This window comes from Phaethon aethereus (genome assembly GCF_964289735.1).
Source record: "Phaethon aethereus genome assembly, chromosome: 1".
Lineage (NCBI taxonomy): Eukaryota > Metazoa > Chordata > Aves > Phaethontiformes > Phaethontidae > Phaethon > Phaethon aethereus.
The window spans coordinates 180,824,645-180,896,733 of NC_138575.1; positions in this window are offsets into that span (position 1 = coordinate 180,824,645).

Consider the following 72,089-nt stretch of genomic DNA (forward strand, 5'->3'; position numbering starts at 1 on the left):
ATATATTACCAAAATCCATTTTTTCTCTTTCTTCTAAAATATCTTCCTTACATTTTAGGACGGCATTTAACATACTGAGTATTTATACAACATAAGAAATTAGGACATATATATTCAAGCTGGAAATTGTTCTTCTTTTTGTTTGTGTCTAGTGTGAAGATGAGTCCAGTGTCAGTATTTAACAAATCAAGATGATTACTTTCATGGGAAGTGCTCTGAGATTTTTAATGACTATGGCTGATTAGAGCCTGAAATGACAAATCATGAAAAGAACAGAGTCTTTAAATGAGGTGGTTAGCATTTTGAGTCAGAAAAAAAAAAGAAAAACTTGTACATATTTTATTGAATGTTCACTCAGTGCTGAAATGAATGCATTGGAAGAATAAAGATCTTCTGACTATGTGATACTGATATCCTTTCCTACAACATGCAGTACATTATTTTTCACATACATTATCATAGACTGTCTTTTAAAACCAACAAAAGACAAAGTTTTATATTGTAACTTATGACTTGCTTGTAGTGCTAAGATATCATAAGGAAAAAAAGTACACTAAGTTTATACAATAAACTTAAGATTTGTAATTTTTAATGTTATTGTTTTGTGAGGAAATATGCATACTACACATATATAGTCAATCGTGAATAACATACAACAACAAATGCTGTATTTATATGTAAAAAAAAAAAAAGCACGCAAGTAGTAATTTTGTCCAAGTAGAACCTTAGTATCTGGTTAAAACACCATATCTTTCTCTGTATATGCCCAGTGTCAATACAGGCTGAGGGATGAAGGGACTGAGAGCCACTCTGCCAGGAAGAGTTGGGGGTATTGATGGATGAAAAGCTGGACATGAGCCAGCAATGTGCACTTGCAACCCAGAAGGCCAACCATATCCTCGTCTGCATCCAAAGAAGCATGACCAGCAGGTCGAAGGAGGTGATTCTACCCCTCTACTCTGCTCTGGTGAGACCCCACCTTGAGTCCTGCATCCAGCTCTGGAGCCCTCAGCACAGGAAATACATGGACCTGTTGGAGTGGGTCTAGACGAAGGCCACAGAAATGATCAGAGGGATGGAACACCTCTGAAGAAAGGCTAAGAGAGTTGGAGTTATTCAGCATGGAGAAGAGAAGGTTCTGGGGAGACCTTGCAACCTTCAGGTACATAAAGGGGGCCTATAAGACAGATTTTTTGGCAGGGCTTGTTGCAATAGGACAAGAGGCAATGGTTTTAAACTAAAAGAGGGTACATTTAGACTAGATCAAAGGAAGAAATTTTTTACAATGAGGATGGTGAAACACTGGCACAAGTTGCCTGGAGAGGTGGTAGATGGTCCATCCCTGGAAACATTGGAGGTTAGGTTGGACAGGAATCTGAGCAAGCTGATCTAGTTGAAGGTATCCCTTCTTATTACCAGGGGGTTGGACTACATGATCTTTAAAGTTCCCTTCCACCCCAAACTATTCTATGATTCTATGACTCTATGATTCTACGATTGTACAACTCTATGATTGATTTTATGAATCTATGATTCTTCAATTTTATGCTTAATTCCAAGAAAACATTACAAAATATTTTTGAATAAAGAGCACATACCATGAATTATATTATTGACCAGGAATTCACTCTGCACTGTTTATTTGATCTTTGTAAAGGAAGCACTAAGAATATTTAGGAAGTATTTAAAATGAGATATCACTAGACAAAAAAATAAATTTATGAGTTTTTCTGTTAAAATAAAAATCTTCCATTAAAAAAAAACAAACAGACAAAACTCAAAAGGTTTGAAAACATATGTTTCTTCGAGAAGTTGTTGTAAGGATTGGCCTAAAACAATCTTAGAATGGGTAAATTGGTAAATTGAGACCAGTCTTGGGAAACAAATAAAACAAACCCCTTTCTTTAACTATTTTGCTTACTGAGGCACTTGTAATCTTGAAATCTTGACATTTCAGGGAGAAGCTTTTCTGAATAGGTGAATGTCTCTGTATTAAGGCTGTGTAACATTTTTGCTATTTTGATGACTGCATTGACAAGGGAATGCAGTTAACAAAGTGTTCTCAGACTACGCCTATCACTCAAGCTGGACTGATTGTAATTATAAACATTGCCATCAAACAAAATCAAAAAACTAAATACCTAAAAGAAAAATGTAATTTCCAACACAATAATCCTGTTTCAGAAAGGTACATAAATGAAACCTTGAAAACAGTACCACACAGGAAAATATGCTCCAAACACACTATTCTTTCTGCTGCTTCATATTGTCTCTTTTGATGATCCAGGATTCGATATGTTGGCTATGTCAATACTGGCCTTGTAAGGTTTTCACCTCTATTGTATGTCCAGGTTTGCTTCTGGAACTCCATTTTTCTAGCTGAACAACAAAACAGCATTTTGGACTCACCCACCATTCTCAGAATAGCCTATTCTCCATTAGTACTATAAATGCTAAGACAATTTTGTTCCACAGAACCTAAACAGACCTTAATATATTTTCATCTTCAGTAGTATTCCTTGTGGGTCACTGCCCATCAGTTGTAGAACTCCCTTTCATAACAAATCTAAGAATGTTTTTTTAAAGAAGCTTACTTCCTCTCATTACAGAATTCTGTTGTATGGAGGCTGATAAATTAGTATCCTGTGGTGAAACAGAGAGATTCAACAAATCTCAGAGACTTGCCCATGCTGCACGTTCGAATCTTGTAATTAAAGGAAAATCATATGGCAACTAGAATGTTCTTTTCCTATTACAGTAAAACATTTGTTCTCCTACATGACATATGGCTGACATGCTGGTAGCTGACCTAAGGATTAAATAGTCATTTATATGTACACCAGCAGTAGTTACACCCTTATAACAAAATATGTGACAGGTGCAAGGTACATATGTATCTGGCATAACAAAGGCTTGCCATCTGTTGGTATAGATTTTGGAACACACAGCTAGTTTCATCTAGTGGTTTAAATAAAAGATATGAAATCAGAATATTTTTTATTAACTGCAGCAGGATTTTTACACTTTTAATTTTCTTTCCAAATTTATCATAAACAGACATTTTACTTCTTTTATAAATACAACATATATTTTACATGTGTAGTTTAACACTTGTTGATCTAGAGGCAGAAAATGGAAACGGATAGTCTTTAGAAGAGTTATTTTAGAAAAATAATAAATTTACACTCAAAGGAATTATTGCTTATCCCTCATTATACTATTTAGATTCCAATACAAACTAACCTGAGAAATTATAATAATACCATATTAAATTTATCAAGAAATGTTTATGTAACAAAATTCATAACAGCAGAAATGCTGTGACTTTAGTTCCATGTCAAGCCTTTTAGTTTTGACTGTTGAAAATGTTCATAGAAATGGCTCCTGTGGAATCAATGGAGTGACTGATGGCTACTCAAGATAGGAATGGTGAACATTCAGAAGGAGTAGGAAAAGAATTCTCTCATCTTTAACATAATCGGTTATTGTTAATTATTCATTACATATTCAGTCCACATATACTGTACTGGGGAGCTCTTTTCTGGGAAACATCAATGTGTACCATCCTTAATAAAAAAGAACTGCTAGTTCTGCTACTTATCATCCCAGGGCCTGTTAGGAGAACAGACACTTGGAGATTTCCTAAGAGTATGCCATGGCTCCCTCAGAGTCTACCTGCCTATCTTCACTGAGAGAAGAAAAGTGTAAAGCTACGTTGTCAATGTTTTTAGATGCAGCCTTTTAGTCTGTCTTGACTGCTGGAGGGTTTTTTTTCCTTTGTAAAAGTTTTCTGAGTGATCAGTAAGAGAAGACTGGCAAATAAATACTATATTCTGTGATAGACTGTAGAATAACCTCCTAAGAAGCAGATACATCTACGCTGCATCTGTAAAATGAAACGGAATGAGTTTGCAAGTGGATTGATGATTGAAGAGCGGTAACAATATTAATTGTCAGCATATTCCCAGATATTTTTTCCATCTGTTACACTTGGCTTTCTCTGGGACTCTGTCGAGCAGTTTGTGGGATAACAGGACCAGAGACATTCTCAACAGGCATATGTACAAAGTTGCATGACATTCAGCTTCAACCATTTTTTACAGTTTCAATGCTATCCTTGGTGGGTGAGCTCACATAGCTGGCGTTACCATTGATGGATACAGGCTCTTTACGAAAGGCGGGACAGGAAGGCAAGGAGGGACAGTCACACAGTGTATGAGTGTAGCAGGAATGCATGGAGCTCCGCCTATGGATGGGTGATGAACTAGATGGAATTTGTGGGTTGTAAATAGTGGGCAGACTAAGGTGAGCAATGTTGCAGTGCGTGTCCACTATAGATCGCCTGATGGCAAAGGAGTAGATGAGGTCTTCTGCAGACAACTGGAATGAGGCTCACATTTGCAGGCCCTGGTCCTCACCGGGGACTTCAACTGTGCCAATATCTGCTGGATGGAGAGCACAGCAGGGCATAAACAATCCAGGAGGTTTCTGTAGTGCGTGACCACAACTTCCCAACACAGCTGATTGAGGACCAATGAGGACAGGTGCTGTGCTGGACTTATAAACAAGGAAGGACTAGTCAGGGATATGAGGTTGGGTCCATAGTACAGATATCCAGAAAAAAACATAAACACATGGTCTATAACTGTTGAGTATGTGCCCAAACACCTCTCCATTTAATATTTTTTAGTTAAAAAAACAACTTACAGCTACAATAATAAAACAAATTCACTGGCAAATCAACAATTGAATATTTTAATATGGTGGACACTGAATTTAGAAGAATGTTTTGTGGTTTGATTATATAGCAGCTAAATATATTTCCTTAAAATAAATCTCTTAAAATATTCATTTACATTCTACCTGAAATAAAGATTAAATTTGCCAAATGGTTTCTTCCAAAACAAATAAACTGAATGAAGAGGTATACAGCTGAGGTATATGGGTGTGCTGCTAACATATTAATTGGTGATTTCAGAGATGATTCTCAAATTCAGTCCTGTTCTTCTCACAGAAATTTAAAACTACATATTAGGATAGTCTGTATTCTGAAATTGACTGGCATTCTTGATCCTGTCTTTACTGTTCAAGTTTATGTAAATAAATAAGCCCTGACTAAATCAAGGACTGGAATCCTTCCTGTTTCCTGTATAGTAAATAACACAGCAACCTGTCTTTCCTTAAGTGGCACATGCTGGACACATGAGATTACAGAAAACTTGATCTTCAGTCTCCTCCAGGAAATATATGACACTCTAGTGATGGCATGCTGAGGCACAGAAGAGTTGATGAGGTTGCAAGGCACTCTGGAATCTATCAAGTCCAGCTCCCATGCTCAAAGCAAGGTTAACTAAAGCGGGTTGCTAAAGGCTGTGTCCAGTCAGACAAGGATGGAGACTCCACAACCTGCAACCTGCTTAAATGTTTGGCTACTGCTCTGATTAAAAATATTTTCATGTTTAAATGACATTTCCAGGTTTTCAGTTGGTATTCATTGCCTCTTTGCCTGTCACTGGCTATCACTGGATACCTCAGAAGAATCTGGCTCCATCTTCTTTACTTTCCCCCACCCACACAGGTGATGAGGTATTGGAACAAGTTGCTCAGAGAAGCTGTGAATGCCCCATCACTGGAAGTGTTCAAGGTCAGGCTGGACAGGGCTTTGAGCAACCTGATCTAGTGAAAGATGACCCTGATTGTGTCAGAGGAGTTGCACTAAACCTTTAGAGGTCCCTTCCAGCTCAAACTATTCTATGGTTTTATTATTTATACACATTGATTAGATTTTTTGGATTTAAATTACAGTAACTGAAGAGCTGGATGAGATCTGTTGCAAACAGAACATCCAAGCCTACAATATTCTTTTCTAAAAGGAAATAAAGTAGGAGTAAATGTAAATGTTTGCCTGTCAGTCTGAACCGACAGCAAGATGGCAAAAGATGGACAGCTGTTGTAAGAGAAGAATCCAACATTGATCAATATCGCCAGTTAGTCTTCTTCAACTTGACAAGAGTGAAAACATGAATAACAAATGATCCCAATGTACATGCAATAAAATTGTATTTTACAAAACCATTTCTTAGAGAAGATATTTTTCCCAGTTAAATATTTACTGACACTAACTGATATTTAAAAATAATTTGGAAAATAAAATTAGGAAATAAATATTTTAACATTAAATATAGAAATCTTGAAACAGCATATAGTCAGACCCATTGTGGAATAATGATTCAATTAATACCAAGACCATTCTTTAAGCAGTTACTACACTTTCAGAATCTCTTCCTTAACTATCTGTTGCAGCACAGACACCCAATAATTAATATACATATATGATCTATAAAATATGTGTCTGACCACCCCTCCATTTAATATTTTTGAATAGAAAAGCAAGCTATGATTACAATAATTAAAAAAAAATGACACCACAACAAATTACAGGTATAAAATATGTCTTCAGGAGACATATACTAGAAAGGACTTTCTGCAATCCTGCTGCTGTAGTATGATGTTAACTTTCAATGACGCATTGCCACGTGGTGTGTCATAGGGAAATGTCAAGGAGGGTCAAATGTAAGAAATTGAGCTTTCCAACTGGTAAGTTAAAATTAGTGTATCAAGCAGAATAAAACAAGAAAATATTCTATAAAGAATATTAAGGACCAAACACCCTACTGAAAATATGAACTAATGTCTAATAATAATATTTTAATATAACTTGATATGTTTTAAAACTAGAATTATTTTTAAAAATCAAGAGAATTATGCTGCTGAATCTGAGCTGGCTGCTGAACACAACTTCTGTAACCAAGACTTTCTTTTTAATGTTGGCTGGCAGTGAATTCAAGGAGAATGAATTTTTCAAACAAAATCAAACAGAAAGCAGTAGCTATCAAACTAAGTGATCAACTCGTGGACCCTGCCCATGAACCAGGACCCCATGTTAGCTCCCTGGTGCAGTTAAGCCCCTTCCCCTGTGACATTGTAGTAGGGTGGGTCTCCGGCTCCCCACAGCCCTGCCCTGCCCAGCCATGGGCCCCACCGAGCTAGGCCCACTTGTGAGTCCATGTCCCAGACTGACCTCAGCAGATCCCTGTCCCCAGGGAGGTGTCTGACACACAGGGCTGGGGCTGCCCTGGTGCCCCCTTCAAAGCATCCTTGATGATCTGCCATGTCTGTTCTACTCCCTTGTCCCTGAGGGCAGAAGAGATCTTTTAATTAGTTACAAAAATGGAAATATTCTGACTCGGTCAGTCACTGAGGGAAGCTCTTCTAGAACCAGTCCAAGCTGCAGGGGAGCAGCAGATCTTGGCACAACAGGGTGTTTCCTGAGGCAGGGAAATGTCAGGCCAATGGAGAGACCCCCCTGGTGGCAGAGCTAGGAGAGAAGGTAGAAAGGTTAAGGAGCATCAAGGAGTCTGAGAAAGAGATGGACTCAAGGAACCATGCTCTGTCCTCCATGAGACAGAAGCAAGAACAGCCACTAGAAAAAAAACAAAATCAAGGGGGTCCTGTATCTTCTCCCTGCCAGGCTGAAGGCAGTAGCTTATAGGAAAGGAGTGAATGGAGGCAAATCCATGCTCGAGGCAGCTGAGTTGAGACATGGAAGAGAAAAGTAACTTTCATAATGACCCACCAATTGTATCCATGAGTTCCTCTTCCCCTGTTAGATGATATTTAGTGTTTCACTCAAGGTGCAAGGGTTCTGCTTCCAAATTCATCACTTTCCTGTTTTATTTAAATTATTGCATACTTTGTAGTGAGTATCCAACATGTCTTGTCTTCACTGTCTCCGGTTGTAGAATCAGTGCATGATCACTGCAGCCCAGGCTGCCTCCAGTCTTGATGTCACCAATTAGCTCCCAAGCATTGGTGATCAAGAGGTCCAGTGTGGCATCCCCTCTGATAGGGCTGTCTATTACCTGGCACAGGAAGTTATCTTCCATGCACTCCAGGGGTCTCCTGGATTGCCTACAGCTCACCATACTACTTTTCCAGCAGATGTTGGGGTGGTTAAAGTCCCTCAGCATGACTTGCTGTAACTCTCACCCCAACTCTTAAGGAACATTGCTGACCTTTGGCATCAGGAGAACATTGGAAGGATGAACTTAACAGCAGAGAAAAATTTATAGATATTAGAAAATTCTTTTGTATAGCAATTTTAAAAGTGTTATGCAGGAGCCATTTCTCTATGAATTTGGACAAGATATTAGAAAATTTTTTGCATAATAATTTAAAAAGTATTATGTATGAGACATTTCTGTATGAATTGGGACAATGAGTATGAGCTTTAGTACAACAGGCCTACTAGTAGGAACTGATTTTTCTCTTTCAAATCAACTGTTAAAACGTTAATTAGACTAAGAATAACTCGTTGTCTTCATATATACAGGGTCTCCTTTTTTGCCATAACCAGATTTTGACTATGACACCAAATGGATTTGAGGAGTAGTGGTTCATACTTCATCATAAACATAAATATTATTCCATATTAATATGACCAAGTATCACAATGTCTGTCGTCATGTTGAAATGTGACAGTGTTGGACAATGTGGCACCATGTTAAAATGGTGGTCTCAAGCAACAGAAGTAGTTGCTTTCTCCTAAGTGTTTCTAGCTTTTCTAGAACATTATATCAAAGATAGACAGAGAGCAATATTTATTTTCCCTCTTATTACTTTTTCCTTAATTCATTTATCATAACCACAGACAGTATGTCTACCAGTTGTACTTGTATTACTGGTTGCATGGCTTGACTATAGTGCCAAATAAACTTCACAAGGTTTTGGCTACAAGATGGGTATTTTTTTAGGTTGGTTGCATTGGTTGGAGTACAGTACAGGAGGAGGAAAACGTGCTGCAAATCTGGAGTTCATAAATAGAGTGACTTGTGTTGAAGCGCCCAAAGGCAACTTAATAACTTGCCTACTGAATACAAAATCTCATGAAGAGGTGGAGCAGCTCATGTCGAGCTTCTGCTTCCTGACTGTGTTAGGAACACAGTACAGAAAGGTGCAAGAAATCCAGGAGATCCTTTGAATGCCCTGGAACCCGTTCTTTGTCAATGCTGGAGAGGTTAATGGAGGCACTCTGTTGGATGTACTGCTCAAAAATAAGAAAGAAGTAGTTGTGGATGGGAAGACTGATAGAAACTTTGCTGTAACTGTGCTATAACAGAATTTAAGATCCTGAGGGAGATGAGAAAATCAAACAAAAGGATAAAAACCCGGTTCCGAGTGAATGCAGACTTCAGCTTGCTCAGGGAACTGCTAGACTGGACACTGTGACATACTGCCCTGAAGGGGTCCAAGAGGCCTGGTTGATCTTCCAGGACAATTTAATTAAAGCACTAGAATACTAAGTCCAATATGCATAAAATTGAGTAGAATTAGCAGGAAGCCTTCCCAAGTTAAATGCTAAAAGGAAGCATGTGGAAGGTATAAGTGTAGCAAGGATACCCAAGAAGAAAATACATAAAATTCCCGTAATGCAGGTCTGGAATTTGAAAGGACAAAGCTCATCTGAAGTTATGAGTAGTGAGGGATATGAAGGGCAACAAGAAAGGCTTCTGTAGGTACATGGCAGCAAAAATGAAGATCAAGGGAATAGTTGGGCAACCAAGTGATGAAGAACATGGAAAATGTTGCGGTAGTCAATGTTGTCTTTGCCTCAGCCTTTACTGGTAAAGTCTGGGAACAGGCTTCTCAGGTTTCCGTGGCTGATGAGAGAAATAAGACAGAAGTCCTACTTGCTGTAGAGGAGGTTCAAGGTAGGGAACATTTTGACAAATAGGACATACACAGTTCAATGATACCAGGTGGGATGCAACTGAAGGTGCTGTTGCGTCTGAATTTACTAGCCAGTCTAAAGCCTAAAGTCATCTCTGCTTCTGGTATGTCATGCTTTAACCCCAGCTGGCAACTAAACACCATACAGCCTCTCACACACTCCCTCCCTGATGGGATGGGGGAGAGAATCAGAAGCGTAAAAATGAGAAAACTTGTGGGCTGAGATAAAGACAGTTTCATAGGTAAAGCAAAAGCCACACACACAAACAAACCAAATAAGGAATTTATTCACCACTTCCCATCAGCAAACAGGTGTTCAGCCATCTTCTCCAGGGAAGCAGGGCTCCATCATGCATATTTGTTTCTTGGGAAGACAGATGCTGTAACTCCAAACGTTCTCCCCTTCCTTCTTCCCCCAGCTTTATATGCTGAGCATGACACCATATGGTATGTGATATCCCTTTAGTCAGTTGGGGTCAGCTGTCTCAGCTGTGTCCCTTTCCAACTTCGTGTGCACCCCAGCCTTCTCACTGGTGGGGTGGGGTGTGAAGCAGAAAAGACCTTGACTCTGTGTAAGCACTGCTTAACAATAACAAAAACATCCCTGTATTATCAACACTGTTTTCAGCACAAATCCAAACCATAGTCTCATACAAACTACTATGGAAAGAATTCACTCTATCCCAGTCAAAAACAGTACACAGCACAGTATTAGTATACACTTATATGCACAGTGTTTGGCAAAAGATTTAACAGAGGGTCATCTTTTTTGCTATCTTCTTTCAAGATACATAGTTTCCTCTAACAAAAGATTCCTGCTATACCTTTCTGGCAGCATCACTAATGGCTTCAGCTGCACAGCCAAGTCATATATGCTACTTTTGTTACACTCTAAAACTGGTTTCTCTCCAGGTGGAGTTAAAAATCTCCAATAAATGGCCCCCTCTTTTTGTAGCTCAAGGGTGTCTGTTTTCTGCCTGAGTATTTAATTTCAGCCTCAGCTATTGTCCTATGATTCTTCATTTTACATCCTTCAGAGGATGAATCAATGAAGTTTTCAGAGATGTGGTTTTCTGACAATCTCGAGACATTTTAGTTTAATCTGGCACACATTCTTGCTATGACAACCCCAGGTTTGTCAGGGTTCATGGCAAGTCATATTACGCGTGCACTGTAACAGGTACCACAGCAGTGGTAAAAGAACTTATGTTAAATACCTTTCTGTTTATTAACAACAATCTAATTACTGGTGTGCATTTGAATTTGACTCTTCTCATGCCTAACACTTCTGAGAAAGCTGTTCGATGTTATTTTAAGCCACTGTCATAATTTTTAAGGTGGTGACAACCAGGACAATTCTAGTCTCTGTAAAAAAGCAAGAGTCATGCTGAGCTTCAAAAAGACAAGAAGGAGATTCCGAGGAACTACAGAACTGGAAGCCATGTTCAGATTTAAAGTGAGTGGAAAGAACCAGCATGGATTTACCATGGCCAAACCATGCTTGAGCAGCCTAGTTTTCTTACATGATGAAATTTCTGTCTCTGTGGATGAGGCAAGAGCAGTGGATGTCATTAGCTTTGACTTTAGTAAGGTCTTATGTAGTATCCTTGTAGCCAAATTAGGATATATGGTTTCAATATATAGTCTGTGGATAGGAAGCTGCAAAATTGGTTGGACCACCAGATATTAAGTGTTAGCATTTCAAAATCTGTAAGCCAGTTGTAAGTTCTGTTCTTCATGGGTCAGTACTAGAGCTGTTACTATGTAATGTCCACATTAACAATCTGAGTGATGAGGCAGAACTGAGTGGCACTTACTTATGTGCAACAGGCCCCTTTTATCCTTCATCCTCTCTATTGTCCTCCTCTTTTTTCCTCCTTATCCTTACTTTTCCCCACCTTGATCCTTCCCCTACATTCCTTAATAAGTTTTGCATAGTCCCACAGCCCCCCCTCAAATAACCATACTGTTCAAGTTCCTATAGTTTCCCTCTCTTATCAGTTACAAAGCCTAGGTTGACCCTCCTTAAGCTGTGCCTGCTGTTTCTTAATGATTCATTAATTAGTATCTGCAGAGTTTTGGTCTTTGTTATTGTCTTGTTTTTCACTTGCTTATCAGATTTGTGTGTCTGTGTGTTTTGTTTATCTCTTCCCCTGCTGCTTTAGCTTATAAAAAGTCCTTGACCTAATAAACTTAATGAACCAGATGCTCTCAGGTCCCACACTTTGGCCACTGACCCACTGGGGAACAGCTTTTCAGAAAAGGACCTAAGGATTGTAGCGAACAAGAAATTGAATATGAGTCATCAGTACAACTTTGTGACATATTAGCCAACTGCATACTCTGCTACAGAAGTAAGAGAGTAGCCTGCAGTAGAGAGTGGAGTCACAAAGCACCTGTGTGATGCAAGCCTGTCTATTGCCTCAGGTTCTAGGCTTGCCAGTACAAGAAAGACACTGACATGCTGGAGAGAGCCCAGAATAGTCACCAAGAAGGTCAGGGGGCTCAGACATATGACATGCAGGAGACACTGAGAGAACTGGGTTTGTTCAGCCAGGTGAAAACTAAAGATGGGTATCTTCAAAGGGATGTGAAAACTAAAGAGGAATGTCTTTCAAGACTGCTGTCTTTGAGTACTTAATGGGAGGTCATAGAGAAGACAAACCTATCAGGGGTTCACAGTGAAAGGACAAGAGGTCAAGGTCGTTAAGTTGCAGCAAGGGAAAAATTATTACTAGGTATCAGAGAAAAATTCTCCACAGGCAGTATTTAAGCACTGGAACAGGGTGCTCAGAGAGTCAACTGAACAAGGCACTTAACAGTGTGATCTAACTTTGAAGTTAGCCATGTATTGTGAAGGGGAATAAATTAGATGACCTCTAAGAGTCCCATCCAACCTAAATTATTCAATGGTACTAATTTAAAGGTCAGTATTGGTCTGGAATAAAATGTTTTAGAAAAAGGAAAGGGACATTCGGTTTCATTTGTAAGATCTGAAATGTAAAGTTTGAATCTGGGTGGAAAATAGTACTCTGATTTAATCTACTTTTTGCAAAAGTAATGGAGAATTTATATTAGCCCATTACAAAATGCTTACAAGGAATGCTCTAAGGATCAGTTAAATATGTTCCTTAACTTTACTTGATATAAGTCTGGTTTCAAGTGACTGGATAATATGACATTCCTCATCCAAATATATGTAAATCTATATATTAACCTTAGAAATACTAAGTACACAAGCTGTCTATCATGTCCTTTATTGAATCCAAAATATGGAAGTATTCTTTCTGAGTTCTTGTTTCATCTGCCTGGCCCTGAGGGGATAGGCAGCTGGCACCACAGAGCTCAAGGGAGGTAGAATTGCTTTTCAATGACTCTCAGTGACCTTGGAGTCTTTCTGACATGTAGTGATGGGATAAAAGCTTCAGCTGTAAGACTGAATATTACTCACGCATTTAAAAATCTGCTTTTGTAAAAATAAAGGTATCAGACATAAGTCAGACTTCCAACTTATTTCTGTTTCTTGAACTTTGCCTTACCAAATTAATTTTCTTTCAAAATATGTGATGCAGATTTTTTCCAAATCAACCTGCAACAGGAATTCTCAGTCTAAGCACACAGCCTTTGAGAGAACTTGATAACTGAGAAAAAGTAGAAGAATCAAATGAGGGTCTTAGTGGGGTATGTAACTGAGGAAAAAATGTTTACAATTATTACAATTATTATATAGTAACATAAGCTGCAATACATATAGCATGGATATATGAAGGTGAGCATAGTGACTAGATGAAATTGAAAATAGGTAATTATTTTTATGAAAGGATATCTAAATTATTAATTTCAATATCACATTGGTTTTTAAGCATCTACCTAAATTATGAAAAAAATGGTAAAGGAATAGGAAGTTGAACCAGTTTAAAGTTCAATTTAAAGTCTCTTGACCCTCTGTACTGTACTCGCTGCTGCTTTCTCACAGTAGACCTCTTTTAGCTGTAACAAGGACTTCCAGCATTGCAGTATGAGCTATTAGTTTCATCTGCAACGCCAAACTTCTCTAAGTGCTTTAACACAATTTAGATACGTTCTTCCATTCATGTCTGTCCATTAAATCCTATATTCATATATATTATTATAAAAATGGTTCACTTATCTGCAGCAATCTGCATGCACATAAATACAAGAGCAGTTTACACAATTAGCTAGCGCACATTTTCACAGTAAATAAATCAAATGCTGTCCTTTAGCCCCTGATAGGTAGTGTAAATTAATCTCTTATCTTTTTCTAACCCAGAACATTGCAAATATGTACTCCAGATATTTGCCGCATATGTTAGCTGCAGAGTGAATTATGCTCTTTTCTCTATAGGATAATTTATTACCTTTTCCATAGTTGTCAGGTAAATTGTAAAACTGATATTGTAAATTCAACAACATACACATTAGTTTCTGAAAAAAATTACAGCCTACCAATTTCTAATTAAGTGGAATTATCTGGGAATGAATAGAGAATATAAAATCAACCAACCAAAATGAAACAAAAACATTTTAGGAGATACGGTTTAAGAAATATCTTGATAATATTCACATATGCTAGTATGTTTTCAGTATGAAAAAAAATTATTATCCAATTTTGAATCATCCTGTTCTAGCTACAGCAAGGGGGGGGGTGTTTAATATGATCAGCAAAATAAAGGCCTGTTTCATCTTTCATATTTGTTTTACTGCAGTATAGCATAGCTAATACCTGTTTATTTCGTGATAATTTTCTGCATAAACAGAAACAGTCAGAAGCTTGCTGTTAGCATGTCTTCAATTGTTATGTTATGTTATGTTGTTATGTTATTTACTTTATTTTAATGTATTTTATTTAAATTTATTTTAATTTATTTTAATTTATCTCAATATTCCTTTTGTGTTAAAAATATCATGTGGAATCCAGGCTTGAGATGGAGGACAGTGCTTCAGTTTTTCACAGTGGAAGTATCCCAAAATGAAAGAATATCTGTGTATAGTACACAATTCTTATGCGGCTGGTTCTTTAGAATAGGTACTTGTAAATACCAGAAAAATATCATAGATTTTTTCTTCAGCTGCAAAGATAAATAGAGAGTACATATCTATAATCTTGACTTAGGTAATACAAGTGTATAGAACGATGGATACATTTATGAACCAAGTCATACTCCCTGCATACTCTTCCAGGACAGAAGTCGTGAAACAATTGCAACTAGAGAGGCAATCTGAATGAAGGAGATATTTTTGAGAAGCTAACAAACAATGATGCTGAAGTGACGGAAAAATTACATAGCATAAATTTGTTTAAACAGTTACGAGGTTTAGAATCCCTTTAGGCTATTCATTAATGGAACACTACCCAGAATGACACTGAATTTCAATTAAATTTATAAGCCATTAATAGAAAATCAATCTTTATATTTTTAATCAAAAGAGAGACAAGAGACTAACCAAATCTTCTGTGGCAGGTGGAAAATGATCACTGAAGTATTAGAAAGAATTCTCAACCTACACAACTGCAGTGCTCCCCAGATAATAGTATCACAATGAGTCATTTTTACTGTATCTTCAGGTATTGGGGTAATTTTGAAAATCCGTTGCATCAGTGGTCTGATCTGATCTAAAAATCCTATATCCTTTCTTTTAGTAAATCAGAATATGTCCCCTGAAATAAGCAGTGTATATATACAAAAAATCATTATATTAATTTTTGCAGTGCCATATTTGACTATCACTTCCTGAACATCTGGCACAATGATTATATATAGTGTATTGAAATGTAGAGGTTAATTTCCTCCATCTCTTTCTCTTCCTTTTAATCCAGTTTTGTTGTCTAACAAACCAATTATGTCGCCTTAAGAATTATTTTAATGCAGGTTAGCATTATCTGAAAAACTGTATCATTTTATCATATTGTAATTATTATAGAGACAATAAGAATACTTCAGCTATGGTATGTAAGTGCTTTACTTAGTCTGAATGAAAAGAAGCTTATGTTGTTTTTTCTATCACCATAAAAATCTTTAATCTCGGTGTCCTTTTGTAAAAAACCTCAACAAATAAAAATGCTTTGAAGGCAGGTTTTCTAATCAGATTTTTATAAAGAGATATCATTCATTGCTCAACTTAACAGGGTAGTTGAATGCCAACTGGTAAATGAAGTCCCTTTGAAGAAATATAAAATATCAATCACACGTGTCATTAAAAAAGAAGTAAAAATGTATACAAATGAATGTGGTTTTGTTTTGAGCCAAGGATTTTTTTAAACAGAAATACTGATTTATGCAACCGTCAGGTTTGAATGCATGCAACACAACTTTCTCAGATTGAATTCCATTGATTTTCTATAACAATGTCAAGCATTCAATGCATCACAGCAGTTGTGAGACTGAAATAAATAATCCCTTTGGAAAGTGATTCTTCTCTTCTTAAATACATAGGTGAACATCTTGTTCTCCTGATCCCTTGCTCTGTTGTAGCTTAAGCTATAAGGTCTTAGAACTTCCTAATTCCTTGTCTTCATTTTCATCTAGAATAATATGCTTTATTTTTCTGATGGCCTCCTGTATGCTCTTGCCTGTGGAACAAGTTGTTAGAACTGTATGCCATTCTTTTTATGAAATGTGAAGAGATGTAAAGAACATAATAAATGCCAGCAAATTTGTCTTTGAATAAATAGCAGTTACATATGATATTGGCAGAAGCCAAGCAGCACAAAAATAGCCTTGAAAGATGCTATTTCACATATAAGATTCTTATCTGAAAGGTGCAGCAGACTTGTAATACATACTGCATACACAAATTAATATTTCTAACAAGATCTGCACTGTTTCTGATCACACTGTCAGTCATAATCACTTTTCTGATATTGTTAGTTCTGGTTATTTGAACTTCATATTTATAGCCCATGGCTGTAATTTACAAATTTGAGTTTGACTGGTTTTGTACTCCACACTAAATTTATCACTTTCTTTGTTATTGATTTGTTAGTCATTTACTATTCTTTTTCATACATATGATTTAAAGTTGGTAAATAATTTAAATTGCACTAGGACATTCATTTTAGGCACCTTCTAATGTTATTTTGAGATGATTACCATGAATATAACACCACACTATTGCTTATAAGGAATGACGTACAGTGTTCAGCTGAGTATTTCCCTGCAAAAAGCTACTACAATCCTCAAAGTATTTAACTGATATGCAACTTGGTTGATTAGAAATACATAATTCATACTTCTCAGGTGACACTAAATGAAATAAAAAATCCAACTGTTTTGCAAGAAGCAAGAAATATAGTATAGAGGACTGTATTTTCTTCTCACACAATTCTTCACTCAGTTCAAGAACGGGAGAAGAATCAGTTCTTTATTTTTGCCTTGTGAAAGTGATTCCCTGTATATCAAGGAGTTCCAATGCCTATTCAGCAGTTTCCACAACTGCAAGTAGGTCTTTTATTCTAATTGGCAATAACAGGTCAATACTGATACTCATTTTTAATCATAACAGGTCGAAATTTGTACCTAATATTGAATTTGTACAAGCATGGGCCTGATTGTTTCCCCCGATTCTGAACTCTTGTACCATCTTAACAGCCTGAAATAGGAAAGGCATATTTGAAAAGGATGACCAGAGAAAATGTAGTGTAAGAGTGATTGCTAACTTATTAATACTACCTATTTTAGGCATCTTGCTTCAGAGGTTTTAATTAGCTCAATGTCTCTTTTTTTCTTACACACAGGAAAGAAAGAAAAACATCTTCAGTGGGATATTTGAGCAGAGACATAGGTTGGATGTTTTGATTCATCTCCTACAACACTTGTCTCCATTGATTTTAAAGGAACACCATGGCAATTATGTTCCTTGATGTTTGAAGTTTGACAGTTTGAACCCTCTGCTTTCACCATCTTCCTCTGACTTTTAGGGTTATTTAGAGTAGGAAAGGAAGATGTTTACGAGGGTACAATATATAAACCAACTTAAAACAGCATGTGAATGACCATAAGTTTCGGTGAACATACAAATTAGCTCTGCAGTTATGCAGAATAAATGGAACAGGGATGCAATATAGTACTATGTGTGGTGAACGGAAATTGGTAGAATTTTAGATATAGCAATTCTCTCCAACACTCTGTTCTTTTTTCCAGAAATTTTATGAAAGCCTATTTTCTTAATTATATAATACCTAATTGGGCAATGAATTAGTGACTATATTGTACAACGTCATCTGGAGTTGTACAGAATACTGCCACAGGACAGAGAAGGGAATAGAATACAGCTGTTTTGTGTTTATTTTGCTTCTCCATGTCTGTCTTCTTGTGCTACAGGTGACAAAAAATTGATTTGCTGTGAAATCTTCTACTTTTGTATTATGTTTCCCTCCAGTCCCTGTCTTGCAGTCCATCCCCTCGAGACGTACGAGAAGAGAGACTGCCAGTGAAGACCGTGGCAAAGAATTCGTTGAGTACCTCAGCCTTCTCCTCATTTGTTTTTACCAGTCTGCCAGTCTTGCTTTTAAAGGGGGTATATTTTCTTTGACCTTGCTTTTCTGTCTGAGATACCTACAGAAGCCAGAGTTCCTTCACCTATCATTGCTCCTTAGAACTTCTCCGTGTTTTTATGCAACATGATTAACCTTTAGTGAGATAACCTAATGGCAAGCACAATAAATAAAAGAATGTCTTTTTTTTTGTCTTTTTTTTTCCCCTGCAGCAGGGAAAAAAATAATCTTTTATTTTTAATAGGTATTGTTTAATAGGAACTTTTAATAGGTATGCAACCATTTTGCCAAATTCTTGGTAAATTAAGTTGACGCGTCATATGACAACAGTCAGAAGTCAGTTATTGTTAACAGACCTAGAAGGAAAATATGCTTGATACATACTTCTGTCTAAAAAATACCACAGATGATGTGACTGCAGATGTTGTCTTTGTTGTTCATGACAAAACCATTAACCCAAATTGTATCAATATGTTGTAAGTAACCATTTCAAGTAGGTGATTTACCAAAGCCCATTAAACGCACATAAATGCAATCATGCACAATTGTTTCCATACAAGTAGATGGACTTTTAGAGAGAAAGTAGATGACTGAAAAGAAGTTAGAGACAAATCTAAAAAGTCAAAATATGATCAAACAAAATATTATCTTATTTAAACCCAGATACAATATATTGGAGTACCTTGTCAGCATTGTGCAATTATCTAAGATTCTTATCAGCATAACTTTTAATGAGTATTTACCACCAATTTCCCACAATTAATTTTTTATTCCCAATGATTTTTTATCGATATCTGCAAATATTTTCAAAAATATAATGTAGTTCTGGAATTATTTTTCCTGAATTATTTGAAATATAAATTTCAGAAAAAGGCAGCATTACAATACAATGACTACATAGCAGCTATATTCCTTCAAAATCTTTCTCTCTCTCTTGGGGCTTGGGGGGGGGGGCGGGATGGGGAAAGCCTGCAAACTGTTATAGCTGAAATAACTAAGAGATGTTGGTAAATATTGATAGCTTCAATATTTGCTCCAAATTTCATTGTTCTGAGTTATCCTTTCTTCTCTATTTTCATATGATTTACACTGATGTGAAAAAAAACCAAACAACAGGCATAGTTACTTTGATATGTTGCATCAGCTGTAAAGTTTCATTTAAGCTTTTTAAATTGTAACAATAATAACTTTCTCTATCAGGTAGCTTCTTTATTTTTGTTACCAATATTATTAGTGTATGTCAAACAAGTTAGGAGGAAAAGTCCACATGGAAACAAATTTTTAAATCATAGGCCCACTTTTTTTTTTTTTTTGCAATTGTTATTTTCTGTAATGAAAGGATACGTTAAATGAAAAAGAGTAATTAATAAATTAATCCTATTGGTAAAACTGAAAGCTTAGACAACATCACGTCTCTTGCGATGGCATTTGCTAAACTTTCTCACCATCTCACCATTATAGACGACCTGAAAAATAAAGTGTAAATATTTCCGTTTTCCTTTTCAGTGCAAGATAGACATTGTCAATGTTAGTGACTCTAAGGGCAAAATTCAGGGTTGGTGCTACGCTATGTTAACTGTACATGGGAGACAGAGAGAGTGAAGGTGAACCTGCTGGATACTATGCATACATTTTTTCAGCCTGGTATATAAATTGTATTCTGCAAACTGAGATCATACATAAACTATTTTTTTATTATTTCTTTTTGTTAAAGTCTTTCATTTTGTTTCTGTATGAATCTTTCACTTATTGAAGGTAAGTATAATAATTTTTTGCTAGCTAAAACTTACTTCTATTACTCATTAAGGGCCTCGGAGAACAGTAGTTTTTAAAGGAGGATTTGGGGAAAAAAAAAAGCAAAAATAGTTCATATTAAAAGCATACTGCTACTAATAATGACCAGTTAATGCTTTTGAAAACTAAATTTTAGATCTTTGCAGGATATTGACAATGATTCTAAGTCTCAAAGAATACACTACTGCTGTGAAATAATTGAAACTACTGACCTTTATGTAATATTTTGACATATTTTCCAGAAATTCATAGTAACCAAAGATAATTGCATACATACTCACTCAGAAATTATGGATTCACATTGTCTTTCTGATTATTTTCCTACAGAGTTGTAATGTTTTTTATTAAAGCAACTGACTTATGTGGGAGAAAAATCCTAAGGTCTTCATAGTCCTGTAGGGAGACTTGGGTCTGAAAGACATGAAATATGGGTCTTCATAAAATATCCTATCCAGTAAATGTCATGCAACCTTTTTTGTACTCCCTTTATAAAATAGTTAAACACTTTATTTTAATATTTATATCATTTTTATATTTAGATACATGTATAAGAATCAAGACACAAAGTCTGGACTTTCACATGTTAAATTGGATAAAGCTCTTGAAAATTATTGATGAGGTCTGATGTCAATGAATTTTTGGTCTGGTGGAAATGAAACAACAGAAGGTAGGTGCTGGCAAAACCAAAGAATAATCCCACCTCTCAAAAATGATCGACAAAAACACAGTAGAGCCAAGAGAAGCAGAAGAAAAGCAGGAGCAGTAGAAGTCTTGGACACTGCTGATCACTCCGTGCCTTGCTTGAGATTGCTGACCCTACCAGAACCTACAAGCACTTTGCAGTCTCCAGGTTCCAAAGCTGCTTTAGCTACATACTAATTCCATATCAAAGCAAGGTAGCTCTGCATGACGCACATGCCAGCTCTCCTTTCCCTGGTTTCCATCCAAAGAAAATCCCACCTGCATGTCCCAATAACAGGTGCTCTAATCTATGCCAGGTGGCAATCTACAAAGCAGGACATTGTAACAGATTATACAAGCACGAAAAAGAATGTCTATGACATTCAGCACAATGTCACAGATGTTTCTCTTCAGTTTTTACTCAAAGTTTGGGAAGTAGGGGAGCAAAAGCCATAAACAGCTTCCTCGTTTTCTCTGATTTAAGCAAGAAATCAAGCAAAAGTGAGGGTGAATAACCTAGACATTAATATTTGTACTAGATGTAATCCTTTGAGAGACACAAAAATTGGGCTGTAATCATAGCCCAATATCATAGATAATATCTATTCAAACATTTTTTTTAGCCATGTGAATTACAATTTAAATAAACTAGACTTATTTCCTATGAGTGCCATAGGAAATGTGAAGATTTGTGTCATTTTTTCCCAATGCATTTTCTTCCATGATATCACCTGCATAATCCTTGTGTTACCTACGTGCCCAGCCTGAGTTCTGGACTCTTTGTATGTATGCTGATGTCTGTTCAATACTGTGCTGATTGTCCAGTTCTGCCTAAAATCTTTTCAAAGGAGACATTACAATTTGAATTTTTATCATCTATATGGTCACTGATATTTATGAAACTCATTTTTGACACCTCAGCATTTCTCTCATCTTTGGCAGAAATCAGGTGAAAAGTTCATAGAGGTAGATAGATTTAAAGAGACACAAAAAAATTCGTAAGTTTTCTTTCTTCAGAAGAACCAGGCTGAAAGCAGAAAATTTGAGAAAGAGAGCTCATCGTTCTCAGTCTATTTGCAAACTTCAAAAATTTTACATGTGAAAGATAGTAGAGAGCTATTAGGTCTTGTCGTGGTTTAGCCCCAGCTAGCAACTAAGCACTACACAGTCATTCACTCCCTCCCCAGCAGTGGGACCAGGGAGAGAATCGGAAGAGTAAAAGTGAGGAAACTCACGGTCTCAGATAAAGACAGTTTAATAGGTAAAGCAAAAGCCACACACACAAGCAAAGCAAAACAAGGAATTCATTCACTACTTCCCATCGCCAGGCAGGTGTTCAGCCATCTCCAGGGAAACAGGGCTCCATCACGCATAATGGTTTCTTGGGAAGCCAGAGGCCGTAACTCCAAATGTCCCTCCACCCCTTCCTTCTTCTTCCTCCCAGCTTTATATACTGAGCATGACGTCATATGGTCTGGAATATCTCTTTGGTCAGCCCAGGTCAGCTGTCCCAGCTGTGTCCTCTCCTAAAGTCTTGTGCACCCCCAGGCTCCTTGCTAGCAGGTCAGCGCAAGAAGCTGGACTGTCCTTGACTACTTAGCAACAGCTCAGAACATCAGTACGTTATCAACATTTTCTCATCCCAAATCCGAAACATAGCCCCACACTAGCTTCTGTGAAGAAAATTAACTCTATCCTGGCTGAAACCAGGACAGTATCCACTCCTTATTCCATATCATTTACGTTATGCTGAGGTATTTACATTATCCAATATAACTTCATTGACCACCACCACCACACTTCCCATCCTTTGATATAATACACAGATTATCGTACCCTTAGTTCATAGACCATCCCTGTAAAATGTCCATGAAATGTCCACAGATGTCCACAAATGTCTATGAAATTTCTATTGACTTCATTTAGTCCATGACTTTGCACTCCATCTCTTAGGGTGGTCACTCAGGACAAGCAAAGTGGGATGTTGCATTGGAGTTACTGGGCAGCAAAGACAGCTCAGGTCAGGTCACTGCTGTACTTGCACTGCTTCTTGTAAGGCTTGTCCTCCATTCGTTCAGGTGGTTCCTGCTATAGTAGTTCCTACAACATGCCACTCAAATCATGGGTTACAACAATTTAAAAGTATTTTCATTACAATCTCCACCCCGGGACCTTTGGACTGGACCATAGGGTTTAACACTGCAATGAACTCCTTCCCTTGCCCCTGCTCTGGCTGGGACTTATCCACAGACTGCAGTCTCTTCCATGAGCCACAGTCTCTCCAGGGGTATATCTGCTGCAGCATAGACTTATCCACAATCACAGTCATTTTGAGGTGCATCTCTTCCAAAATGACCTCCTCCATGGGACACAATGCCTCCAGAGGTATAGCTGCTCCAGCATGGCCTCATCCATAGACACAGTCCCTTCAGAAACAAAACTGCTCCAACATGGCCTTACCCATAGTTCTAGTCCCTCCAGGAATATACCTGCACTATCGAGGGCTTCTCCATGGCCACACACTTTGAGGTGCTCCAGAATGACCTCATGCACAGCCACTGATGCTTCAAGGTGTATCTGCTGCAATGTGTATTTATCCACAACCACAGATGCTTCGAGATGTACCTTCTCCAGCGTGGACTTATCATTGTGCCACAACCCCATCAGAGGTATACCTGCTGTGGCACAGACACAACCATGGCCAGAGATGCTTTGAGATATACCTGCTCTGGCATGGGCTTATCCATGGCCACAGATGCTTCAGGATGTCCTCCTCCCATTTGGACTCATCCAAGGGTCACAGTCCCTTCGACTCAAGTTCACACTGGAGTTCCAGCCTGTCCAGTACAGCAGCACAGGAACAACAGTGATGCTTTGGCCATCTGCCGGCTGAGGTGTATGGCCATTGCTGTTATCAAAATGTTCCCAGGCACAGCAGAGTCAGACAATAAGCAGTACAGCAGTACGGCAAGCAACAAAAGCAAAAAGCAGCCACTGACGAGCACTAGACTCTGATATACAGTAAGGAAAGCAAACCCATGGCAAGCACAGGAGCCTGTGGATTAATAGTTAAACAGCAATAATAGCTATAAATTCCATCTAGCACATTTCAATCAAATCTGTTGTTATCTCAAACCCTTTGAGCCCCATATTGGGCACCAAAAAAGGACTGTCAATGTTTAACCCCAGCAGGCATCTAAGCCCCACACAGCAACTCGCTCACTTCCCCTCTGGTGGGTTGAGAGAGAGAATAAAGTGGAAGAATAAAAGTGAGAAAACACATGGGCTGAGATGAAGATAGTTTAATAGGCAAAACAGAAGCCGTGCATGCAAGCAAAGCAAAACAAGGAATTCATTCACTATTTCCCATTGGCAAGCAGGTGTTCAACCAACTCCAGGAAAACAGGACTCCATCATGCCTAACAGTTACCTAGTATGAGGCTATGTGTTGGATTTGGGATGAAAATAATGTTGATAACATACTGATGTTTTCAGTTGTTTAAGCAGTCAAGGACTGTTCAACTTCTCATGCTGGCCTGCCAGTGAGAAGGCTGGGGGTGCACAGGAAGCTGGGAGGGGACACAGCCAGGACAGCTGACCCAGGCTGGCCAAAGGGATATTCTGTACCATATGATGTCATGCTCAGCATATAAAGCTGGGGTGAAGAGGGAAGGGGGAACGTTTGGAGTGATCACAGTTTTCTGCACACCTGATCAACACGTGGCTCAGGGGCTGGTGCCGTTGTCAGAATTTTGGTTTTTTTGACCACGGGGCGGTTTACACGGCACCGGGCCTCCTCGCAGCTGATGGAGTGCAACTGACGCCAAGGGGCAAAAGGATTCTTGCTCATGAGCTGGCAGGCCTCATTGAGAGGGCTTTAAACTAGATTTGGAGGGGGGAGGGGATAAAACCAGGCTCACTAGAGTTGAACTTAGGGGTAGGTTCAACGTGCCAGAGTTGAAATCGATAGCCCAGCTCAGGTGCATCTACACCAATGCACACAGCATGGGCAGCAAACAGGAGGAGCTGGAAGCCATTGTGCAGCGGGACAGCTATGACGTAGTTGCCGTCACAGAAACATGGTGGGATGCTTCTCATGACTGGAGTGCTGCAATGGATGGCTATAAGCTCTTCCGAAGGGATAGGCAGGGAAGGAGAGGCGGTGGGGTGGCTCTGTATGTTAGAGAGTGTTTTGATTGCATAGAAATCGAAGATTGTGAAGACCAAGTAGAGTGCTTGTGGGTAAGGATGAGGAGGAAGGCCAATGAGGCAGATATCCTGCTGGGAGTCTGTTACAGACCACCCAGCCAGGATGAAGACACAGATGAGACATTCTATAAGCGACTGGCGGAGGTCTCGCATTCGCTGGCCCTTGTTCTTGTGGGGGACTTCAACCTACCGGACATCTGCTGGAAGTATAACACAGGCTGGAAGGAGGATCCTGGCAACTACAGGCCTGTCAGCCTGACCTCTGTTCCAGGGAAGATTATGGAGCGGTTGGTCTTGAGAGTGCTCACAGGGCATGTGCAGGACAACCAAGGGATCAGGCCCAGCCAGCATGGGTTCATGAAAGGCAGGTCCTGCTTGACCAACCTGATCTCCTTCTATGACCAGGTGACCCGCCTAGTGGATGAGGGAAAGACTGTGGACGTTGTCTACCTGGACTTTAGTAAAGCCTTTGACAGCGTCTCCCACAGCATTCTCCTGGAGAAACTGGCGGCTTGTGGCTTAGACAGATTTACTCTTCGCTGGGTGAGGAACTGGCTGGATGGCCGAGCCCAGAGAGTTGTGATGAACGGTGTTAAATCTGGCTGGCGGCCGGTCACAAACAGTGTTCCCCAGGGCTCGGTTCTGGGGCCGGTCTTGTTCAATATCTTTATCGATTATCTGGATGAGGGAATCGAGTGTTCCCTCAGTAAGTTTGCAGAAGACAACAAGTTGGGTGGGAGTGTTGATCTGCTGGAGGGTAGGAGGGCTCTGCAGAGGGATCTGGACAGGCTGGATCGATGGGCAGAGGCCAACTGTATGAGGTTTAATAAGGCCAAGTGCAGGATCCTGCACTTGGGCCACAACAACCCCATGCAATGCTACAGGCTTGGGGAGGAGTGGCTGGAGAGCAGCCCGGCGGAAAGGGACCTGGGGGTGCTAGTTGACAGCCGGCTGAACATGAGCTGGCAGTGTGCCCAGGTGGCCAAGATGGCCAGCAGCATCCTGGCCTGCATCAGGAATAGTGTGGCCAGCAGGAGCAGGGAAGTGATTGTGCCCCTGTACTCGGCACTGGTGAGGCCGCACCTTGAATGCTGTGTTCAGTTTCGGGCCCCTCACTACAAGAAGGATATTGAGATGCTGGAGCGTGTCCAGAGAAGGGCAACGAACCTGGTGAGGGGTCTGGAGCACAAGTCTTATGAGGAGTGGCTGAGGGAACTGGGGTTGTTTAGTCTGGAGAAGAGGAGGCTGAGGGGAGACCTTATTGTTCTCTACAACTACCTGAAAGGGGGTTGTGGCAAGGTGGGTGTTGGTCTCTTCTCCCAAGTAACTAGTGATAGGACAAGAGGAAATGGTCTCAAGTTGCACCAGGGGAGGTTTAGATTGGATATTAGGAAAAATTTCTTCACTGAGAGAGTGGTCAGGCATTGGAACAGGCTGCCCAGGGAGGTGGTGGAGTCGCCATCTCTGGAAGTGTTCAAAAAATGTGTGGATGTGGCGCTTCAGGACATGGTTTAGGGGACATGGTGGCGCTGGATTAGTGGTTGGACTTGATGATCTTGAAGGTCCTTTCCAACATAGTGATTCTGTGATTCTGTGACTCTTCCTAAGTAATTGTTACATGTGATGGAGCCCTGTTTCCCTGGAGAGGGCTGAACACCTGTCTTCTAATGGGAAGTGGTGAATGAATTCCTTGTTTTGCTCTGCTTGCATGCATATCTTTTGCTTTACCTATTAAACTGTCTTTATCTCAACCCACAAGTTTTCTCACTTTTACTCTTCTAATTCTCTCCCCCATCCCACCTGAGAGGGAGGGAGTGAGAGGCTGTGTGGTGTTTGGTTGCTGGCTGAGGTTAAACCACAACAACCAGGTTGCTCAAAACCCCATCCAGCCTGGTTTTGAATGGTCAGTAATTGATGCAAGAAGCATAGAAGACATATCAGGAAGCCTCAGCATCTAAGGTGGATGGAGTAATACAAAGGATATGAGACTGAAAACTGAAGGAATACAAGCAGATGAGATTTATGGTAAAGATATACATAGTTCCTGAAAGCCACAGGAAAGAGGCCATTTCTGTCTGGCTTCACCTCTTCACAAAACAGAACCCTTATGCCTCAAGAAGATGGCTAATAGCACAAGTCAAGCAGGTTCCCATTATATAAGAAGCAATGACAAGATTGTGAAGTTTGCATGGTTCAGATGGGGTCAGGGTGAATGCTAGAAGTTCCAAATGGATGTCTAAGACTGGCACACTCCCAAAATACCCAGTGCAATTTACAGTGCAATACGGAGGCATGGAAGGTTATCAAAGAATGCCATATGTGTCCAAACCATGAATAGAAACAAAACACTTCCAGCTAGGGCAGCCTCATTGGAATGACCCTTGGTAGCATATGACAGTTCAGTTTAGCTACAGATACAACCTGTGGAGTTCACTTCTTTTGCCCTTGAAAAATGTGACAAAAGAATAAAAGTTTTACCTCATTATTTCTTACTACTGCACATCCAGAGATTCTCCAAGCAGACTGAGGCAAAACACAAATCAAACAGTGTCTTGAGTAGGTAAAGTTTTTCCATTGTTTCTGTATTTTACCAAAATGACTATGATCACTGGTACCTAGAACTCCTTTTTCAGTTTCTAATTAATCAGATATAGTCCAAAAGAGTAACAGGGAGAAAAAAATAACACAAAAATACCATCCAATTTATGGTTTGGCTAGTTAACTTTGCCAATATGGTACCACAGATCACTACTTTTCTATCAGTAAAGAAATAGTTGCTGTAGGGAAAATAGACTTTAAACCATACTACTTGTAGAAAAACAAACAAACATATTTTTTCATGTTTATAAATAATCTTCTCTCAGAAATACTTGTTTGATTGTTCATAGTCTCCAATTAAGTGTACTGAGATCCATTAGAAACAGCTATCATTATTAGATATGAACTTTGATCTGTTTCTTTGCTCTTCCACCTTTGATACACTCCTTATATATGGTAGCAATGACATCAGTTATAATATCATGAAAATTGAGAGAAGTTTGTGTAAAACTAAATAAGAAATGTGATTCTATATGTTTAATTAATTTAATCTCTTTAGTAAAAGAAACAGCTTTGGAAATTCGTTACAGCTTTTATTTTTTATAACTGAAGAACAGGTCTCAGACAAATCTTTAAGGAACTGTTATATTATTTCAGGAGAATGCAGATGATCTATCCTTGACCGAGGCACAGATGAAATAGCTTTTAAAAATAGGTCCTTATTTATACAATGATGGTCAGATATAGAGATGAAACTGTTTCATGGAAGAGCACAAGCATTTTGAAAATCTGAGACTGTCTCATACCAAATATACAGAAATGGCTCCCTAAAATTGTTAGTGTCTCTAATGCAATATATCCAAGATGAAGAGTGACATGTTTTCAGGCCTTTACTCCAAGGGATATTATTCTCTTAAAGAATGATTGAATAAAAAAGAAAAGTAATTCAAGCATAAGAGACTGTACTGTCAGCTCCCAGAGTGATGTAATCACTGGGCTACACAATCAGGGTCCCCTTTTGTTTCCAAGTCTGTGAATCTGCAGTGCTCCAGTACTAGCAGATGAAGTAATTTGAAATTCCTGAATTCCCATACTTATACAATTAGGCATTCTTCTTGAATGCACATAGCATCATCACTGGAACTTCGTTTCTTGATTCTCTTTACAAGGAGGAACAAAAATAGATATTTATAGAGCAAATTTTTTGACATCTACCTTAGGGTGAGGTGAATAGCACACAAAAATAAACATTACTTTCCACTAACTATGAATATTTCAGATTAGTGGAGATTAATTTCATTAGGGTTTCAAGTTGCCACCAATATATTGAATGTAAAATGTTAAAGTACTCCATTTTGTTCAAGCAGAGAATTGACTTTAAGATATTTCCTGTGGTCAAGTCCGTGGAAAATAGAGCCCATGCTATAAAGTCTTCTGCATTCAGTAGTAATGTTCTAAGAATGAGTGTTGGATCCACTGCAAAGAAGAGAATTGGAGGAATGCCTGATTTGTTTTTCTTTTTGGGGCTTAATGATGAACTAAGGCTCCATTTGTTCAGCAGTGTCCAAAACTCATATGACTTTCAGTATGCCCAGGAGGACATCTCTAGATAATGATGGAATCCTGGATTGTCTGCAATTGAATAGGGTGAGATATTTTGAATGATGCAGATAGATGATCAGGTAACTTTTCCAATACAGCTTTTCACTGACTATCCTACTCCATCATTCAATCTAAGTTACAGCTTTATGTTTTCTTATTCATAAAAATAATTAACACCCGGTAAGAATGTCACAAATCAATTGCTAGCAGGCAAAGACACTCCTGTAACGCTGTTTCTTTCCAGAGTAGAGTTATGATGACTGCTGTCTAGCAAAAACCAAGGAAGGGACAAAGTGAAATCAGAAACCATCTCTTTACCTTCATAAAAGTGTATACATATGTAATGTTTATGCAGGTGAGACATCATCCTGGCTTCAAATGCTTGGTGCTTGACAAGAGGACATATGTGCCCTGGCCTCTTTTTACTTTTTATTCTGCTAGTAATATAAAGCACCTGTGACCCTAAATTTAAGCTGGGATTATGACTGTTATCTCTTGACAAATCTGTTCACAATTCTTCAGACATTTTTGCTGATTCAACACCACTTAAAATTGGCATATATCCAGATCTCTGCAGAGACTGAGGTTATGCTGAGCTTGTGAAATGTCTTTATTTTATGCAGAGACAGAGATCTGGATATTAGAGCAAACTTCAATTTCATTTAAAAACTAAGTCAGGATTTGAACGAAAAAGGTGAGGTCAGATCACCACTACCATAAATCTAGAGTCATTCCACAGATTTTATGGCAATTTAAGGTAGATATACACCAGGGTAAAAACACTGCCTGAAAAATAAAAGCTAGAAGGGCCTGATTCTGATTATATATACATATACATATGTATAAAAATTACTACAGTACTGATCCTTGCAAAATTATACTGGTTTTAAACTGTTAGAAGACTGCAATGAAAACTTTCTTTACTATCTGTTGTATTACTTACAACTCCATATATATAAAAAAAAAATTCACTTCAAAAAAGAAGGAAAAGAAGCCACGATTTGTAGATTTCCTTGGTATGGTTTTAGAAAAAAACTGACTAAAATTTCTCATGTTGCAGATGATGTAGTTTTGATTTTTTTTACCTTTAAGAAGTGAAATTAAATTTCAGTATGCAGGACAAAAAATAAAAATTCAATGACATGATTTTCCTTTGATTTTCCACTAGCATTTTATGAGTTGTTGATGAAGGTGAAGTAACTTGAAGAACAAAAAAAATTTCTGTACTCAATTATATCAATATAAATCAGATTTAATTTTTAAGAAAGATTCCTTGTCAATATTTATGTAGATCCATAGGATCAAACACATTTATGTCTTTCAAATGTACTTCTAGTAATTTTAAGATTTGTTGTTTTTTAAATCATTGGCTGAAGGAAGGATAAAAATGAGATTCAATGGCAACTTAGCAGCTCAGCAAGTGCAGTATGATATTTTCCTTGGTACTGCAGGATACCTATGAACATTTGAAAATGTGTTTTGAAATGTGCCAAATAGTTTTATTTAATATGGACACTTCAGAAAAAGAAGAACTGATCAGCATGTGGGCATTATGGGTTTTGCATTGCTCTGACACATTCTAGCAGCATGAGACTTAAAAGAGTTCTTTTATTAAAATCCTGATTAAATGTCTGAATGCTTACGGAGAATGAAAAGTAGGACTGCCATAAATAATAGCAGAACAAACTGAATACATTTAATTAAAAAAAAAAAAATTGTAAATCTCTTTTCAAGCAGTGCTAATAATTTTTTTGTTAGAGACCCCAAATACATTTGCTTGGAAAAAGCATTTATAAAAATTGTGAGCAATGAATACCTTGTTTATCATGTTCTGTGTTAAGAAAAAACTCTGATTAGAAGAAGGAGCTAATCTGAATATTTAAAGGAAATAGAGAGTCCCTAGAATTCATTTTATACTGATAAATGCGGAATTCACCATACTACATTTCAGCTTGTTTTTGGAGCTGATACTAGATAGCTATATGCATATGACTATACTAGATCAATCTGGTTTAATTCACTGGAGATTATCTTGAATAAAAGCAGAAAAGGAAAGATGATAGGCCAGCCAGTCCTACCAGTTAGGAATTGTAAAAGGACAGTGGTGCGGTTTAACCCCAGCCAGCAACTAAGTACCATGCAGGCCATAACTCTGAATGTGCCTCCACCCCTCCTTCTTCTTTGTCCCAGCTTTATATAAAGTATATAAAGCTGGGGGAAGAAGAAGGAAGTGGGAGATGTTCAGAGTGATGGTGTTTGTGTTCCCAAGTAACCATTACGCGTGATGGAGCCCTGCTTTCCTGGAGGTGGCTGAACACCTGCCTGCCCGTGGGAAGCAGTGAATGAATTCCTTGTTTTGTTTTGCTTGTGTGCGCGGCTTTTGCTTTACTTATTAAACTGTCTTTATCTCAATACATGTGTTTTCTCACTTTTACCCTTCTGATTTTCTCCCCCATCTCATCAGGCAGGGAGTGAGTGAGAGGCTGTGTGGTGCTTAGTTGTCAGCTGGGGTTAAACAATGACAAGTATTCTGAAGTCATGGCATGTCAGCCCCTCTTGCTGAAGTAGCCTCCCTTATTATGGCATTATTAAAAAAGTTATTTGGGCCAAAACATGAGAGAGTCTCACACAGACAATGTTTATATGCTTAATATGTTAAAGACTTGCAACTGTGAAGAAAGAACAATGGTTTCTATTCCTACTCCAAAAAATGTTTGATACATTTAATATTATGTTGTCTTGGATATAAGTTTATAAAAAAGTGTTTGGGACCAGCACCTCCCCTTTTTAACTTATGCCTTATCTATACCAAGACAAAGTTGCATTTAATAGGACACATATGAGCTTTATTTGACCATAATTATGCAACCTATTAGTTGATAAATTGTCATCATCAGCAAATGTCTGGTAAATCCTGCTGTGGCAGCAGATAAGAGGTTCCTTTCTTGCAGGGTCCTTCTTGCTGCAATTCAAATGCACGCAAAGATGATTGCTTGTTTATAACACTGTAATATGCTGGATATGCTGATTAATTCCCTGATGTTCTATTGATCTGATTTATTAAGTTTGTTAAATGTATGATCATGCCTTATCTGTAGCCTTGTAATCCCAAAAGCCAAATCTCATAAAAAGATTTTTAATTTTATTTTAACAAACAAAAGTAACACAATGATTTTCCAATTATACATGCATTTTTTCCTGAAATTATTTGTGTAATAAACTGAAAGAAGAATGATAAAACATCTATTCCATCTAGTATGGGTGGTTTTATGATCTGTATTTCTATGGCAACTGTAGGGTATGTAGAGGGTGAGAGGTCTGCTTCATTAAGAATATCTGGTGAAGGACCTATTCAATGTAAAAGGGGATAATAAGTAAAGGGGGAAGCAAGAACAGAGAGACACAAACCTGACAGACAAGGGAGACAGGGGCAAAGACCAAAAGTCTTGAGTTACTAATTGAAGGGCCATTAAGAACTCCAGGCACAGCTTTGGAGACAGACAACCTGGGCTTTCTAAGTGACAAGAAGGGGGAAACAAGGGGACCATGAAGATATGGGATATTCGAAGGTGACCTTTGTGACTATGCAAAATTTATTAAATAATTTTGGGGGGAGGGGAGTCAGGGAGGAAAAAGTGGGGAATAGACAGAAAGGGGTATAAAAGGTTCTGGTTACACATAATCCAATGCCAGTGGCTGTGTTGGGTAAATCGCTGCCCCACCATGCCCACATTCCAGCTGTTTGGGGAGGGTGCCTGCTTGTATCTTCCCCAAAGTGTGTCTGTGTAGAGTGTACATGGGGTGTGCATGTGGATTCACTGGCAGACTTCAAGCTGGACCAATGAGGGAGTAGGAAGCCCCAAGTCTGGGGTATGAGGTGGGCAGAGGGTCCATGCTGATATTCGGGGGAACCCACGACTGTGGGGTGCCTGTGGGACAAGTGTGTAAGTGCTCTGCAGCAAGCACCCAGCTGGACCAGCCAGCGAGTCAGTGGTGTGGTAAGGGGGGCCGGGATCCAGTCAGGGGTGCCGGGAGGGCAGAGAGGTCATGTGGGTGCTCGGGGATCCACAGATGTGCATGTGCTTGTGAACCTGGAGAGTGTGGCGTGTGTGCAGCACTAGTGACCTTCTGCCTCTGCCAGCCCCAGGGGAGGAGGGGACGTGGTTGCCTGTGCCTGTGTCTGGTGGGAAGCCTGAATGTGGGTGCTGCTGGAGGCAGCACCAAGTCCGTGGCCACCTGTGTGACCGGCCCTGTCCCCATTCTCTGCACGTGCATGTGTCTGTTAGTGTGTGCATGTGAGAAACCAGCAGCTGCCTTTTTCATCCTGGAGCGGAGACCCTCAGGTAAATGTGGCTGGAATGCAGTGACCAGGCAGGAAGAAACCCTGTGCTCTGGAGCTACTGGAGACCATTCATAAAATCCCTTAACAGGGAAAATACATAATTTCAGTATTTATTATATTTATGATCACAGAGTTTCTGTTGCCAAAATAGGGAATATTTTATCTCTATTTTACAACTATAATACTGGAAGTCAGCTTTGCTTCTTTTGCAGACACAACTTTGCTGTGTGGTTTGATTTTGTTGTTACAGTTTTCCTATGAATATATTAATCCTTCTCAGGATTAATACAGACAAGAAAAAAAAGATACACTTTTATGTTGGTTAACTGTTCAAACTTGAATTAGAGGCTCAGAAGTTGCTGTCACTTGGATTGGACTTTCCAAGTAAGCTTTTCATAATAATAATAACAACAACGCAATCTTAAGGTCTTTTACTGTTAAGTTCTATTTAAGGAGAAAATATTAACCATCATTCTGAACGAGGAAACAGAAAGGAACTGCCAGCAGTTGTAAGCCACTAATAAGTGAGACAATTTAAATTTTCATTATCCCTGCTTAAGTTCAAGCTACCTGAAGAATCTCTACATTGTACTTCAGTCTACCAGTGTAATGGTCACTAAGTTCAAAACTCACAAGAGTTCTTTCAATTTCCTTTAAATATGAGACAAATTCTTTCATAACTCAGTAGGAAAGAGACTAGAAACCATTCATTCATTCTGTAAAAAAGACATGTAAAAAACACATCTTAAGAATATGTAGCACAAAGGCAAATGATAAATTTTGTTAAAGCTTTTCCATGTGTTGTGTGTCCACATCAGCAGCCCGTCTTGGTTAAATTAACCTGGTGTGTAGTGACTCAGACTAGCCTATGGGATTAACAAACACTAAAAGCTAGAGGAACAAAAAGGTTTGGATGCATCATATTCATAACTGTGGTGATATATATCTAAGAATAAAAGGTAAATTCTTAAATTACTTCTGAAGTAACTTCTTTGCACTTCATAAATGTCTTATTCCACAGATGCCAACAACATTATCTAAGGCCAGTTCAACAATGGCAGTGAGGTGTTTAATTCCTCTTTGCAAGCAATGGGATATGGAGAATTAAACATCTCAGTGCCTCTGTGGTTCTGGTTCCAGGATGATAAATTCTGGTGTGAAAAATTGTCTTGTGGTCACCTTACATTTGATCACCAGCAAACTAGGTTCAAAGTTTCTCAGAGAGTGTTTTCTGAATATGTATTATACCAACAAAGCTGAAGATAGTATCTCCATTCTTTTCTTACGCAGTCATTTACTACTTAATCAAGATGCAGCAGGCTCAGAGGATTTAAATGAACATCTCTGACCCCTCAGCTGGATACACAGGGATGGAGTAAACTATATAATCATAGAATCATAGAATCAGAGAATCATGAAATCATAGAATAGTTTGGGGCGGAAGGGACCTTTAAAGGTCATCTACTGCAATACCTCCACGATGACCGAGGACATCTTCAACTAGATCAGCTTGTTCACAGTCCCATCCAATCTGATTGTAAATGTTTCCAGGGATGGGGCATCTACCACCTCTCTGGGCAACCTCTTCAGTGTTTCACCACCCTCATTGTCAAAAATTGCTTCCCTTAGATCTAGCTTAAATCTACACTCTTTTAGTTCAAAACCATTACCCTTTGTCTTACTGCAACAGGGACTGTTAAAAAGTCTGTCCCCGTCTTTCTTATAAGCTGCCTTTAAGTACTGGAAGGCTGCCATAATGTGTCCCTGGAGCCTTCTCTTCTCCAGGCTGAACAATCCCAACTCTCTCAGCCTGTCCTCAGAGGAGAGGTGTTCCATCACTCTGGTCATTTTGGTGGCCCTCTTCTGGACCCTCTCAAACAGCTCCTTGTCTTTCCTGTGCTGAGGGCCTCCAGAGCTGGATGCAGGACTCCAGGTGGGGTCTCAGCAGAATGGAGCAGAGGAGCAGAATCCCCTGCCTCAACCTGCTGGCCACCCATCTTTAAATGCAGCCCAAGACACTGTTAGCCTTCTGGGCTGCAAGCACATGTTGCTGGGTCATGTCCAGCTTTTCGTCCTTTAGTACCCCCAAGCCCTTCTCGTCAGGGCTGCTCTCAGTCCCTTCATCCCCCAGCCTGTACTGACACTGGGAGTTGCCCTGACCAAGTGCGGGACCCTGCACTTGGCCTTGTTGAACCTTGTTGACCCTTGAGGGTCACATGGGCGCATTCCTTGAGCTTGTCCAGGTCCCTCTGGATGGCATCCCATCCCTCAGGCATGTCAACTGCACCACTCCTCTTGGTGTCATCTGCAAACTTGCTGAGGGCGCACTCCATCCCACTGTCTATGTCATTGATGAAGATATTAAAGAGTCTTGGTTCCAATACAGACCCCTGAGGGACACAGTTTGTCACTGATCTCCGTCTGAACATTGAGCCATTGACCACTACCCTCTGGATGCAACCATCCAACCAATTCCTCATCCACCCAACAGTCCACCCATGAAATCCATCTTTCTCCAATTGAGAGAGAAGGATGTTGTGAAGGAACGTGTCCAAGGCCTTACAGAAGTCCATATAGACGTCATCGGTAGCTCTTCCCTTGTCCACTGATGTGGTCACTCCACCCTAGAAGGCCATTAGGTTGGTTCAGGCAGGACTTGCCCTTGGTGAAGCCATGCTGGCTGTCTCAAATCACCTCCCTGTCCTCCATGTGCCTTAACATAGCTTCTAGGAAGATCTGCTTCATGGTCTTCCCAGGCTCAGAGGTGAGGTTGACAGGGCAGTAGTTCCCAGGGTCCTCCTTGCTACCTTTTTCAAAACTGGGTGCAATGTTTTCCTTTTCCCAGTCTCCAGGACCTTCACTGGACTGCCAGGACATTTCAAATATTATGGAGAGTGATTTGGCAACTATATCAGCCAATTCCCTCAGGACTCTGGGATGCATCTCGTCAGGTCCTGTAGACTCATGTATGTTTAGGTTCCTCAGGTAATACTCTGATGTATTCATTTTTCACTTCATTTCATTAATAACTACTAAAAAATATGAACATGGCTATGGCATCCGACATGTTAGAAAGAAAATAGTTTCCTTCCTCACTACCAAATTAGTCTAAATAAATCCACATAAGTAGACCTACTAAGCCAAAATCATACTCTCTCTGGTGCACCCAAACAGATAATCAATGCATAGAAAGTAAAATATGTTCAAGAATAGACACTGAGACTCTTTTGGCAGTTAAGCACTCCATTACTTGACAAAACTTATAGACAATTGTCTCTAGCATTGTTGGATCTTATGCTAGTATTCTTCCATTATAGGGACATATGTAATGCAACAACTTTAAAAAATGTCTATCTCCATTTTCAGTTATTGCATTTTAAGTATATCGCCCTTGTATCTCAAGAACTTGTGTTTGCAATAATTAACCTTTGAATTATCTTTCTAATTTTACAGGAAAAAAAACACACATTGCTTTCTTTAAACAATTTTTTAGAAGTTATTATTTCAACGAACAAATGTTTCAGATAATTTTTTTTGTTTCTCTCCTTAGATATTTAAATCTTCACTAGAAAGTTGGGGTCAACAGCCAGATGAATAGAAGTGAGTAGCATGGAGTCTTGGCTTGTGTCAGAAATAATGTGACCATCAGGAGTAGGGAAGTGATTGTCCCCCTGTACTCAGCACTGGTAAGGCTACACCTCGAATCTTGTGTTCAGTTTTGGACCCCTCATTATAAGAAAGACATTGAGTTGCTGGAGCATGTTCAAACAAGGGCAGTGAAGCTGGTGAATGGTCTGGAGCATTCCCTCAGCATCCTCATAAAGTCTTATAAGGAGCGGCTGAGGGAACTGTGGTTGTTTAGTCTGGAGAAAATTAGGCTGAGAAGATTATCGCGCTCTACAGCTACTTGAAAGGAGGTTGTAGCAAAGTGGGTGTCAGTCTCTTTTCCCAAGTAACAAGTAATAGGACAAGAGGAAATGGCCTCAGTTTGCTCCAGGGGAGGTTTAGGCTGGATCTTAGGAAAAATTTCTTCACTGAGAGAGTGGTCAGGCATTGGAACAGGCTGCCCAGGGAGGTGGTTGCGTCACTGTCCCTGGAGGTATTTAAAAGATGTGTAGATGTGGTGCTTAGGTACATGGTTTAGTGATGGACTTGGCAGTGCTAGGTTAATCGTTGGACTTGATGATCTTAAATTCTTACGTTTTTGCAAGTTTCATGTAATAGTCTTTCTGCACATGTAGCAGACATTTGCACCAGCTTAGTGAAAACCTTTGGTTCTCTGCATTGAAGCCTGCTTCAGCTGTCAGAAGGATTTTATTATCCTGTAAGGTAATTTCAGTCTATCATTAAAACTCAGATTGAATTAGGTCATTGGAAGTGGTTGGATTTTCTTCAGGTGCTCCTATAGTTAGTTCTGTAAGGACATTATTCTTACTTACAGGTAAAGTGCACCAAATAACTGATAAATTTTCTTTCTTTACTTGTCTTTACTGTAAACCTTATGAAAAAAAAAACAACCCATCTAATTAGATACAGATGACCCATGTACTTTCTTTCTTCTTTTCACTGCAGGAACATATCTGTGAATATCTTACTGAGGGGTCTTTGTATATTCATTGTTTCTAAAGATTGTCTAATACTTGTAGATTCAGATGTTTTAAGACTATCTACTTGAAATTTTTATAGCTATTAATAACAGGGGTTGTAGGAATACCTAGAAGTCTTAACAATTAGACAAGATAATCTCAAGTTGGTTTCATTTTCCCCATCTTTAGATACTGTAATCGATAAACTAGAGACTTTAGGTTCCCCTTACTGTTCGTGGAGACTAACAGGCTTCTTCATTATGTGATTCCTATCTATACCTTATTGTTGGAGTTTACAATTATATGAACAGCTTTTGAAAATAATATATTTCCCTCCACTGTCTATGAAGCAGTACTGGGATAACTAGATTATATATAGATGTTGACATGGTAGATATCCACATTTAGTCAGATGAATATCAGTCATGAAAAAGAAAGTTCTTGCGCCAATGAATTTACTATCTAAATAAGAAAGGAAGAAATGGAGACTCAGAGAAATTAAATAGTTTGCACAAAATGAGAACCTAAAATTATTATCTCCTGAATCCTACAAAAATGTTTTAAACAGAAGACTGTATCTGCTTCACTTTTCAGTATGCAGTTGTTCTTTCAAAGCTCTTCTCTTTAGCACCCTGGAAAGGTCCTCATAGTACACTGTGACGTTGATGACAGTTTTTCTTTGTTTTCTTTTCTAACATATTTCCATTGGACTAAAAATGCTGTTTGATTCACTTCTACATAGAGACCTCATAAAAAATTGAAAGGCTTCAATAATTTTAAATCATTCTACACTGCACACAGAGATTTAAATTTCAGTGCTAATTTTTTTATTAGCACTTTAATTTGGAAGGTACTAGGCTTCTACAAGATTTAAAATTATTGGAGCATTTCAAATTTTTATAAGCTTTCCAGTAAAGATGTGACTATGGTTCTGGGCTTGTAAAGTGTAGCACAATTTAAATTTAATCTAAATTATTTAAGTGCTTCAGACTTCAGGGAGATTTTCAATCTTTCAAACTGGGATTCATGTTCAGAGACTAGAGCAATCTTATAATGCAAAGTGCTTTCATCATTTTAAAGACCTGCGGGCAGCATTCAGAACAGGCCTTTTTTATTGTCAGTTTGTTAATTTAAATTATTTGTTTTCATATCCAGTGTATGGGGAGGAAACAAGTAAAATAAGAGCATAAAGGGAAGACACTGTTTCCTCTAGAAAGTTTAAGATAACAATGAGCTTTCCCATTTAGATAGACAGAGAAGAATATTGTTTTGCAACATATATTTTGAAACTTACTATAAGCTGTTACATGATCTGTAGTTTCATCCATGCCCATGGGTATTAAATGTACTCATTATCTTAAAAGATCAAAGACACGTAACTTCCATTTTCACTCTTGCTGGAGACTTCATTTTACCTAAGGAGGAACCAAAACGTGCTTATTTGCATTTTGGTTAGTTTTAGTTTAATGTGAGCATGCTAGCTTCCTGTAAAATCAAAAAGTGATACGTCATTTCTATAGCCATCTTTGCCCTATAATTAACAAAATATTATGGTATTGAATGCATGGATTTCTGATTCATAAAATCCTGTGAAGCAAAATTTCACAGACCATTACTGAGTGCCTGGGGAAGAATTCTGCTAGCATGACTAGTAATTTTGGAACTGAAATGTCTCCACCCATCTAACACATGAACATAACTAATTCTACTGGTCTTTTCCACCATTCTGACAGTTATTTTTCTGTTACAGGATTATCATTTGCCATTCAGATTGCTCAGTCAAGTAAATTCATTCTTTCTTTTGTGGCACTTTAAAACTTCTAAAAGAACTAAGCAATTGTTGTAAAGTTAATATTGAAAGGTGTCACCATCACTAATTTTGCAGGAATGAGCTTTCAGGTTCGGTTTGAGGAAAACTTACATTAAAATCTTAGTACATATATTTATCAAAATGTGCCAAGAACTGTTAAAAAGTGGTCAACTGCAGTAGTGAAGCATGCACTAGAAACTCTTGAACTAGGTCAAGCAGGTACTAAAGTGTCCTCTTTGATCTCCTGGTCTGGTGGTCAGCTACAACCAGCTGTGGACAGTCATGTAATTTGTATCACCCTAGTCTAGAAAGAACTTTAGAGAGATACTGTTTGAGCCACTAAAGGACTGGAAGATCTAAGACGATTCTTTTGAGGTGAAGGAATTAAGTGACAAAGCCAATGTCTGTCCCTTTCATAAAAGAGCAGTAGTCTTCTGTTTGAATAGTAGAAACTTATTATACAATCCCAGGAAAAGTCTATCTACCACTCACCTGACTCAGATGTATGTAGGATATACAGAAAATGTCTACACCAAAGAAGCCCTTGATCATGCAGAGTGGAAGTTGACAATTGGTAACAGGCAATGGATTCCCAATCTCTCTCCATTAATGATATGAGGGGAAAAAGAAAAAAAAAGAAGTACATTGACTTATGGAGGAGTATGGTTGGGTCTTGTCTTTGCAAGCTTGAGGGCCAGATTCACTGATTTACTGTAAGCAGTTTGGTTTCTTTAGTGTACAAACTAGTCATTAATTTGGTTTAATAACAAATATTAAACTGGGTTTACAGGTGTGTTCTGTTCTTAGAGTGGTATAAACCATCTGGAGAATACTACCAAATCTCACCCACAGAATCAAGGCCAGGTTCTTGCTGATTTAAATTTAATTTTGTCTAGTAATACTAGTTTATATTGTTGTCAGTATGTATCAGAACCTCCATTAAGTCATCGTTTTGACTGAAATAGAATTAAATGAGGACAAGATGGCAAACTACAATAATTATTCAATACTAATCATTGTATGAAATGTGCAACAAAAATAATGTAAAAAAAAAATTGAAATCTTCACAATAAATCTGCATAATAAGGGATAATCCTTGTCCCAGGATTCCTGCACTGACTATGCATGATGGATCATTAATGATATCTGTAGCCAAAGTGAACTGAAGGGGTTTTATGAGGGATCAAGAATGTGTCTGTTGGGGGATCTACCAGTTTTCTACAATATTGAGAGAAAGGACAAAAGTGTTTAAAATAAAATGCAGAGAGGATAAAACAGAAGCTGAGAATAAAAGTTACAGTAATTTATCCATATTCACATGTTCACCTTAAGAGATGGAATACAGATTTTTTCAGGGTTCTAATAATATAATTGAAGTAATAATAAGCTGAAAAAACCTCCAACAAATAAATAAAAAAGCAAACCAAGACCTTGTTCCCAAACATGTCCTCCATTCACACAAGGGAAGTGAGAAATAAGAGGTAGGAAAAAATCCTGTTCCATCACCCTATCAACCTTATTGCCAAAAGGGTGTTGCTTGATGTAATGTTTTTCCTACTAACAAGAACTTCTTTCCATCTTCCATCTTTGACTGCTTCATGTTAGCCAAAGGGCAAAGTTTACAACTCTCATAGATGTGCTAGGAAATGATAAAATTACGCAGATTACCTATGCATGTATGTAAAAAGTGTTTGCACATGTATAAAATATTCTTAATTACTGCAGTTATTAATAAATGTTGTTCATTATAGCCTGAGAGATGACTAGCAATTTTTTCAAATTCAAATTTGCATCTAATGTTATTTTTCTTTTTTTTTCTCCTTGATTTCCATTCATAATCACAGTCACTGTTTTGATTGTATCTATACCACTTATTTTTTGGTAAAAATCTCTGATCGTATTTGTGAGGAAAAATGCCTCTTTGACTAAAGCAAAGTTGTAATTAACAAATTAGTACATTGTATAAAGCTTCCAATGAACGGATTTTTCTCATATTATTATCCATCAGATGAACTGTTTGGGGATTGATTCTCACTTTTAAATTAAATGGGTATTTGAGAAGAATCTGTGCTTTTTCAGGAGAGAAAAAAAGCCAAATAAGAAATATATAGAAATATTTGCTTGATTTTTCACAAAAGCAGAAATAAACCAATTATTTTGGTTTAATAAATAAATTTGGAATAATAAATAAAAATTGGAAATAAACCAATTATTATTTTCTTGTGATTTTTTTTACATGGGAAAAAACCAAACCCAAAAAATTCTACTACAGCAAGGAAAGAAAATAATGGGGAAATATTTCCCAGCTATTTTAATTATGCAGCCTTGTATTGTTATAAGAAACATACTTCCTGAAATCTCATTATCCATTACTCAATCAAGCAAAAATGGCAAACGCAATCAACGATCATTATAGTAACCAAAAATTTCAATCAATAGTGAACTCAGGGTGGTAATTACAGTACAAACAAACCTATAAAACCTTGTAATATGCACTGTAAAAATACTTGTGTACTGTTACAGTTTAACTCTCCTATATATTATAAATACTTTACACCTATTAATTCCTCTTTAATGATATTTTTCTTCCTTTATTTCTGAACTTCCAGTAATACTATAAAACCTAGAATGTACTACAGTACAGTAACAACAGATTCTCTCAGAGATAAAATTCTGCTGAATGGGCTATGACAACATCCCAAGTTTTTCGTTTTGGATCCTCTTGGAAGTGTTGTAATGCTAAAATTACAGATATTTTCTGGGAATTAACACTACAAACTATTATGCAAACAATCTACATTTTGTTTTTCCTTTATTTCTGTAATTAATTCAGTGATAAACATTCTAGTTTTTTCATTGTTTCATGTTTTCTGTATAACACTTATTTTTAATAATAAATTTTTTTGATCTATTAAAATCTGAAACTTTTGCTTTACTGCATTTCATAGTGTGATTTAAATCTCTAATGCCAAGTTTTAAAGAATAACAAGAAAGGTTTCTACAGGTATATTAGCCAGGAAAGGAAAGTCAAAGAAAGTGTATCCCCCTGGACGAGTAAGACTGGCAAACTGCTAAAAACGGGTGAGGATAAAGCTGAGATACTCAGTGACTTCTTTGCCTCAGTCTTCACTGGCAGTGTCTCTTTCCACACCTCTCGAGGGGATGGCCTGCAAGATGGGGACTGGAAGAGTGAAGTCCCTCCCACTGGAAGAGATGATCGGGTTCGAGACCACCTGAGGAAACCGAACATGCATGAGTCTATGAGGCCCGATGAGATGTATCCCAGAGTCCTGAGAGAATGGTCTCATGTAGTTGTCAAGACACTCTCCATGATATCTGAAAAGTCATGGCAGTCAGGTGAAGTCCCCAGTGACTGGAAACATGGAAACAAACATTGCATCTGTTTTTAAAATGGGTAGAAAGGAGGGCCCTAGGAACTATGGACCTGTCAGCCTCACCTTTGTGCCTGGGAAGATCATGGAACAGATCCTCCTAGAAGCTATGCATGGAGGGCACGGAGGTGATCTGAGACAGCCAGCACGGCTTCATCAAGGGCAAGTCCTGCCTCACCAACCTAGTGGTCTTCTAGGATGGAGTGACCACATCAGTGGACAAGGGAAAAGCTACCAATGTCATCTATCTGGACTTCTGTAAGGCCTGGGACACTGTCCCCCACAACTTTCTTCTCTCTCAATTGGAGAGATATGGATTGGATGGGTTCAAGGCTAGGTTGGGTGGAGCTTTAAGCAACCTGATCTAGTTGAAGATATCCTTGCAGGGGGCTTGGACTGGATCTTTAAAGATCCCTTCCAACCCAAAGATTCTATGATTCTCTACCACTGGTCTTCTGTATACTGCTATGAATACAACCAAAACCCTAGTTTTCCATATAAGTATTTAGTCTGAGATTAAAATTACTGTAGTTTTCTGGGCCATTGTTCTGCCTTCAATGATCTATACAGCTATTTGTCTCCATGCAATCTGCTTGACGAGGTGGGAGATCTTCAGCAGGAAGCTGTAAAACTGCAGTCTCTCTTGTCTTTAATAGAGAAATAATCCCTCTACAATAATAGTTTTACAACTCTTTTATACCACAGTCACTATGTCTCTTACTCCCAGTATGTCAAATTTAGAAGGCACTCATTCCAAATATCCTATAGTCCCAAAACACATTTGCCTGATGTGGCATTTGATATATCAAGAATTATAAAAAGTTTCACTCTCTTTTTCTGTATAAGGAAAAGTTTCCTAGAGGATTGTGTTATCTCCACTAAAGAGTACCAAGAGCACTGCTAAGCACTGTAACTCTATTGCTTATACACACATATCATTAAATGCTTTAAATTGCTTTAATTATTTCCTAGCATGGTTTGAGGTTTTTGCTCACCAGCAATGTCCCAAACAATTTATATTAAATGCTTGATAGTTAGCGTGGGTCACAAGACCGTTCCCAATAGACAAATTAGAAGAGTCCATACTTTCTCTGGAGTGTATAAGAATTTAATAGCATGGATACTAGCTGTTCAGAGTCAGCTGATGTGCCTTAGAGAATGGGACCCAGTGCTTTTAATAGATTGGTTTAATTTATCTCAAAGTCCCTCCAGACATATTTTTTTTTAATTCTTTGAGATATGGTTTTCAACTTATATTTTATAAAAAATTATGCATAAACCTTCTTTACAAAACTGAAGGATTTTATTTGTTGGGAAAACTATGCTTTTAGTGAAGATTACTGCCCAACCATTTGTCCAACCATTGTTTTTGTGCTTCATAATAGTATGTTTACTACTTTCCAGGTGACAAGAGAGTCTAGTGATACCCACAAGACATCAATGTTCTTAATATAACTTGACAGGTTAAATATTCTCTGAGAGAAGTGTTAAAAGCTAGTATTGTGATTATGTGTCAAATTCATGGATTACAGGAAACCCCTTGAGGAAGATGTGTGCATGACTGTAAATTCAGGAGAAAAGAAGTACATAAGAATAAACCTGCTCTCTGACCAACATCTACTTCAGAGAGGGCAAGCCTGAGAGAAGGTCTTGTTTTTGGGGTTGCATCCTAGGTGAAAGTTCAATCCCAAAATAAGACACACTATCTAGTCAACTTTTCAGCTGAACTAAATAGAAAAAGATGCTTGAACTGAACTAAAGTACAGGCAGTCAGGCACAGTCTATTTTTTGCCCCTGTATATTTGTTTTTGAACACAATCACCTCATTCAGATTTGAAAAGTAGTAAATGTTAGTAAGTCTTCATAGAATCATAGAATAATTTGTGTTGGAGGTGTGTAAAGGTCATCCAGTCCAACGCCCTGCAATGAGCAGGGACATCTTCAGTGATATTAGGTTATTTAGAGCCCCATCCAACCTGACCTTGAATGTTTCCAGCAATGGGGTATCTACCACCTCTCTGGGAAACTTGTACCAGTGTTTCACCACACTCATTGTGAAAAATTTCTTCCCCTAGACCTAGTCTAAATCTACCATCTTTCAGTTTAAAGCCATTACCCCTTGTCTTATTGCTACAGGCCCTGCTAAAAAGTCTGTCCCCATCTTTCCTGTAAGCCCCCAAGTACTGGAAGGCTGCAATGAGGTGTCCCTGAAGCCTTCTCTTCTCCAGACTGAACAACCCCAACTCTCTCAGCCTGTCGCCATGGGAGAGGTGTTCCATCCCTCTGATCATTTTTGTGGCCCTCATCTGGATCCACTCCAACAAGTCCATGTCTTTCCTGTGCTGAGGGCTCCAGAGCTGGATGCGGGACTCCAAGTGGGGTCTCAGCAGAGCAGAGCAGAGGGGGAGGATCCCCTCCCTTGACCTGCTGGCCACGCTTCTTTGGATGCAGCCCAGGACACGTTTGGCCTTCTGGTCTGCAAGTGCACATTGCTGGCTCATGTCCAGTTTTTCATCCACCATGCATGTGTATTACAATATTAGTCTAATGTTAACAATGGTTTCAAAACTCATGATCCTAAGCAGGAGTATTGCCCAGTTATGTAGGATCCAGAATCCCTGGTGAACATTCATGATACCAGGGAGGCTGGGAAGTGCTATAGTGCTCAACTTACAGATCTTGGAGGTGCAAATCACTATTCTGGACAAGACATGTGCAACAAGCAGCAAGAGGAAGACGAAGAAGACAGTGATTGAAAAAACAACAGTCTCTTCTGAACTGTAGAGTTTCTGCTGTCTCTTTCCTCTCTGAAAAGAGTCAGTATAGGGTAGAAAATCTCTAAATATACACTTTTATTAATTTTACAGTACAAATAGTAAAATTCATATTTCATCCATTCAAAAGTATTTTGGAAGCAAGAATTCATTCTATTGTCAAACATTTTACTGGTTTCCATACACATTATGCCTACAGCAGTTCTTCATAAACTAATTCCATTATAATTCAGAATTCTTTTGTAATTATTATTATTTTGGTTTGAAAACTCCATTCTTTAAAGGAATTTAAATTCTGTAAATATAGGCTTACTATTTTTCTCTGCTGCTTTCTGGACAGCTAGGTCCAAATTGTTACATACATTTGTATGGATGAACTTTGGATATGCTATTCTAATTAAACACTTGGCATTAGCACCTATGTGGTTCTGCTACACAGGTGTATGGGAGGAACATCGAATATGAAGAGGAGCTGGACAGCAAAAAGGAGCAATAGGGTGCAGTGGATAAGTGGGACAACGAACACTGAAAACTGCATAAGCTCATGCAGATCAGCTACAGGAGTTTCTCACTTACTGGTTTCCAATGGCTTAGCATGAAATGTCCTGGAAAGCTTTGTTCACCCTCAATGTCCTCAGAATGTTCTCTCTTCCTCACTGTCCTGGGAACCTGCCCAGAAATTTGCCTGACTCCTCAATTGTTATAGATTTGAGCCTAATTTTCTTTTTTTAAATCCAGTACCCTTGTACCATTGTGCTTTGCAAACTCAGTATTTCTCTAGATTCAGCTAGTTTATTGTTGTTGATTTCACATTTCACTATCTTTCTCACATTTTCAATCAATTCTTCTCTATTTGCAAGCAGGTCAAGGATGACTTCTCCTCTAGTTGGTGCATGGTTGGCTGTCTTTGGTTTCAAAGAGATAATCCTTCTATAAATGGTATCTTGTGATTCTGAGTACCTTGAGATTTGGTACAGGAAATTTTCATTCCTGCAGATCTCTAGTCATATACCATTTGTTATTTCTTCTTTGTTTTTAATTACTTGCAACTTTACTTAAAAAACTCATCCATCACATTCATTAATAAGGATTTGTGTAGTTCTCTGATATGTAGGTCTGCAGCTTTCAAATGGCTTAAAGGAACCAGGCACCCATTTTTGGTTGGTTTTGTGTTGGTTTTCTTTTCTTTTTTTTTTTCTTTTTTTCTTTTTCTTTTAGTACAGGATAAAGTACATCCACCCAACAATGTCTGTCAGTTTAAAATCCTAATAAGAATTCTGTCTCCAGCTAACTTTTCCTATATATACGAAGTTCTTTATATAATATATTGGATTTCTAGTTGTGAGAATCATCAGACATACTTCCAATAAAACACATTATGTTATTGTAATACCATTATTTAATATTATTTCTGTGTCTTCCTGTTGTCTTCTATGTTCTGTTTTTGCAATTATCAAAGTATATAGTTCATTACTTATTCTTTTTATTCCAAAATTTTTTTTCACTTTCTACTTCATATAAACATTTAGGCTGATTCAGTGTTCTATTAGCAACAGTTTGGTATCTCAGTATGTACCAGATGGAATTAAAAGAAAGCTAATTTTCCCTCTCCTAACTGCTAACTGTCATTTAACACTTTTCTAAAGAAATACACCATTTCTGAACTTAGGTTAACTAATCATATGTCATAATATGGTAAGTCTCAGATCAGACTACTGCAACATACAACACTTGCAGCTGTTAACATTAATAATACAGAACATTAAGACATTTTTACTATCTGCTATCGTCCTCAGTATTATAGAAATGACGATAAGCAAATCTTTGATACAATTTTTGTATCAGTCTATAGTTTGCAAATTAGATGTACTTTGACACAGGGGCATCATATCTGAACTGAAAAGCCATTACTCAAATTATAATATAAATAAAATGTGGAGCAAAAGGCTAATAACAAGTGTGCCAGATGTTATACTCTGAAAGCATAGAATATTTATGGACTGTTCCAGTCACGTGCAATGGATGCTGTGGACACATGGAACGTTTGAGAGATACAGATGACTTCTACAGTATGATACAGATGTTTTCCAGGATGTGTTACTCACTGCATTCCTGACTAAGCATTGTAAACAAAATTGGAGTTTCAGTGATGTGGAAAAAGAGACTTGATGCAAATTCTGCTACTGGTTAAATAAAAAGATGGTATGCATCTTTTTATTGATGAGTGAAAAAGAGGATTATTTTAATCTGATTCAAAAATCAAGAAAGACAGGAAGAAATCAATCTAAAGAGACAGCTAAGCACTTTCATGGACCACCATTCTAGACATATTAACTGACTTGTGGACTTAGCCTGCTAATTTCCTACACAGTAAATAGGTATTAACTCTTAAATATATGCAAAAGCTATTTATTGTTTTAGTCTATATTTTCTTTGCTTGTGGTTTATCCCAAACAATATCTGTGTTATTTGGGAAGTTGGCTAGTCATTGATTAACTCTGAGAAGCAGACAGTGTATCTGTGTGTGCATTACAAATATTAAGCTATAAGAAGTGACTAGCACAGTTGTAAGAGGACTGAGGTTTTGTATCTTGGTCTAGATGGAAAACATTCATTTCATCAGGAAAAATGATGACCAAAGACTTTGATTTAACTGTGAGTACTCCAGGGAGATCTTGAAGAAATGAGAGGGCTAAGTAACTTTGATCTTTATCAATGCTTCATTATTTTTCCTCAAATCCTGTAATTCATTAATCTAAACCAAATGTTATTGACTACCTTTAAGTTTTGGGAAGGTGAGGAGAGGCCATAAGGAGAGTCATGGACCTAGCCTGGAAAAGTGTGTTATTTGGCTCCTGTATTAGACAGTATAGGATATTATCAAGCTTGTTTTTCATTGGAAGGTGGAAAATAATAATTCTTCATGCTGTAAGCTAATGCCACTAGCTGATGATCTCCTGATAGTAGTCCTGTATACACTAGGTGGTTAAAAATTTAGATTTACATAAGACTTTGAGCAGTGTTCCCTACTTGAGTGGCGTAGGCTTGGCTAAATGAGCTTAAATATGTCTAGTTTTACCTTATACAGAAAATTTGTAAGTAACAGATGTGTTAAGACCTGGACAGGTGGTTGCTTCTTAATCTCAGGTCTACCCATACAAGGCAAGGTGTTCAGGGTAAAGATAAAGGCTGTCAGGGATCTACTCAGGGCTTACTGGCCCCAACCAGCCACACTTGGGACCTCACCCCAACCTTTCCTGAGGCCCAATACTCAGCCTGGGGCCATCAGTACCTGCAATCTTGACTCTTGGTTGAATGTGATCATGATCTCTGGGACTTCTCTGTTCCCTGGCTGTGACAGTGGGATGGGTCTTGCCTTGACAGACCCCATGGGGAGCCCCTGATGCCTCCTGGGCCTTACAGAGCTTTTTGCCTGTGCTAGGAGAAGAGACATATAACTTTGTTTAAAGTATAACTGAATGCAGAACAAGGAAGGCTAGATTTTCTAAACTTGTACAGTCACGTTATAGTTCTGTTAGTATAGATGAGTATTCTCAACGGCAGTATGAGCAAGGTCCTATGAGCAAGGCCTTAAACCTGAGCTAGTTTTTAAGGTTTTCCACCTTTCTGTCTTTTTTTTCAGGTAAACACTGGGTTACTTTCCCCTCTCTATTAACCTACTGCATACATTCTTTTCACTATGTTCTTCAGCAACTTTTCAATTAAGGTTAGAGAGCTTTTAATAGCCATATCAGACCTCATGTTTAAGCTGGAAATGTCCAAATAAAATCAGGTCTGAAAGGCAAGTTTACTACACCAAGCAGCAGTGTTCGATCTCTGTGAAACAGCTTTTGTTAGAGCAAAGCTGAACATCATACTCATTTTCACATCCCCAGGACCAGATGAAAGAATATTTTTACTATGCATGCACACTAGACTATATGCTTCCTATATTGCACATGTGTTAAAAGTTAAAAATTTCTTTCAGACTAGTTTAAAAAAAAACACCCTTTAAAATCTAAATAATGCTTTGAAATGTATTGGAATTTTTAGCTGTTTGTAGGCATTTTTACCTTCATAAACTTAATTCAGGTACTAACTTTAGCCAGTTTCATCAGAGAAATTGGTAATGTTGATAGATCAATAATGTCAATAAATCAACAGTATTGTGAACTTTGATTCTCCCTCCCCCGATGGCTATTTTATCTGAATATTTTACATAAGTACATGCAATTCTGATATAAGGAAATCAGTTATGAATACACTTTTCATTTATATTTGAGTGTTGCTTCAAACCTTACTGTCACACATAGGACAGGATGAAGCTCCAGACTGTAGGCATTTGGCTATTACATGTCTGTATCTAGGTGTTTTGATGGAAAAAAAAGGGGCTCTATTGAATTGTTCACACATTTGTGTCTCATGACATTTTACTTCTTTAACAGTATCCGGGACATTGGCATGGACCTGACAAATGTGACACAAGAACTATAGGAGTTTTGCAGACTTCTGGACCAGCAGATGGAGGTCAATGGGATTACCTACATTGTGGAAAATGGCACTAGGTGTCTGTGCTTCGGCTGCTGATTTCTGTCCCTAGTTGCTGAAGACAGTGGTGTTTAGACATTTTCTTAGCTTAATCAACACTGGATCACCACATGCATCTCAGATGTATATAGCTTCTTTGTGAAGACCTATAAATACAGGTAAACCGAATCCCACTCCTATTATCCTGTCATTTGGTCTGCAAGTTGAGTACAGAATGACAAAAATCATCTGGTCCAAACCCCCTGATCAAACAGGGCTACCTAGAGCTAGTTGTCTGGAATCATGTCCAGATGGTTTTTAGTATCTCCAAAGAGGAAGATACCACAGCATACCTGGGCAACCTGTGCCAGTGCTTCATCACCCCTTGAGTAAAAAAGTATTTCCTGATGTTCAGATGGAACATCCCTTATTTCAGGTCATATCCATTGCCTCTTGATCTGTCACTAGGCACCACTGGAAAGAGCCTTGCTCCATCCTCTTTACACTCTCCATTCAGGCATTTCTATATATTGAAAAATCTCCCCTGAGCCTTCTCTTCTCCAGACTGAATAGTCCCAGATCTCTCAGCCTTTCCTCATAGGATAGATGCTCCAGTCCCCTAATCATCTTTGTGACCCTTTGCTAGACTCTCCAGTCTGTCCATGTGTCTCTTGTGCTGGGAGGCCAGAACAGGACACAACACTCCAGGTGTGACCTCACCAGGGCTGAGTAGAGGGGAAAATTCACCTCCCATGGAGGACCCCACGCCAGAGCAGGTGGATGCCCCAAGGAGGCTGTGACCCTGTGGGAAGCCCACACTAGAGCAAGCTCCTGGCAGGACCTGTAGACCCTGTGGAGCCCATGTTGGATCAGGTTTGCTGGCAGGACTTTTGACCCTGTAGGAGACCCATTCTAAAGCAGTTCATGAAGAACTGTAGCCCACAGGAAGGATTCATATTGGAGAATTTCGTGGAGGACTGTGTCCTGTGGGAGGGACCCCACACTGGAGCAGGGGAAGAGTGTGAGGAGTGTCCCGATCCAATGCCAGAGGATGTTTTCATATGATCCCGAGAGTGAGATTAAGACACAAATGAAGTCAAATGCCATATACCGAAGACAGCTTTTATTATCAAAAGTAAAGATTTAGTAGCAATAGGACAGAATGGAATAAAAAGACAGAAGTCAAGCAAGCATTCGGCATAGAGTTGAAAGGAAAGTCATCACCATGGATCCGCAACGTCCCGGGGTCCAAGTCTCTTGACGTTTTCGGTGGTGAGTGATCACGCTCGGAGGTGGCTGGCACGCACACGGGCTTGTCTTGGCAGTTCCCTTTTGTCCTCATTCAAGGCCTGCAATTTAGTATATCTTCGCATTCCTGCATATGTACATGTGCTTCATGGTGGGTGGCTCCAGCCCCGCTCCTCACATGACTATCACATGTTTTGTAGTCGTTATCTTGGCAGGGTGTTTTTCATCAACCAGAGATCTCTGTGGCCATGTAGCCATCCTTATCTTGGATAAACAATCTTTGAGACAAATATTTTACGATTCAGTCTCTCACATCACCCCGTGGCTCAAAGATTGCTTCAGGACCCATGGAGGTTTTGAGAAAAGTTAGTTAGTAGAAAACGCCAGAAAAGAACATTTCATATAGTCTGCACCACTGATGGTGTGGTTCGATGCACAGCATGAATTTGTTTAACGTCGTCAGGTGAAACAGTGGTTATAAATTGCATATTGGTTACAACATCTTGAATTAACTGTATAAAACACTGAATAATACAGGGTAAAAACAGCAACATGGTGAAACCACATAACAAATAAAATAAGACTCTCTTAACCCAGGGGCCACCTGGGAGCCAAGAAAACAAGTCAATGTCCCACCCTTTCCATGTTTGGACAGGAACATGGGCCAGTTTTCATATTCCTGAGGTAATTTGTTTAACAAATTTCCCGCTGTCATCAATTTTTAAGCAACAGTTAGAATCATTCAGTTTATCACAGACACCCCCTTCTTCGGCTAGCAGGTAATCGAGAACCATGCGGTGTTGGAATATCGCTGTCCGCATTTGTGTGGCCTGGTCTGCTAATAGATCCGGGGCACAGGCCATCTCCAGAACGGCTTGTAACCGAATAATGCGATTCAAATTATAGATAGGTTCTCGAGCACCGCTAATCCATTCGTTGGGGTTCCAGGTGGCAGGTCCATAATGTTGTACGATATGTTGAGGGGTCCACTCTTCTTTACCCTTCTTTACCCTTCCACCCACTATAGTGATATCAATGGACTGCTGATATTAACCGAGATCATCATATAACTTAACATCCAACCCATCACCTCCATCCTCCAGAAGCATAAAGAACAAGGGGTGAATTAGCCCCACATAACACACCTCAGTCCAATTTTTGGGCAATTGCTTGTATGCATAATGTTCACAGATCCAATAATGACCTTTTAATGCCCAGGCGCAATTTTCAAATGGGCCTGTGGGGGTTTGTGGTACTTGGAAATATGTGGTATTATCTACTCCTAAAGGATGGTTTGACAGACCATTTACCAACAACTTGTACACAAATGTTTTGACCTCCTCTTCATAACCTCAGCAGAGTATTTCATTGGTTGGCAACCAGATCTTGATCCCCCAACACATTTTGCTATTTCCATCACTAGTTGACCACCAAATTTGATTTCTGTCAGGGAGCTGAGAATAAATTTATAATCCCAGGCACTGAAATCAAGGTGCCAAAACCAAGTAACATTCAAATGGCTATCAGATTGGTTAGTGTTGGATCAAAAGTTAAAAAACTGTTTCCTGTGCCCTGTTTGATTTACCCAGGCCCAGCCCGGCCAATGAAGTACAAAAGGTTCATCAATAAAGTTAAACAATGTACAATATTGTGATCTACTTCCACATTGTGAACAATTGATAGACTTACAGCCAGCACTGAGGCAATGGTTTCCATATTTATAGGTCCAGTTGCATTTGCTATTCCCTACAAAAACACCACGCTCCTGTGTTCGATTTAGACAATCAGTAAGGTTGCAAGCATCGGCCACTTGTTGACCTAAAACAATAAATTCATTTTTCCACGATGAGTCGGGAGGTGGGGGGGAGAAGCAAGAGCTTTGCCAGATACTAAAGATTGTGATAATGATCAGCCAAAACATTGTTTACGATGGTATATCAGCCACCCTATGAACATTAACAGAGCAATCACCAACAAAACTATGCAAGCAATCAACAGTTTCATGTATTTCTTCTGGCTGGCTTCAGTCTCCACCTGAAAAAAGAGAAAAAAAAGCCAGCTTGGTTTGTTCTAAGGAACCAGAAGCGGGTTATTATTAGAAGGGTGGAATACTCCACCTAGTGTTATTTTGTTTTAATAGCTGAAATTTGAGCCCTGGTATCTACCAAAAATCTGACCAGGACTTTTTTCAGCCCTACAATGCCTGTAATTAGTAAATCACCCTGGCTGCTTTCGGTGAGCTGTCTGCCAACCTTCGCCTCCCCCCACCATTGGAGGGCGAAGTATCTAGTTTCCCGGCAAATTTTGAGGGACATTTGTCTCTGACAAGTCAACTAAAAAGGGTGCACTGAGAGTGGGGTTTTTTTTAAAGCCCATCTCCATATCTGCTGGTTTATCAGGTCATCCTGACACCAGTTCTTCTAACTTGTCTGTTGACAAACCATCCATTAAATCATGTGGAATTCCTTTTTGCCATCCCTTTGCCCACAGGCTATTACATTTATTTGGGATGTCCCTCCCTCCGGGTGGAGTAGCAAGGGATCATCTTCCCTCACCCCCAGGGTGTGGAACCATTTTCACTTCAGCTCTCCTCAGGTCCCTAGAGTCAGTTTTAGCAGCTGGAATGTTAATGGGGCCATACTTGTGCCCGTAATTAATCAATTCTTGTGCCACCTCCCCCCACATCCACATTTTCCTATCCGGGGGCCAGTGGTGCTGATCAGGCATAAATCCTTCTAAAGCAGCCGCAACCATTTCGCCCTGAGACATTGCTTGTATTTTCCCCTGTAATTGTATACCGATCGGCTTTAAGGAATCGGGGAGTCCTCTTATGAGGGGAGTCATTCGTTCAGGGTCTACCAGCATCATCATCAGGGAGTCCTGCCTAGGTTCCAATTTTCAATCATGCATCATCTGCAAACAAGCTGCCTTCTGCACACTTTCCACCAATTGATCGACAGTCCCCGTAATTGTGAGGGGATCTCCCCTCTCCAAGGGGTTCAAACCCCCCGCCCAACAGGCTGCCCACTGAGTTAAAGACCAAGCGGCGCGGTGATTCCCAGTAATTAAAAATAGTCCTGGTCCCCAATACCCTTCTGCCTCCTTTTCACTCAGCAAAATCTGATCCCCTCCCGACAACGATACTCTCCACACATACTCCGACTCTGACTCCACAGTGGTTCGACCGAAATCCTTTTTTAACTTTGCCAACTCAGTGGCGGTAAAGGGACCTCCTTCGTTGTGACTTGGGGGGACTGATCCTGATCGTCATCGTAAATATACTCGATTTTAACCAAGGGTCGCAGCGAGGGTGGTTCTAATTTCTCTACTTTTTCTCTTGCTGCCTGCAAGGCATCAAAAGAGTAATCAGTTCCTGACTTTGGGGGTATTTCCTCCTGCGCAGTGCCCACAACGAGTTGCTCCTTAAGAGCAGTCTGCAGATGTTTCACCTGGTCTCTCCTTCAATCTGTACCTTTAAATCTGCCACTTGCCCCTGAAGGGACCGAATGAGGTTTTGGCCAGTGTTCCCTCACATCTACGGCCAAACTGGCACCAAAAACAGCACAAATAATCGATCCTCCCCTTCCTGATCTCATTCTAGCATCCTTTTGCAATGCGCTTGTTTGATCAACCACACTCTGCAAATTATACCAATTTCCCTGAGCCCAGTCCATCCCGGGTACAGGTACAGGTCAGGTACAGGTACAGTCCATCCCGGGTACAGGGGTATTTTTCTAAAAATTCAAACAAAACTTCTCTCCTCAAAGGGGCAGCTTTAAGGTCACTCATCCTATTTAAGATGGGGAAGCGGTCCTCTCAGGAAGACAGCACCTAAGTTTCAAACACAGACCCATCCCCCTTTACTTTCCTGAGAGGTCTTGATTATTTGGGAAACAAAACGGGGAAGCTGTCATCTCAGGAAGGCAGCACGTGAATTTCAAACACAAGACCCGCACCTCTTACTTTCCTGAGAGATCTCAAGTATTTGGGAAATCTCAGGGATCGTGTACAAAGCGGGGAAGTGGTCGTCTCAGGAAGGAAGCACATAAGTGTCACACATAGACCCTTACTTTCCTGAGAGGTCTCATGTAGTCAAGGACAGAGAAATAAAGCGGGGAAGTGGTCATCTCAGGAAGGCAGCACATGAGTTTCAAACACAGACCCACCCCCCTTACTTTCCTGAGAGGTCTTATTTATTTGGGAAATAATACGGCATTCTCGTCTCAAGGGATCCTGTCTGTGACGTCAATTTAAATGTCCCAATCCAATGTCGGGGGAGGTTTTGATATGATCCCGAGAGCGAGATTAAGACACAAACGAGGTCAAATGCCATATACCCAAGATAGCTTTTATTATCAAAAGTAAATAATTAGTAGCAATAGGACAGAATGGAATAAAAAGGTAGAAGTCAAGCAAGCATTCGGCATAGAGTTGAAAGGGTAGTCACCACGGATCCGCGGTGCCCTGGGGTCCAAGCTTCTTGATGATTTTGGTGGTGGGTGATCAAGTTTGGAGATGGCCGGCACGCACACGGACTTGTCTTGGCAGTCCCTTTTACTCTCACTCAAGGCCTGCAACTTTGCATATCTTTGCATTCCTGCATATGCACATACGCTTCATGGTGGGCGGCTCCAGCCCCACTCCTCACACGACTATCTCATGTCTTGTAGCTATCTCATGTCTTGTAGCCATTATCTTGGTAGGGTGTTTTTCATCAACCGGAGATCTCTTTTGGTAACAAAAACAGGTTTTAAGGCATAACACCAAAAGTAAAAAATATGTATGTCCACAGTTATGAAGTAATTGAGAACAAAGTGGGATGCTAATACTTGACATACTGCAAAGCTTGAGACTTTTACAGTGTGAATCTCAATATGTTTTCCTTCCATAACAATTTACTCTACAGGTCATTCTGCTATCCCATTAACATATCACTTTTTTTTAACCTAAAAGTGGACAAAGCAGCTGTAAACAGCTGTAAACCAACTCTATAGTGACACTTAATAGTTTATGCTTATGAGTAGATTCTGCTGTATGAGGAGATGATGTGAAGGGCACCCATGTTACTCGCTGTGGAAGTGTTCTTTCAGGCTACATATGGATGAGTATTGAGAGAAGCAAAGAATGTCATCCTTTGTAGCCTGAGCTGCTTGGATTTTGTGGAGCAGTGACAATTTACATCAATGTGACCATCCAGCCTACACTTAAATAAATACTTTGTAGACCATAAAAGCTTATGGTGTTTAGTAGAATACTTGAGAGTATACTCCAGTTTTTTTAACACCATACAGGAACACTCACAATATGAACAGGTGCCTTGGCTCTTATATTTGAATTAAAACTAATTTTTATATTAATTTTATATTTATGCATATTTTTCAATTTTATTATCTTTCTTTCCTGTAGTCTTTAATTATTCTGGTGGATATTTATTGATAGCACAAGACATATTTGCATGCATATCTTTTAATAGATAATTTAAATTTAATTTTTTTTCTAGGTATTTCCAACTGAATACGTGTCCTGGAGATAGATGCTTCCAGAACAAACTTGGTGGAAAAAACAGTATTGTAAGACTGGAGATGAAAAAATAAAACAACCACCAAGCCCAAATATCTCAGCGATATTAAAGTTGATCATTAAAGGAAGTTAACAGTGATTTTAAACTGGTATCTAGAAACTGTAGATGCTTTTATTTATACTACACAAATTTCATGGGCACTTAAAAGTACAAAGTTGTACTCAAGGTTTTCCTGGATGGATTTTATTAGTTTGAATTGTTCTTATTAATAGTCTTAGAAGAGATTAAAATGGTCAATTCAACATTTCAGGTACCAATCAGAGTACAGAAATTAAGAACATGATTGCCTAAACATAGTTTTGATATTATTTGATATGTTTAGGGTATTTGAGACATTTACTTGGGACAAACAGCTATGAGACAATATTTATGGAAATTCATACCTGCCCTTCTTCTGCTACAGAGACCGCTAGAAGACAGGTGAGAAACCTAGAGCATCCGAAATGGTCCTAGTTACTTAAGTTTAAGAGACTTAATTGGCCACTAATAAACATTATAAGTTATCTGTATGTGATTTCAACCAATGAAGTTTAATCTTTCTTTTAATTGTAATATAAGTATTCAGAAATTAAAGTCTCTTTGAAGTTTGAGTAGTTTGTTTATACTTCACTGACATTTTCTTGCTGCAAAGCAAACACCCTGAATTTGGTATTTTTCCATATTTTGTCATTAACCAGTTTGACTATTTCTAATTATGTTTTCCTTGCTGTTTGCGTATGTCATTTTGCAAACAAACGCAAATAAACCCCATGAAGTTTTTCATTCAGCTCACGGAGGTATAATCTGTTCCCTTTGCTGGAGGAAATCCTCAGTGATGTGTTGCCAATATTTTAACAAGAGACTCTTAGAAATCATTCTTCCCTTCAGCTTATGTTAAATCTGTGCATCAGGAGTATATGTGCTCCAGAGAGGAATGGCAGCAGACTCATTTGTTTCCCATTTAATGTGAAAATGCATTTTCATAAGAATAACCAAGAAAGATGTGAACTTACTTGGCAAACAAACTGGTATTAAGCTCCTGGAAAAATCTAGACTATGTTCCTTAGCAAAAACAAACTGATGAAAAAAATGTGTGCAAATATGTTTACTAGGAGAGCACTGTGCTTTGAAACAGCATGTGAGCAATAGTATTACTCATTATCTATTGAGATGTAATACATTGTGAGATGTTTGTTTTCCTCACTACAACATTTACCATTGGTAAACTCCTAAGAGTTCCCAAATACAAAATGTCGCTGATATAGTACACAATAAGCACCCCACTAAACAATTGTGAATATTCTGAAAATGCTTCCTCCGCCTCAAACTACATTGTGACACCCTTAAAATACCATGTAAGTGTGTGTGTGTTACAGCATTTCCAGGGCAATTCCAAAGGCTTAAGAAACCACTATTGTATGAGGAATATCCTTAAGAGTTATCACAGAATGGGGCTAGCATGGTGTTATATTCATAAGGATCTTCAGACAATTAAATTATATGGGGAGAATGAGAACAGTCTCCCTAGGTCTTCCCCTGCTGGTGGCTAAGGCACGTTCAACGGTGTCATAACCTTTAGGTTACAGTAAATTTTGGGAAAGCAAACTGTCGTTCTTCGCTGTTAAAGCTGTTTCACATTATATGGATAAATGAAATACTTATTCACTGAGAAAAGAGAGATGCAACAGAAGCAAGTATGAAACAACCTGTTCCAATACTCACGTGCACTAGAAAAATCATTGTGTGATTCAAAATAGTAATGCACAAGATACTTGTTTTTGTTTTAAAGCCCTGGACCATATTATCGCCCCAATATTAGTTTTAGTCTAGTAATTTCATGAAATGTTTAGATTAGAATAAAAAGGTACATAAGAAAGCTACCCATATCCTAACCATGAATAGTTCCCAGCAATTTAACTTAAGCATTATGCTTACTATTTCCGATCAAAAGGTACATAATGAATTTCATGGAAAGGAAAGCACTTGTAAGGACAAAGAAATGTGCATAATGTTTTATTCATCCCAAGATATGTGAAAGGTTGACTGTGAGCATATCTCTTAGAAGATACAATCTCCTTAAGCAGAGAAAAAAATGAAACCTTTTAGGAAAATAAAATAGTTTGGATTGGAAGGCACCTTTAAAGGTCATCCAGTCCAACATCCCTGCAATGAGCAAGAACATCTTCAACTAGATCACGTTGCTCAGAGCCCCATCTAACCTGATCTTGAATGTTTCCAAGGATGGGGCATCTGCCACCTCTATGGGCAACCTGTGCCAGTGTTTCACCACCTTCATTGTGAAAAATTTCTTCCCTTAGATCTAGCCTTAGATTGTCCCTTAGATCCCTCTTTCATTTTCAGATTCTTACCCCTTCTCCTATTGCTACAGGCCCTGCTAAAAAGTCTGTCCCCATCTTCTTACAAGCCCCCTTTAAATACTGGAAGGTTGCAAGAACGTCTCCCCGGCGCCTTCTTTCCTCCAGGCTGAGCAACCCCAACTCTCTCAGCCTGTCGTTAGAGGGGAGGTGTTCATCCCTCCAATCATTTCTGTGGCCCTCCTCTGGACTTTCTTTAACAGGTCCATGTCTTTCATGTGCTGAGGGCTCCAGAGGTGGACACAGTACTCCAAGCGGATTCTCAGCAGAGTGGAGTAGAGGAGTAAAGTCCTGTCTAAGTGTTGTTTGAAAATATGCTGAGGCCACACTCTATCCCACTGCCTATGTCATTGATGAAGATATTAAAGAGTACTAATGGCAGTACCAACACCTGAGGGACACTGCTCATCACTGATGTCCATCTGGACATTAAACCATTGACCACTACCTTTTGGTTGCAACCATCCAACTAATTCCTCATCCACCCAAGAGTCATAGAATCATATAATGAATCAGAGAATCAGAGAATCAGAGAATCATTGAGGTTGGAAAAGACCTTCAATATCATCAAGTCCAACCATAATCCCAACACCACATTGCCCACTAAACCATGTTCCAAAGTGCTACATCCACAAGTTTTTTGAACAGTTCCAGTGATGGTGACTCCGCCATCTCCCTGGGCAGCCTGTTCCAATGTTTGAACACTCTCTCTGTAAAGAATTTTTTCCTAATATCCAATCTAAACCTCCCCTGGAACAAACTGAGGACCTTTCCTCCTATCGCTAGTTACTTGGGAGAAGAGACCAACACCCTCCTCATTACAACTCCCTTTCAGGTAGTTTGAGGGAACTGTAAGGCCTCAGCCTCCTCTTCTCTAGACTAAACAATCTCAGTTCCTTCAGCCACTCCTCATAAGAGTTCCTCTGCAGACCCCTCACCAGCTTTGTTGCCCTTATTTGGACATTTGCCAGCAGCTCAATATCCCTCTTGTAGTAAGGGGCCCACAACAGAACACAGCATTCGAGGTGCGGCCTCACCAGTGCCAAATACAGGGGCACGATCACTTCCTTACTCCTGCTGGCCACACTATTCCTGATACAGGCCAGGACGCTGTTGGCCTTCTTGGACACCTGGGCACACTGCTGGCTCATATCAACTGGCTGTCAACCAGCACCCCCAGGTCCTTTTCCCCAAGGCAGCTCTCCAGCCACTCTTCCCCAAGCCTGTAGCATTGCATGGCGTTGTTGTGATACAAGTACAGGACCTGGCACTTGGGCTTGTTGAAGTCACAGTTGGCTTCAACCCATCAATCCAGCTTGTCCAGATCCCCCTGCAGAGCCCTCCTACCCTCCAGCAGATCAACATTCCCACCCAATTTAGTGTCTACTGCAAACTTACTGAGGGAGCACTCAATCCCCTCACCCAGATCATCAGTAAAGATCTTGAACAAGACCAGCCGCCAACTGGATTTAACACCATTCACGACAACTCTCTGGGCTCCGTCATCCAGCCAGTTCTTTACACAGTGAAGAGTAAACCTGTCTAAGCCACAAGCCGGCAGTTTCTCCAGGAGAATGCTGTGGGAGACACTGTCAAAGGCTTTACTAAAGTCCAGGTAGACAACAGCCACAGCCTTTCCCTCATCTACTAGGCGGGTAACCTGGTCATAGAAGGAGATCAGATTGGTCAAGCAGGACTTGCCCTTCATGTACCTGTGCTGGCTGCGCCTGATTGCCTGGTTGTCCTGCATATGCCCTGTGAGTGCCCTCGAGAGGAACGTCTCCATAATTTTTCCCAGTACCAAGGTCAGGCTGACAGGCCTGTAGTTCCCAGGATCCTTCTTCCGACCTCTCTGGTAGATAGTCGTCACATTGACAAGCCTCTAGTCACCTGGGACCTCCCCTGTCAACCAGGGCAGCTGATAAATGATGGAGAGTGACTTGGCAAACTCTTCCGCCATCTCTCTCAGTACTCTTGGGTGGATCCCATCAGGCCCTATAGACCTATGGGTATCCAGGTGGCATAACAGGTCCTTCTGTTTCCTCCTGGAAGCATGGGGAGTTTCTTCCACTCTCCATCCCTGTCTTCCAGCTCAGGGGGCTGAATACCCTGTGGATATCTGGTCTGACTATTAAAGACTGAGGCAAAGGCAGCATTAAGTACCTCAGCCTTGTCCTCAGCCTTGGTGACAATGTTCCCTGCAATATCTAATAAGAGATAGAGATTCTCCTTGGCTCTCTTTCTGTTGTTAATGTATTTGTAAAAACATTTCTTGTTATATCTTACAACTGTGTCCAGATTAAGTTCTAGCTAGGTTTTTGCCCTTCTAATTTTGTCCCTGCTTGACCTAACAAAATCCCAGTACTTTTCTTGAGTTGCCTGCCCCTTCTTCCAAAGGTGATTATCTCTCCTTTTTTTTCTGAGTCCCAGCAAAAGCTCCCTGTTCAGCCAGACCAGTTTTCTTCCCCACCAGCTTGTCTTATGGCACATGGGGACTGCTTGCTCTTGCACCTTTAAGATCTCCTTCTTGAAGAATGTCCAGCCTTCCTGGACCCTTTTGCCCTTCAGAACCCTCTCCTAAGGGACTCTTTCGACCAGTGACCTGAACAGGCCGAAGTCTGCCCTCCGGAAGTCCATGGTAGTGGCTTTGGTGACCCTCCTCCTTACTTTACTCAGAATCGAGAATTCTATCATGTCATGGTCACTAATCCCAAGACAGCCTCTGATCGTCACATGTCCCACCAGTCCTTCTCTGTTTCTAAACAGCAGGTCAAGCGGGGCAGCTCCCCTGGTAGGCTCACTTACCAGCTGGGTCAGGAAGTTATATTCCACAGTCCACCCATCAAAACCATATCTCTCTAATTTAGGGAGAAGAATGTTGTGGGAGACCATGTCAAAGGCCTTACAGAAGTCCCGTTAGACATCTGTAGTCTGCTCCATGGACTTCCCAGGCACAGAGGTGAAGCTGACAGGTCCATAATTCTGAGGGTTCTCCCTGCTACCTTTTTGAAAAATGGGTGCAATGTTACCCTTTTTCCAGTCACTGAGGACTTCACCTGACTGCCATGACTTCTCAAATGTCACGGAGAGTGGCTTGGCAACTGCCTTGGACAACTAAACTTCCCTTCCCCCCCCCTTCCCCTTCCCCTTCTCCTTCCCCTTTCCTTTTTACAAGCTGAGAGACTCTCAAAGGTGAATTAATAGCTAAAGTAGTTCCTCTTTTAAGTCTTACTGAGCAGGGTTTCATGACCAAGCTAGCTCTTACAACTACAACTGGTTGCAATGAGGAATGTCAGGTTCCTGGATCCACATAGAGGTACCCTTTATAGTATTAGATTCCTTTGAAAATAGATCCATTTTTACCCTGCTTTTTAGCATTCTAAAGCATAACTATAAGCCTTAAAAATAATTAAGCTGATCAGTGCCTTAACATGTACAGAAACAAAAGTTTACAGTTTTAGTGAACAGAACTGAAATAATTTGTTACCTACCCCGTGTCCTGTCAAAAATTCCACCCTTGATGCCAGTATGTAGACAGTTATGATTTTTATCGTTTTGGAGGTGGAAACCTACAATTTTTCAGAAATTATTTCTTCCCTTTCCTTCTTATGAGAGGAAATAAATTCCTCTCAGGGAACTATAGGGAATGAGATGTGATATTTAAATATAGATAATAGGTGATGTTTCCTCAAAAGGTAGCCAGTAATGTCTGAGGTAGAGCTCACACCCATCAGACTGTTATGCTGATTTCTATCAAATATAATTTAAAAATGATATTACAAATATTCTCCTAAGAATATGGTAGATTTGCATAGAAGAGTTTTATGTAGGAGTCTATTAGAGAGTTATGAAATCTTTTACTTTTTCCTTCTTATCAGATCTTACCTTTCTCTAATTGCCAAATTTAAAAGCATTCTGAATTAAAACACAGCCTGTTTATGAACACTAGAAAGAACAGGCTTCGTTTTATGAACAAAATGCATTGCATAGATTGTAGGCCAAGGTTTCAGATCTGGAACCCCCTTTTCCCAATATTTGATTCAGTTATCTAGTAGAGACACATCATATGATGTAAGATGAGGCTGGCAGATATCAGGCATGACCTTGAAGGACATGTATATAAGTTGCTTTTGTGACTAACAGCATTGTGGGAATCCACCTTCCAGTAACTGAGGCAGTGAGGAACTGATACACTTATGCAAAAATAACTGCCTAGTGCTTTTTCAGATGCAGTGTGATAACTGGGCTGGTGTGAACCCACCACTCCAGTAATGATCCAGCCTGGACTCTTGGTGCTGTGTCCGCCAGTTACACATAGATACCCTGATTACGTATAGCATACACAGATGGCTCTAGGGGCTTCTGTGCAGGCAATTGAATGACGCCATTTGTGTCAGAACATTAAAGCTATTTATCAGTTTTGGTTTTAAGTAGCTATTAGTTTGTATTTTTTTGAGAGAAACAGAGTTGGTGAGAAATATCTACATGTTACAATAGTGATTTAATAACTTTAAAAATATAGTCATTAAACTGACAAATGAGGTGATATCTAGATTACTTAAAACTTTGTGGTGGTGCATCCCCCTACCCCCGGTCTTGTACCTGGGCTGCTTTATGTTGCCTTGATATCCTAAAAAAGTTTGGCAGTTGAGAACCCCTCAGACATACCAAGCAATCAGTGACACGATTGCCTAAAGAAGGTACGGAACAAGAACAGAACTAACCAATTATCTCCTGACAATCCTGGCAGTGGTACCACTGAAACTTGAGAAATCACCTGCCTGGATTGTGGAAACTCACTGGTGCCTAAAGTCAATCATCTCCCAGTCCTATAAATAGTGGTCCCAAATGAGACCCTTTGAGCTCTCCTGGACCGCAGCAGGCTGCGACCAGCACCTCCTTCTGAGTGGGACACCTCTCAGAGTCTGTGAACCCTCAAGTCTGTGAGCAACCCAGAGGCTACACTGTTCACACATTGAGTGATGCAAAGCATCTGATGTGAGTATTTAACTGACTTTGAGGGGGATATTTAATAGGTACCTTTTTACATATCTATCTCTTTTTTTCTACATCTCTTTATGTGTCTCTATCTCTACCACTATATGTGTGTGTGATTAAGGAATCTTAGTAAGTTTAGGTTGATTATTGCTGTTAAATTTTATGTGATTTGATACTGTGATTTATCTCAATATTATTAGTGAATTTAATTGCTGTTATTTTTTATTAGATTGTTGCCTTCCTAAAGTTACACCAAGCACGAAATATAACACTACACCAGAATCCCCGATACCCTATCCCTTTAGTCATAAACCATTGACCAAGTCTGGGACTAGGAGTGGATTCAGCCACACTCAGTCTCCTCTCTAAGAAGGAGTTTAGAAAGCAAGGGGGTCCACTCTGTACCTTGTGACTCAATGAGAGGGCCTTCCCTTACTTTCCTTATCTAACCTTAGTCATAAACTGTTGACAAAGTCTGTGACTAGGGGTGGATTTCAGTCTACTCTGAACCTCGTGACTCAACGGGAGTATCTCCCTCATTTTCGTTCCCTTTTCCCAATTCTTAGACATAAATCGTTGACCAAGTCTGGGACTAGGAGTGGATTTCAGTTCACTCTGAACCTTGCGACTCAACGAGAGGGTCTCCCCTACTTTATCTCCTCAATATACACATTAACTCAATTTGATACACAAGTAAATCATTCCAATTTAATTGCAATTTGGTTTCTCTCTGTATACCTTTTCCATGTTGATTAAGTAACAGAGCGGACCTTGCCATTGAATTCTGTTATGTTGTGGTTTTACAAATTTATATTAAAATAATTCACTTTCTGATATCTTTAGCGGTGATCCTTTAAGCGCCTTAAGTTATTCATTCATGACAAACTTGGATAAATTTTTATTTAGGCCCTAGAATTACACTTAAATTCCTGATAGTAAGAAAGTATATCCTACTTTCATGAACATTCTAATGCTATGTGTAACAATTGCAGCTAGCAGTGTAGGGTTCCTCTGATAAAAAAGAAGATGGTAAACTCTTAAAAAATATTCATCTCTTTCTAAGAGAAACAATTACAATAACTGAGATTCCTTGTCAGTTGTAGGTGCCTTTTTCTCTCTCTCTTATTTTCTTTTTTATTTTTTCCCCAGGCTAAGGCACTGAAAAAAATCCCAATATGTAAATAAACACATGAAACGAACACGACCAGCAACACACACCAAAACAGAGTGAGAAGAGTGTTTTACTGGTACCCACGTAAAGATGAACTACAGATGATCAGGCCTGAAATTTGCTACAAAAAGTAGAATATGTTACTTTTTGACTCATAAGTCAAACCTTCAAACCCCAGACCAGACTTGAGGTTTGTCCAGAAAACACGCCTTGTCTCTTGGCCCTATTATGCAACCTCCAACTCCAGTCTTGAGTCCTTCCAATAACCGTACTCCCTGACTAGCCCAAATTTAAGATCTATAGGAGACCATATACTCATTCACTCGCTCACTCAACCACCCACCTATCTCACCTGCATAGAGCATGGGTTTTTATGTAAAACAATACAGAGCTCCTGTATAGAACAGAAAATGAGAACAACATTTAATAAAAAGACAAGGCAGACTGGTGATGAGGCACAACATTCATCCCAAGAAGCATATGGACCAGCAGCTTGCTTACGCGAAACTAGCAGTGAATTAATATTAAATCTTGCCTTGAACCCCCAAAAAATACCAAAACAGTGTAACCAAGAACAATATACAAGTATTTTATAACACTATGTTGGCGTAGCCTGACACAGTATATAAACATTTTACATCAGTATGTGACCAATAGAACCACAAAAGATCAAAGGCAGACATGGTGCGTGTAGGAGACACACAAATGATAAAAAGGAGAGAGGATTGCAAATAGACAGTTCATTTTCCTGAATACACAAGAACAGTGACTGGAAAAAAACAAAAATGAGATACAGAGTACTGGGAGCAGACAAGAGCTCCTTTTGGGAGGGACACAAATAGCATGAAAATGCCAAGTATTAAAAGAAAGCACGGAGAAGAAGGAAGAGAAATCTGCTTCAGTTTTGGATTTTCCTTCCAAATAGCTCTCAAGCCTAATTACATCGACCTCAGAAAACCACGAAGGACCATTGCCTTCACTGCTAACTATGCAGCAACCGCTCTGAGGTATTGTGTACTTACAGCTAATTTAGAGTATAAGTGTTAAAGACTAATAGTGTCATATGTAGTGATGATCATTAATAATACGTAAGAACTAAGAGTTAGTACTGTCTCTTGTTAATGAATTGATTTAGTAAGGTTTACTTTTAAAGTTAGAAACTGGAATGATTTTGTCAGATGTTTAAATGTTCCATCCTAGCCAGCTCTACTTCTGTAAATATATATATGTACAAACATATATAAAAATATGCATACATCTAGAATCAAAAATTCCTTCTTATGTGATTCATGACAGTTTGCTTGTTTCTTTTTCCATACCAGTTGTAAAGGTCTGGTTAAATCTCTCCAAGGCTTCACTTGAACTGTTATTTTGGTAGCCTCTCACTAAGATGATAATTCTTCTCTTTGTTATTGTCTCCTTTATGTGCTATTTATTAGGGTTTGCATATCTGTGTGTGTGCTCAATTTATTACTATTCACATCTCTTATACTCATTTGTTCTGCTGATTAGCCCTTAACATAGTAACGTGATAGAACAGATCCATGAATTCTACATATCCTTACAAGGTGGCATATCACATACATTTTGGCCCCACTGAAGATAGTGAACATTTTGACAAGGAAGTCAATGAAGCTAGCATTTCATTGGTCTCCTACCTTCTCTGAGATATATCACATTAGCCATTCAGATTATATATTACAAAACCGCACTGTTACATGAGATCTGCCCTTTTACTTTCATTCTTTCCTACCCATAGACTGCGTGTGCAGTGATGCGTATTCAGTTTCACTTGATGACCAGCAAATTGATTACGATGCAAGGGATAACAAAGTTGATTAAAGTCTTCCCAAAAGTCACTCATGGAGAAAAGCTTTAAAAGCTAAGTATGTCTAGCTTGGATAGAATATAGTGGAAAGGTGATGTGATAATGTGCAGAAATATATGATGCCTGTCAACATTTCAGATGAAAACATAACAGACTGTTATAGGAAGATTTGGAAGGAAAGGTATGAAAACACCCAGATGAAAACAATGTTTTAACTTCACAGAATAAAATTCAGGCAGCGGCTGTGATCAACAACAGACCAAAAATGACAGAAAGATTCAAATATTATGCCTTACTTCATCTTTTCATCTGTTAGAAGAAATAACAAGACAGCATTGTTTAGAGTGTGGAGCTCAGAATGGTGAATTCTAATTTGTGCTTCATTACTGACTCATAAGAGAAAGTGAGGGTATTAATCTCCTGGCAAGAATTTCCTAAGTGTAATGTGATCATAAAAGACAATGCACTTTTAGGAATGTGAGAAAGAGAAAGTGGCTTTAAAATGTGAAGTAAATTTATAAAACTGAAATGGCATGTGTATCAGGACTTTCTGCCTGTTGCCTAAAGCAGTAATGCTGATTTCTTAAAGGTATCATATAATATAGATATTGCAGCAGAACACTGAGGCTAAAACAAAAGTTTGAGTTCTACTCTGGGACTGATTAGAGTTTCAGTGCCATTTAAAAAAAAATAATAGAATGCGTATAAGGAAGTTCTTAACATTGAGATGTCTCAAAATCAATCTATACGTAGCATAAGGTCAGAAATATGAAATCAAGGGAGTAGAATTATCTTTCTACAGCTGTACAAAAGATCCTCAGCTCATGCACTGTTTGGATTAGGTAAACATAAAAATATGCAAAGCCAAATGCAGAAAACAAATCACTGGAGGTGAACAGCTTGTAAAAAAATTACTGTGGTCGATATATTTGATACAACCAATCAAGCAGAGCAGACTGTGTTGATCTTGTTGGGTTACATGGTGAGCAGCCCCAAAAGCTGAGTAGAATTGAAAGATGGTGTTTAATCTTTCAAGAAATGGGCTATTGTAGATTTGATATAATTAAATTTGAATCATTTAGGTCATTCCTTTCCCATATAACTTTCTGAATTCTGAAAAAGTCAAATTATTATAAAACATAAAGTTTCCAAGACTCTGTGAATATGAAAAACATTTACAATTGATACAAAAAATAACTATTGATTACAGGTGATAAATTAGGGGTTGCCCCTCTTCCACTCACATGAAAGAAAATTATTATTAAAACATGCATCGATCAGAATATGTTTCAGATTATTTGTTACTGTGATTTCCTTAGAGTTTTAAAGGATTAATTACTAGTAAGAAACTTAGTGTCTGTAAGTCTCTAAATAATTGTCTGTTTTACTTCAGATAACTTCTTCATTTCAAAAGAGAGGACAAAAGTTAATTTCTCCCAGTGGTCACCAGGAATCAGGTTCAGTAAATCTGGGTGTGTGTATCCTTGCAGTAGTGTCCCATATGCTATGGCACCAGTGAAACAGAAACAACATTAATTAATGTAAAAAACCAGACTTAAGAGAGAGAACATGGCTAGCAGTGAGTTTAACTTCATAAATCTGACTCTTAAGATGACTATCAAATATAGTTCCTTACTTTATCCCATGTCCTATTCAATCCTATAGGCAAATGTAATGCAGGGGAGCTTGTATGGCCAACATCTATTTTCTTCCTTCCCTTCTGGATCAACTGAGGATCACAGTTTCAGATGTGAACAGATGCAGTTCTATAAACACCACAGAATCTAAATTCATTTAAACAAGATATGTACTTATAAAAAGACAATTGTAAACAATGACATATTTAAACTGGAGTATGATACAAAATATGTTGACTGTCCTGATGCTAAAATCAAGGAAAACAATTTAAGCTATTTAAAATCAGAATCATTATAAGATTTATAGCAGCTGAATTATAAATGCCTCATGAGTGGGAAATGTATTTTCTAAAAAAAATACTAACAATTATGTAGGAGTTTTTCCACAAGTGTTATTCTGAATAACTTCTGAATTCCTTCTAAATACATTCCTGTAAAGCCTACCGGAAACTTGTTAAGATCCAAAAAGAATTAAAAAAAAAGGAAAATGAACTGAAAACATTCTGTTCTTCTGCTAGTAAATTTTTCATTTTAGAATTGGATAATTGTCAGATAAAATCAGTTATCAGTTGAGATTACTAAAAGATTAAGTCATGGTATAGAAGGTTAACTAGGACCATCTGATCAGCTTCTCTCTCCTGATGTGTATTACAGATCACATTTTTACATTTTATGCAGTCATCCCAAAGTCAAGATTGCATTAAGTCAATAATTGTGTCTGACTAAGAATGTATTGTGTTTAACTAGACTGAAGTAATCTATTTCCAGTGGTTAATTACCCTAACTCTTTGATATTTGTGCTTTATACGCAAATTGAATTTGCCTGGCTTCAGCTTACATCGATTTTTACTTTATTTTCCTTTCTCTTCAAAGATAAAGAGACCTTTATTAATTAATGTTTTGCTTTTAAGGAATACATAAGCAGTAAGCACGTAATTTCTCTTCTTTTCATATGCTGGATAGGCTCACTTTTTACCTATACTTTTGTGAACAAAACTTCTCAGTTGCAAAGAGACGCAAGGTATACTTGTTTTGCCCAGATCTGCTCCACACAATATGCATGGTCATACAATGCCCCATGGACCAAATTTGGCGAACAGTGCTTGACTGAACTTCCAGAGTTGCTTTCTGGAAGGAGAGCAAGCAGAACACCTTGAAGACACTCACAGTATCATCCAAAAAGTAATATAGATATCTACTGAGTGCTTCATTGTCATTTCAAACAATTCTGCAAAAATTTTTTTTTCATTTTTTATATTTTAACAGCTCTGAAAAGGTGGCTATTAGAAGTACTAACAATAAAGCTATAACAATAATAATAAAAAAATCCTCTTACACATTCCCAAGTTCCTACTCCATACTCACTCCATTTATAATGACAAGGATTACAGTAATTTATTTTTTTTAATACAGACTAGTTGCAGAATGTTATCTGTGATGTACAGGTGTCTGTCCACTATGATCCTTAACACTTTCTGAGAAATAATGAGAAACAGGAGACTTTCTCCTTTTCTGTCAAATTATGAAATGTATAATTATGGACTAACAGTTCTGTTTCTACATTGTCTTATTTAACCGTGTACAGGTTAATGTGGGATCCAGATTCCCAGTATAACTGCCACATTCTGATCGCTGTATACTGACATTTATATCACTTGAAAATGTTACCACCAGAGATTTTGTTTTTATAGTCAGGCTAGAGAGTAAAATTTTGATCATAGTATATAATATATAAATAAAACCTATAGAATATATGTTATTAATATTAATATTAACATAATCATGATATATATAACAAAACATAATGTATGCAATGTATTATATCAAAGATTATCTATTAGAATATAATATTAACCAGTCTCAGAGGAATATTATTAGAAACATCACCACATGATGACTTACATGAATAATCACTTCTGATAACTCATTTCTCAATTGTTCTCATGCATTACCTTTATTCTATAATTCTATTTATAGAATGAGCATACTGTTTAGCACGTCTCAAATAAAAGAATAAAGCACCTCTATCAGCCAGCATTCCAAACTGCTTGAAGAATTGATTCAAGTATTTTGACAAGGCCTGTTTTCTGTTAAATCAAATCGGCAGGTACTAATTATATTCTTCTAATTCTTTAACAGTTGAGCAGTATGTGAGTATTCCATTAATATGCCAACATTAGATGTCAGACCAACGTCCTAAAGTTATGCAATTAATGTCCACCATTTTCCTAAAGAATATTTAATGAGTAGTGTTAGTTTCCAAATTACAAAGATTTCAGACATTACATGTTTCATCAAAAATTACAAATTAAGGATAAAAAAATCCATGATATTTGCAAAGTTCTGGTAGCCAGGTGAAGTCCCTAGAGACTGGAAAAGGGGAAACTTTGCACCCAGTTTTGAAAAGTGTATCAAGGAAGACCCTGGGAACTACTGCCCTGTCAGCCTTGCCTCTGTGCCTGGGAAGACATTGGAACAGATCCTCCTAGAAGCTATGCTAAGGCACATGGAGGACAGGGAGGTGATTTGAGACAGCCAGCATGGCTTCGCCAAGGGCAAGTCCTGCCTCACCAACCTAATGACCTTCTAGGATGGAGTGACCACATCAGTGGAAAGGGAAGAGATATGGATGTCATCTATCTGGACTTCTGTAAGTCCATGGACACAGTCCCCAACAACATCCTTCTCTCTCAATTGGAGAGAGATGGATTTC